General features: G+C 37.5%; 1 pseudogene; it reads right to left on the bottom strand.

Moving 5' to 3' along the window:
• Positions 1 to 26,837: 26,837 nt before the first annotated feature.
• LOC149254449 (WD repeat-containing protein LWD1 pseudogene) lies at positions 26,838 to 66,945 on the bottom strand (annotated as a pseudogene).
• Positions 66,946 to 72,089: the final 5,144 nt, after the last annotated feature.

Below are 72,089 nucleotides of genomic sequence, written 5' to 3'. Positions count from 1 at the left end.
AGAGAGTACTATGTGGGTACACTTAGGAAAGAAACCAATGGGGATAAAAATCACGGCAACTGGGGAATTCAAAATCTCCCCACCAAGCCCAAATACCACCAATCTTATATGAACTGCCAATCTTCAATAGACTAATTGAAATGAATTGCCAATTCCAAGAAAACTTCCCCAATATCAGTAAACCACCAATCATTGGTTCCTCTAATGATCCATCTATGAGAGTGTATAATCTGGCAAGAAACTTTTGAGAGAGATGTAGAATATTCTAAAGCCTAATAAGGGACCTGCTAAAACAAAGTCGTTGCAATTCTATCTTGTTAATACGTATCAGTCTTGTTCACCCACTCCATCTTCGGCAATAGAAATGTGGCTTCCTCACAGTCCTCAGTTAACAGTGAGTAAAACAAGTACCACCGAAACCAAAAGTTTCATAGCACTCCATAAGGTATTTGAATTCCTCTCCCATGTACTGAGAACTGCATCAACAAAAAATATTGTAGAGTGATACAGTATTGTGATTCAACCAACAACCTGCACCCACCGGAGTTAATATATGGCCCCAATAACCTTATTTTAGTCCTTCCATCCACTGGAAGTTTTCATTCATCTATGCCTGTGGCTGAGACAACCTACACCTCCCTCCAGACTTCTTGCCCAACTTGTCTACGACCATCGATCCTATTGTACCTGCACATTAACGTAACAAAGACAATTTCAGGCTCTGAGAGCCTGAATATCAAACTTGTCCCTCAACTCTGCTACCTCGCTGCTAGAGGATTTTCTAGAGGGTTTCTGTCATGTTATATATATATATATATGTATGTATGTATGTCACATTAAAGTTTTTTTCATCTATATAATTAAATAGAAGATATCAAGAGACATGATTTTTTGAAATTAGATTTTTTTTTTTTTATATAATGAATTCACTCATATATGTAGTTGGAATAATTCTTATTGGCAAACAGAAATACCATGAGTGGTTCAGGAAGATAAACACACCTTTATTTTCAATGAGTTTTGGAAAGAAATTTGTGAAGGAGAATGAGACAATGCACTTGAAAAACCCACTTCAGATAAGGAGATTTCCATTTGGGAAAACAAGAAATGCAAAGCCTATGCCTTGATTGCAACTTCAGTAAATGAAGAGGTGAGTCATCATATTTCTCCATTTTCAAATGCATTTGAAACTTTAAAGAAGTTAAAGGAATTGTATGACTCACACCATGAACTTGAAAATTTTCAATTGATGATTAAGTTGTTCAGTCTTGAATTTAAAAATGATGACCCTCTTGCCTTAGCATCAAAAGTAAGATCCATTATGCATGACATAAAAGCCACTGGTGTTGAAATAGACATTCCTCTCATAGCTTATGTCAATGCACTATATCCCACCTATTCACATTACCTTGAGTCATTGCAAGCAAGTGGCAATCTTAAGTAGATTATTTTTGACTCCATTGAGAAGAAGTTTGTTGAAAAACAGAGATTTTAGGAAGAAGAAAACTCCTCACTCTACTGCAGAACCTGTATTCCTTGCACAAAAGGAGAAGAATCATGCACAAAATTCTTCAAGAGGAATAGGTGGGCGAAGAGGAAGAGGAAGGAGGAATTTTAGAGGCAGGGGGGTAGATATATCCAAGGAGAAAAGTCTGATCTTTATTGCATACGATGCAATAGAGATGGACATGATGATTCTACATGTAAGCTGCCTTGGGACAGAATTGAACAGGAAATAAATGAAGGGAAAGATAAAACAACTAACAAATGGAAAGGTAAAGCATCTGAGTCCGGTCATTATGTTGTGGCACATTGCAACATTCAAGTAATTGAACACTTATTCAATGCTTCACTTGCTTAATGGAAGGATGATTGGTTGCTTGATTCAAGAGAAACTTGCCACATGACTTTTAGGAGATATTTATTTGAAGAATTCACTGACAATGTTGATGGATCAATATAATTTGTAAACAAGTCAAAACTCAAGCCATCGGGGCTTGGCCCCAGTTAGGTTCAGACTGCCTAGTCTTCTAGAATTTCTTCTACATGATGTTTGATATCTCCTGGAGTTGAGGAGAACCTTGCTGTCTTTGGTCCACATCTGCCAACAAGGGCACTCCATTCATATATTTGATGGAAATGTCGAGGTCTAAAAAGCATTAGATCACTCACTTGTCATGATGTGGATAGAAAAAGAAAAACTTCTGACGCTGCAAGGAACCTCTGCTCGTGCACAAAACTTTTCATACATTTCTCACTATGATCAAAGTACATTTCCATCAATTCTTTTATGGCATGCTAGAATTTGACACTTGAACTACGAAAACCTTCATTTCTTCAAGAAAATGCAGTGTTACTGGTTTGCCTACAATTCCTAGGAAACTTAAGCAATGTGATGCTTGTATTCTAGCAAAGCACAACAAACAATATTTTCATGATTCTCATTCCAGAGCACATAGAAAACTTGAACTCATTCATTCTGATTTATGTGGCCCAATGCCTGTTCCTTCTGCAAATGGTAATAAATATATGATGATTACCACTGAATGTGTTGGGTTTATTTATTGAAGAACAAATTTGATGCTTCTGAAACATTTAAGAACTTTCATGCATGGATTGAAAATGATGCACAATCTCATAGTGGATCTATTCGCACTGCTAATGGAAAATAATACACTTCAAATGAATTTGAAAACTATGTTCGCCAGCATGGGATCAAACATCAAGAAATTGTGCCTTATAATCCCCAACAGAACGGAGTAGATGAAAGAATGAACATGACAATCTTAAATATGGTACGTTCCATGATGTTTTTCGAGAATATTAAGCTGATGTTTTGGGTTGATATAGCTCTACGTGCTGTGTATATAAAGAATAGGTTTCCATCTAATGCTATAAAAAACAAGACTCCCTATGAAATGTTGTATGAACACATTCCTTCGATGAGACATCTCAGGGTTTTTGGTTCCACCCGTTATGCCTTGATACCCAAAGAATAGAGAAACGGAATCAGTGAAAGGAGTCGCAAGTATATCTTCTTGGGGTATTCAAATACCTCCCAAGCATATCATCTCTATGATGAAGTTAATAAGAATTTTATATTATCTAGAGATGTGATATTTCTTGAATCTTCCAAGACTAACAATTTTGTTGAGCGGTAGCTTGATCGCTTGGATATATTCAAACATGAAAAGTATTTTCAAGAATTTTATAATGAGATTCCACATCTTGAAGGGGGTATTCCTATATTGGATCAATTTTTGAAATCTTCTTTTGAAGCACCCTCTCCCCCACATGAAGCTCCAACCACTGATGACTCTTTGAGTGACGTGATTGACATAATTGAGAGACTCAATCTTGATTCAACACCATCTCATTCAACTGAGCAGCTTGCAGCATCTCAGAAAGGTACTCCAAAATGGTTGACAAAGACACTTGAAAGTGTTCTTCCTGATGAGGTTGGAAACACAGGAACAAGAAGCTCAACCAGGCAAAATGGAGGTGACGTAGACAATTTTGATTCACTTGATATGGATGTTTCTTATGATTGTGAACTGAATTTGTCTATAGATTTTGAACCAAATTTCTTCAAAGTAGTTGCTTCTCATGATGAATGGAAATAAGCGATGAAAAAATAATATGATGCCTTGATAAAGAATAACACCTGGAAGCTGGTTGATCCTCCATTGGGAACCAAACCAATAGGCTACAAGTGGGTATTTAAGAAAAAGTATAAAGCATATGGCTCACTTGACAAGCACAAAGGCAGGCTTGTGGAAAAAGGTTTTACATAGAAGGAAGGTGTTGAATATGAGAATACTTTTGTCCCCACAACAAAATGAGATACCATATGGACACTCTTTTCCTTGGCAACTCAGAACATTTGGAAATTCCATCAAATGGATGTAAAAACTGCTTTCTTGAATGGAGATATGAAAGAGAATGTTTTTATGTCCCAACCAAAAGGATTTGTTGTGAAGGGTCAAGAATACAAAGTATGCAAGCTTGTAAAATCCTCGTATGGACTCAACCAAGCACCATGAGCCTAGTACAAGAAGTTAACTGAGCATCTTCTAAAACTCAACTTCAAACATTATCATCTTGATGATACAACTTTGTTTGTCAAGAAAGTTGGGAAAACAATTGTATATCTTGTGGCATATGTAGATCATCTTCTAATGATAGGGAACAATGATTGCTACATTGCATCCATAAATAAGTAATTGAGGAAAGGTTTTGAAATGATATATTTGGGCCATGTTCACTACTATCTTGGTATTGAAGTAACTCAACATCTGAAGTTTATATTCCTCTCTCAAAAGAAGTACATTAGAGATATGTTGAACAAATTTGGCATGGCTAAGTGCAATACTTTGATTAATCCAATGGAACAGAACTTAAAGCTCGCATCCACTGAAGGAAAAGAATTTGAGGGTGCAACGAAGTATAGACAACTCGTAGGAAGTCTCAACTACCTAACTACTACAAGACCAGATATTTCATTTGTTGTTGGAACCCTCTCCAGGTTTATGCAAAATCATTGTGAGGGTCATTGATTTGTTGTAAAAAGAGTTCTAAGGTACTTGAAGGGAACTCAAGACTTTGGAATTAAGTATACACAAGTGGGCGACTTCAACTTGATTGGAGACTCTGATTCAAATTTCGATGGAGATAAAGAAACTAGGGTATATGCTTCAGGTTATGTTATGAGTCTTGGATCAAGAGTTGTCTCCTGGAGGTCACGCAAACAATCAGTTCTAGCAGATTCCACAACTGAGGCAAAATATGTGGAAACAACTGAAGAAACAAAGGAAATTATGTGGCTTCGGAAAATTTTGGAAGATTTGCAAGAGAAACAAGTGCATTTAACTCCTATTTTTATGGACAACACTTCTACAATAAATTTTTCCAAGAACCCCAAGTTCCATGATCGAACGAAGCACATCAATACAAAATACCATCTAATTTGACATCATGTTGAGGCCAAGAAATCCACCTACACCATTGTTCCACAAATGAGAAGATTACAAACATCTTCACCAAAGCGCTTGGAAGAGAAAAAATTGAAATATTTAGAATGATTCTTGGACACACCAACATCCCTTCAGATTAAGGGGGGAATGTTGACACCTAATCTTTGGGATTAGGTAAATCCATGTAAATATTGTAAATAGAAAAATAAAGATAATTTTAAGATGAAGATACAATGGGAGATGAAACCCAACAGTCTCCCTATCCATGTATATATCCATGTTCCATTTTAATGCCAAACACAATAATTTTGTGGAGTTACCTCCTGGCTTCACAAGGATAATGTTTTTGAACAAACTAAACCTCTGCCTTTGTGACTTAATGTTTTTCTTTGTTAAGGGTTTTGTCATCTCTCTTTCCATATGTGAACCTAAAGATATATAACCTCAAAGCACCACTCCATTTTGTATTATGAAATTTCTTTAGAATTGTGAAGGTGTAAATTCCTTGTACAAGGAAAACTTCAACTCCTTGCCAACCACTTTCATCCTTCATGTCAACCTCACTAGTCGAAATCCTTTTACACAATTTGTTTAGGAATTCCTATAGTGATAAACTAATTTTTATACAGGGTTAAGATAAGTGGATCATATTTATCAAATAAATAAACCAAATTTTCACTAATATTAAAAATTCCCAACATGAGTAAAATCCCATTGATTATGAAATTCCAAATTCATGATGCATGCATGAACAATTACAATGCCTTCTTTAATATGAATTCATAGGCATTTTACCCATGCACCACAAAACCTTTTGCAACTAACATCAACAAGATCAATTTTGTGTTACAGTCTAACAATTGGAGTAAGAGACTCATCAAGAGAAACTTCCTCTTAAGGGTAGGAATCTAATTAAAGTCAACTCCCTCTTTTTGAGTGCATCCTTATACAATTAGATTAAGAGTCTCATCAATGTCAACTCCCTTTTTTGGGAGAGTTTTGGAAATTAGGGTAAGATTCTCATGAAGATCAACATCCTATTTTAGGGATTCCTCTGTTGGATATTGGATAAACCAACGTTCCTCATGTGTTTTGTGACATGGACTAACCGCCTCTCATGGATATTTATCTTCGTCGATGCCATCATTGACTAACACCTGCGGGTTTTGGTCTAACAACAATTGTAATTCCCAAAAAGTGGTAGCAGAGCATAGGTCACAAGTTTAATACACACCCAACTCGCGTTGGGGGGATTTTGTTGAACATTGGATAAACCAACACTCCCCGTGTGTTTCACTTTATGGACTAACCACCTCTCGTGGATCATTATATCTATGATGTTATCGTTGAATAACACCTGTGGGTTTTGGTCTAACGGGAATCATGATTCCAAACATCCTCAAATAGTTGGATTAAGAATATCATCAATGCTAATTCCTCCTTTTGAAATGTTTCTTCGATAGAACCCTGTCCTCTATTGCATACATATAATCAATCACTAATTTTAAACTATCTCCATAAAGTTGGAAGGATACTCCTCCATCATGATACCCTATGATACCTACTCTACGTGGTCAACAAGTAGCTTAAGGGCCACCATCTCAAACTCCTTTTCAAAGACTTGACCATGTTAGAGGTCATGTTTTCTAATTATCACTTGATAACCATTAAAATCATCCACATAATGTATCTATATCATGCAAGAAATGAAAGAATATTCTTCATTAAACTACGAACATACAAGACATTTTCTCGGGGCATCAAGATGTGATAATGTCATATGCATAATGTCCTTATTCTACTATAATTAAATAATGAACTAGTTCCTATCATGATGATTTTATTTTTCAGTCTGTGGCTCTTCTTGGGGTGATACTATCAATCATTTTAATTCTATAACACCACCACCTTTGTGATATAACTAGATAGTTATCATAAGTGTATTGTACTTAAGGAGGATAATATGGGGATAATAATAGGAATACTCATGTGAAAGTATACATATACGAGTATCATTATATTGTAGGAGTGGTGGATTGTATTATCTTGTCACCAAGCATGACTTGTGGAGTGATTCCTTTCATTAAGAATATTTGATGGTGTTGTTCATGATGAATGCTTTGGTATTTTTGGTGTTCGAGGGTTTATCTTGGAAGTTTCATGGCAAATTCTCTCTTATATATTTTAAGTTTGACTAAAAGTGATTTCAAAATATTTTATTAGGCATGGGGATGTGAAGTTATCAATTAAAATTTAGGTTTTTTTCCAATGGTAGTCATGAATTTCAAAAATTGGATACATTTTGAGACATAGAAGACATTTTAGTTGAACTAGTACCGATAGATACAAAGAAGTTGTGACATTTCACAATTTGGGGTCATAATAACCAATTAGGGAAGTATAACCAAAATTATGACCATTTTACATTTTTAGCCTCAAATCCTAACTACATAAAGGATATCCATCAAAAGTGACTCTCTTTGAAACCCTAGTTCTGTTTTTGGTGTATAGTAAGAAAGATGTATTTCACCGGAAAATATGGTAGTCATAGTATTGATGAATTCTTCAAAGAAATGGAGAAATTAATGTTTTGGAGATTATGGCTCCATAAGAATTTAAGAGGTGAAGTGTCCATTTGGAGGAATGGACTTAAACATGAAGAGATACATCCAATTTTGGATGAAGGCTATGAAAAGTAATTTTAGATAGGTAGTCTCATGTTGAGAAGAAGGAATGAGAAGAGCGCAAGGGATTTCTTCTCATGTCACAAATTCTTATTACAAGTTCGTGGATTTAATCAACAAGAAAAGGCAATTGCTTCTATTAACAAAGTTGCAAACATAATTTCGTCAATGTTAACATGGATAAAAGATTGCAAGTTCTCACAAAGAATATTCAAAGTACACAAGTTGAGGGTGAAAATGTTAAAATTTTTAAAGATTTTGAAGACTACCATGGATAAACGAATGTTTCTTTCAAATTTGTATGTTATATATATGGATGAAGTGGATATTATATTGGGATATCCCTGCATATGATTAATTGGTATAGTTAATATTAGTGTGGAAAATAAGTTTTAAAACTTTAGTATATGAAAAAAGAAATGTAGGAATTTACAGGATAAGTTCCTTAGACAGAACACCAAAGGACACCACTCATAAATAGATCACAGATCAATACACCAGTATTCTTGACGTGGTTAAAACCCTCAAAGAGGGAAACAGTCCACGGCCTGAGCCAACATGACCACTTTAGGCAATTTATTAATAAAAGAATGAAAATTTACAACAGCTTCTCTCATGAACGGTTACCCTACAAATGACCCTCCATGTTCTTTAAGTAGAGATCATGGACCAATTGGGTGTCAAGCCATGGATCAAGTGTCAGTAATACCGAGGAGGGAATCAACCGTCAGATCACTACATATCGTGATTGTCGGATTGTAAGTTACAAAAGTACATAGTAAAGAAACACACTTTACCTAACTCTACACTAGACCAAGCTATACTTAACTATTTCCTATATGTCAGAATATCCTAACATCCCCCCTTAAGAACAACTTGGGATAGGATTGAAGGACATACAAATATGACACAATAGGAGAAGGAAGGAGGCATTAGAGACTATCCCCCCTTAGTGACAACTTCCTGAACTCCAACCATAAATCGAAGTTTAGTAAACTTTGCCTTTGTGAGAGCCTTTGTAAATATGTCTGCAACTTGATCATATGTTGAACAATATTGCACTTCAAGAACATGGTCATGATTGAGCTTTTTGATGAAGTGCATGTGCAGTTCAATGTGTTTGTTGCGCTGATGTTGGACTAGATATTTGCATAGTTGAATGGCACTTTGATTATCACACCAAAGTGTAGTCAGATGTTGCTGCTAAAAGCTAAACTCTGATAGGATCTGACGAAGCCACAGGGCTTCCTTACTAGCTTCTACGACACCATGATACTCTGCTTCTGTTGAAGAAAGAGAAATGACACTTTGTTTCTTGCAAGCCCATGTAATAGGTCCTGAACCATCAGTGAACACATAACCTGTAGTAGACTTCTGATCATCAGGGTCACCAACCCAATCAGAATCAGTGAAACCAACCAATAGAGGAGATGTTTCTCCGTAATGAATCCCAAACTGAATTGCACCTCGAACATACGGAAGTATTCTTTTAGCTGCTTTCCAATTACTTTCATGTAGGTTTTGCATAAACTGAGCAATAAGGTCAACATCACAGAAAAGGTCAGGACGAGTATAGGTCAGATACAAAAGTTTTCCTACAAGTTGACGATATAAGGTAGCATCAACTTCAGGGGAATTACAAGTGACTGAAAGTTTGGCTCCAAAGTAAAATGGAGAAGGGGATGGCTTACAGTCTTCCATGTGAAAATGGCGTAGAATATCACAAACATACTTGGACTGGGAAAGGGAAATAACTTCCTTGGATTGCAAGACTTGAAGGCCAAGAAAATAATGCAAGTGTCCTATGTCTTTCATTTCAAACTTCTTTATAAGGCTGGACTTCACATGGTTTATAAGGTTGGGATCAATACCAGTAAGGATAAGATCATCAACATAAAGAACAAGAATGATAAGAGACTTGCCCACTTTCTTGGTGTAGACAGTATTGTCAGAATGACACCTTGAAAAGCCAGTTTCTAAAATAAATATATCCATTTTGGCATACCAAGCCTGAGGTGCTTGCTTGAGACCATAAAGGGATTTCTTAAGCCGACATACAAGGCTGGAGTATGATTGTATAAAGCCAATAGGTTGTTCCATATAGATTTCTTCATGCAAGTCCCCATGCAAGAAGGCAATTTTAACATCCATTTGATGGACTTCCCATATGAAAGAGGCAAGAAGGGAAAGAACAAGACGGATAGAGTTCATTTTGGCAACAGGGGAGAAGGTTTCAGTATAGTCAACGCCTTCAACTTGTGAAAAACCCTTAGCAACAAGACAAGCTTTATGTTTATCAACTTTTCCATCTGGTCCATACTTGGTTTTGTAAACCCATTTGCATCTAACAAGTTTTCGTCCCTTTGGAAGAGGAACAAGATCCCATGTATCATTTGCCAATAATGAACGATACTTCATTCATAGTTGTGTCCCAATTTGGATGACCTGAAGCTTCTGCAAAGGTGTCAGGATCATAATTCGTTGAATCTTGAGCCAGTAAAGAAGAGGCTCTATCGAATTGAGAACGTGTACATCGCTAATCTGTAGGATCACTGACAAGAGCACCTGCTACATCCCGAGTAGCACGGACCCATTTTGGAAGCTGAAGAGTTGAAGGAGGATCTTGAGAAGGTGGGAGAGGATTGTCATCATTCAAAGAAGAAAATTTTTCAGAAGTAGAAGGGATAGAGAGAGGTGGCACATCTGCCGAACTAGGCTCGTAGGCCGATATATTTTCAGTAAAATTTACATCTCTTTTAATGATAACATTTTTGACTTAAGTGGAATAAGTCTATATCCTTTTACATCTTCAGAATATAAAAAAAAAATACATTTTTCACTCTTAGGTTCTAAAGCTTTATGTTTCTTGTCTGGAATATGGGCCCATGCTTCACTTCCAAAAACAGGAAAGTGACTTACATCTGGTTTAATTGAGCTCCATGCTTCTTCTGAAGTGATATTCTTTAAAACCTTAGTAGGAGTGAGATTTACTATGTAATTTGCACAGTTAATTATTTATGCCCAAAAAATTAAGACTAAGCCCTTTAGATTGAAGCATACAATTAGCCATTTCCTTTAAGGTGTGATTCTTCCTTTCAGCTACACCATTTTGTTGTGGAGTATATGGAACAATATGTTGCATTTGAATTCCATTCTCAATGCAAAATTTGATGAATTTGTTGTTAACATATTCTCCGCCATTATCAGATCTTAGCTTAAGAATTTGATGTCCAGATTGTTTTTCAACAAAGGCCTTAAAGGTTCCCGGATCCGGGTGTCTGATTGTTGTACAGGTACGTGGGTAGCTGCATGGGAGGGCGCGTGGCTCATCTCCACCGCCTCTTGGCCTCTCACGGATCTGAGCTTTATTTCCCCTGAGCTCAAATTTAATGCTGCTTTATTGCAACCTGTCCCTCCTCTCCAGCCTGTTTATTTCCTGATTATGGCGCCCTTAACTCATCTCATTTGCGCTCCTCCTTTGCGCTCATGTCCCTCCTTTGTAGCTGCAGAGAATCATTCTCACACCATCACGGGGGCTTGCTGGGCTCTGTTTCGATGGGTGTATTTTTGGCTGGGGCTTCAGGCTTCTCACTGCCACACCTGCAATTTCACTAGCTACTTGTCCTCTGCTCTCCCATTCGCCCTTCTGGGTGTTGAAGCCAAGCTTGTTCTAATCCTTTTCTGCCTCCATAGTTTAGCAGGCCGCCAGGATCTTCCTATTCTTCCGGTTATGCCGAAACTTTGCCAGAGGATGAGCTGCAGAAGAGGCAGCTCCCGGGGGAAAACGGGCCGCCAGGCCTCCTCCTCCACGACGGATTCCTTGACCTTTTGTTTGGACTTCTGCATGGACCGGTATCCGAATGCAAGGAGTGGATGGGGAAGGGGCAAAGGCCTGCAAAATTTGGCAGTGAGCTCTTTCAATTCTGTGACTCATACCGCTAGGCTTCAGTTCCCCTGCACTCATGGAAATTTCTCCTTCATGGCCTTTGTTACCATAGAGCTTAGCGAGATTAGTGCTGGTCAGGAAGTTGTTTCCCCTGGGGTGACTATGGAAAGGCTGGCAGAAGACAAATATGGCACCATTCAGATGAACTACGAGCAGAGCAAGGCCTCAAGCTCAGGTAAAGGTATGGTATCCCCGATCATGAATCATCAGGTGGGCCCAAGTGTCCCTGTCGGTAGCGGCTCCACAGGCAAAGAGGGCCATCCCTCTGAGGACGAAGAAGATTACAAGTATGGATGCCACATCATCGAAGAGCAGCCCGATACCTCTCATGACGTTTAAACAGGTTTGTGCTCTATGGTTTTTTGGAATTCAGTATGCTCGAGGACATTCATTAATCACCTTCTTCACAGTCATTATAAGTGCTCCAGCTCTTATCGCCAGTTTCCCCTGCGAGGGGGGCACTCTACCAGCCTATGGTATCTGGTCTCGGTTGCAGTCTCAGTTGCTTCAGAAGTTTGTACTCAGATTTTGTTCCAGGCAGAGTTTCTCGGTTCATTTGCCATGGACTTGTCATCCTGTTACGGTTGTTGTATGGCCCCGGTTTAATTTTCAATTCCAAGCACAACAATGGGGTTTTTTTTTGCTTTTTTGTAATAGTCATGGTCAGGTTACTTGCAGTCCTTCAAGACAATACTCAGCAGGGTATTTTTTTGAGTTTTTTGTTCAGCTATGCTTTGTAAACATGCCGCATCATTGGGCTAGCTTTCACGAGGCCATGGCCTCAGTGTAACAATTTTTGTATCAATATAGAAGTAGACATATTCAGAGAGAAAAAAAAAAAAAAAAACAAACAAAAACAAACAAACAAACAAACAAACAAACAAATAAACAAAACAAATAAACAAAAACAACCAAAAAAAAAAAAAAACAAAAACAAAAACAAAAAAAACAAAGGCCTTAAAGGTCAAGAACATGTTAAGTACTTCACTCTTGAGTTTTAAGAAGTATACCCAAGTGCGTATGGAGAAATCATCAATGAAAGCTAAGAAATACTTGTAGCCAGAGAATGAAACAACTAGAAGTGGACCACATAAATCACTATGCACAAGCTGTAAAAGGGCTAAGGCGTGCCAAGAGGCACGTTTTTCAAAACTATCTCGATGCTGTTTTCCAAGTACACATTCGAAACAAACACCATCTTTGCAAGATACCATTGGAAGACCTGTCACCATATTTTATTTACATAGATTCTGAAGGGATCGATAGTTTAAGTGACCAAGTCGCTCATGCCAAAGTTTACTCACTTCATCATTATGAGGAAAAAATACCGAGGGAAGATTTGATGACCCAAAGTTGTTAAACTTATACAACCTTGTAGAATCATCAGCAATGCTAGTAGCTAAAATCTGTCTAGGATCTCTTAAGTCCTTAATTACAACATCGTGAGGTGAAAATTCAACGATTTTGCCTTCACCTGAATGAGTTATCTGATATACAGATAGAAGGTTGCAGGTTAAGGTTGGAACACATAATGCATCATTAAATTGACCATCATCTAGATGAACAGTTCCAGTCCCTACAACACTAAGAGATATATCATCACCAACATATATATTTTTGGTGTTACAATCATTTAAAGAAGAAAACATGGCTTTGTTTTTGGCCATGTGATAAGAAGCTACAGAATCAATGAGCCACTCATGAGAATGAGAAGAATAAGATACATTTAGTGCATAACCGGACCGAGATGCTTGGCAACCACATGTAGAAAGTGTTATTCCTGAAGATGAAGCTGAAGTTGAAGAGTGCTCCAAATGGATGTTATGCTTCTTCATTGTTACTTGCAAGGCTTCCATTTTCTTAAAGCATTTGGATTCTAAGTGGCCATCTCGATTACAAAAGTGGCAATGTCTATCAGTCTTCTTCCCTTTGTTTTTATTTGCCTTATCATTTTGTTGAAATGATTTTTTATTTTGAGACTGAAATTGCTTAGGACCCTTGTTTGGTTTAGGACCATTCTTTTTAGGATACTGCTTCTTAGGGTTCTTTGAATCTGCTGGGCGGCTAAGGCTTTCTTAGAAGAGTTTCCAAGATTAAGAAGACCAAGATATAAGATCTTTTCTTGTTCTCTTATTAAAGAATCACAAAAAGCATCAAAAGAGGGGGACTTGTAGTCTTTTCCTTGAGAAATAAAGGCTTCTCTAGTAGAATGGAAGGTGGAAACAAACACAGAGTAGGCTGGTCCCAACTTAGTAAGAATGGAATATATAAGGCTACCATCTTATTTCTTAACCTTAACACCTTCCAAGAGAAGTCTAAGGGTCTTGAACTTGGACAAAAATTCTTCAACGGAAGAAAAATTATCGAGGTCTAATGTAAGCAACTCATTTTTGAGTTGATGGGCTCTAATTTCATTTTTAATTCCAAAAGATTTAGTGAGTTGTTCATTGCTTCATTAGGAGTATGAAGTTCTGCAATATGGAATCTAAGGTCTAGAGAAATAGACATCCCTATCAACCCACGTGCTTGATCTTTCCTATTTTCCCATTTGGCTGCCTTATCTTCATCTTGAGGTTTGGTTTCTTGGCCTGAGGCTATTCTGTAAAGACCTTTACTTCTAAGTAAATCCACAATGTAGGACCACCATTGGAAGTAGTTGGTGTTGTCAAGAATAACTTGGCATGGACTTTCCATTTTAACATAAACTAAAGCTATATATGTTGAAACTAAGTGTTCCAATGGAAAGATCTCGAAAAATTAGGCTGATTAAAAAAAATGGCTCTGAAAACGACTTCCGAATGAAGAAGTTATGGCTTTTTGAAAAAAAGTTGTTGAAGATGAGGACGAAGTGCGTGAATTATCCAACCCTTTTCAAACTTAATCTAATTAGCTCACTTAAAAAAAAAAATATGTGACTCACTTTTATAAATAAGTGAAAGTCACTTTTACAATGGTACTTTATGAGCTACACACTAAATTGTAAATTAAATAAAAGATAAAGAGACTTTAGAATTATAAGTGACTCACTTTTTATAATGGGCGAGAACACTTTTACATAAAGTAACTTTAAAACATAAGTTACAGATGCTTTTTGAAAAAGTAACTCAACAAAAAGAAAGACTTTAACTCAAGACCTCTATTCTCATAAAGTAACTTTGGACCAAGTGAGCTAGTTTAAAAGGTTAGTAGTTTTTGGAGAAGAGGAAGGGGGATTTTTTTTTTTAGTCACTGAAGCTTTGGGGTGCGTGCTTTCTTGAAAAATCTCTTTGTTGCCTACAAAACAAAAACCACAAAACCCAACACGGACATACAAAATAACAAACCTTACGGCTTGAAGTTAGCTTTACCCGAAAACTAAATATTTTCCTCAATGTTTCTGATTTTCCGAGATCACACTAAGGTGCGATAGAAAAGAGCATACGCATGAGAAAAATCCTTCCTTTCTATTTCTGATTTTCCCATATCACACAGAGTCACAGGGCAAAGAGAATATGCAGAAATGAAAGGTATAGACCCAGTAATAAAAACCAGAGAGCTAAATAAACCGAAATAAACAGAGAGATGAATAGCTAGAACTGCAAATAAAGACTGTATACCTCCAAATCTTAAAAATGATGTAGCTAGGGCTACCGGAAACCTTTTCGCGTGAAATGAAAGGGGTTCCTCACTGAAATAGATTCTCCTAACACAATAGATCATTCCTCTCGGCCCGAAAGCAGTCAGAAATAATAGATCTAGGAAACGACAGTCGGATGCAGTTGTACCAGCATCAAATTTGGATCACCAGCGGATGCAACCCTCGAATAGCTCTGATACCATGTAGGAATTTACAGGGTAAGTTCCTCAGACAGAACACCAAAGGATACCGCTCACAAACAGATCACATATCAATACACCAGTATTCTTGACATGGTTAAAACCCTCAAAGAGGGAAACAGTCCACGGCCTGAGCCAACGCGGCCACTTTAGGAAATTTATTAACAAAAGAATGAAAATTTACATAAGCTTCTCTCATGAATGGTTACCCTAAAAATGACCCTCCATGCTCTTTAAATAGAGATCATGGACCAATCGGGTGTTAAGCCACGTATCAAGTGTCAGTAATACCAAGGAGAGAATCAATCATCGGATCACTACATATCGTGACCGTCGGATTGTAAGTTACAAAAGTACATAAGTAAATAAACACACTTTACCTAACTCTACACTAGACCAAGTTATACTTAAATATTTTTTATGTGTCGGAATATCCTAACAACAAACATATTGTAATATATATCTCTAGTAAGCAAGAAAGGTCCAAGGGGCCACATGAAGAAATCGTTATAGAGAATAATTACCATAATTAATGACACATCTGATGAAGAATCCATGGTTTAATTGGAAGAAGATTTTATTGAAGCACTTGAGAAAAGACCCATGGAAAAGCATAAAATGGAAGATGAAGCTAAGGAAATACATGTTTACAATTCAAAGGAAGAAGAATCGATAGACAAGTTGTTGTATATCACCACCCAAAGAAACAAAAATTATCAAGTCAAGGGCATAAGCATTTGAAAACTTACTATGTATCAACTTGGAACCAAAGAGACAATCAACATGGAGGCACATGGAGGAATAAAATTGAAGCATAGATATATGAAATTAGCACAACAAAGACATGGATCCCAAAGAAAAATCATAATCAAGATTATGGAAAGACCATAGCTCGACATCATGTCAAAATTTCATGGGGATGGTTGGATGCTCAAGAATGATACCAAATGACTACATTGCTACGTGGGTCATACTATATGGCTTCTTCCTATGTTTTAAGGATGTAACATGCCAAAGGGGGATGGAATGTAATGTACTTAGGAAGGATAATATGGGTACCTAGGGAGGTACCCAATAGGATAAAGAATATAATGTGGCCATAATAATGGAATAGGTCCGCTACTCAATTAAAATGAAGTAATAATAAGGGGTATTTGGTAAAGGCCCCTAGGAATACTCATGAGAAAGTATAATACACAAGGAAAATTATATTGTATTGTCCTATAACAAGCATGGGTTGTGGGGTGATTCCTTTCATAAGAAGTATTTGATGGTGTTACCCTAACTTAAGGGTGCTTATTCTTTCTATATTCTTGGTTTTTTTCATGGTGAGTGCTTTCGTATCTTTGGTATTTAAGGGTTTATCTTGTCTTTCATGGTGGATTATATCTTATATATTTGAAGCTTTAATACAATAAGTTATTCTTATTTCGACAATTAAGTAAATTAGAGGAAAAAAATGAATATAAAGGAATAAATAATAGCTAACAAATAAACATATTCTAGACATAATTAAAAAAAACTACAACATGCATATAAAACACATATCCAAATCATATATAGTTCGTTAACTTTATAGTGCCCCTCTCCAAGGGTTCAAGTTGTATGATATTACTACAAAAAGAGATCACACACATTATGTAATAGTCATCCATAGGAAAGTAGAACTGAACATCTATATTAACTAATAAGAGATTATTACAATGCCAATAGTATGTATCATCCCTTATCAAACTGGACATTATACTTTCAGAGAACAAGATAGTATCTTTACTTTTAAAATAGAAATGAAAACAACCCTATATTCATAGAGAAATTCTCATTTAGTTACACTTTAAAGCTTGGAGGATTATGATCTAAAGGTATTCACAACCTCTTTAAAACTAATTTCATAACATAATAATAATGCAATTTTCTTCTTGAAACCTAATGTGCATGAAAACCATATCACTATCTGTGAATTGGAGGATTGAAATAACAAATTGGTTGCAAAAGCATTGTGTTGAGGCACATTCATTTACTCTTTATATGGGAGTAGATGTAAACTAGTAAATTAGCTCCAACCTCATTAAGATAAATGCATTTGTTATAAATTAATCCATATGAGAGTAAATACTCTATCTCAAGTTGTGGTGAGTTGACATGTACTCTTCAAGTTGCTACAACCAGCCTAGATCAATATTAACCCCGGATCTAAGCCCCGAGAAGGATCCAATCTATCGAGGTGCAAACCTCTTTTTTGAGTGAAAAACTCGAAGAAAGGTTTGCACCTCGAGATATTTGATCCCTCTCGCTGCTTGATAGATCCGGGGTTAAAATGGATATAGGTTGGTTATATAATACCATATAATATCTTATTTGTATCTATGTGTCTCTTTCTTATTCCCTCTCTCTATCTCACCTCCCAAACATACACACACACTCTCCATATATATATATATATATATATATATCCCTCCTTCCTCTCCCCTCTTTCTCTCTCTTCCCTCTTGATATCATCTTTCCCTCACTCTCTCTCCATCTCTTCTTGTCACTCCCTCTCTCTCCACCTTTATTCCTCTATGTATTTCTTCTTTCCTCCCTCTCTCTCCCCCTCCAACCCCATATCTTTATCACCTTCTCTCCCTTGAGTCATATGTCTCCCTTTCTCTCCCACCTCCCTCTGTCTCCCCCCAATCTCTCTCAGTCTCTCTCTCTCTCTCTCTCTCACACACACACACAGACACACTCACTATCCCCTTCTCACTCTACCCTCCATCTCTGTCTCCCTCTCTCTCTCTCTTCCCCTTCTCTCCCTATCTCTCTCCTCTCCTCTTCTCTCTCTTCCCTTATCCTCTCTCCCTCACTCTCTCCTCCACCTCTATCTATTTATAACTTTGTTCTTTCTTCCCTCTCTCTCCCCCTCGAACTCCATCTCTCTCTCTCTCTCTCTCTCTCTCTCTCTCTCTCTTTCTCTCTCTCCAACTCTATCACTATCTCCTACCTCTGTACATTAATAAAAAACTTAAGAGAATCATGTACTATATTTCCTTTATTATTGTTTGTCACTTTCCTTGCTCTCATTTCTTGGATCCTTAGTTAACATGAATCTATGTTGGTTCTTAATAATATTATTTATATTATATAAATTTCACATCTTTATATATAAAAGTATTTTCATTTTAATTTTATTAAAACCTTGATCTAATTTCTTTAATAATATTACTTATATTATATAAATTTCATATTTTATATATAAAAGTATTCTCATTTTAATTTTATTATAACCTTTTTCCTTTAGATTTAATTAAAAAATGTTATAAAATTAAATTGAAATAAAATATTTTGATAGTGAAATAAGTTATGGTTTTGGGGCATGTGGTATTGATAAGCCATGGTATTGTAACAAAGCCTATTTACATGTTAATAATATCCATGGTAAAGTGGGGGTGAAGAATCTTGTCATATTGTTATAAAATATTTTGATGGTCAAATAAGTTATGATATTTGGGCATGTGATATTGATAAACCACTGTATTGTCCCATGGTATTGTAACAAAGCCTATTGGCGGGTTCATAATATCAATGGCAAAGTGGGGGTGAATATCCATGGTAAGAATCTTGTTATATTGTTATAAAACATTTTGATTTTGAAATAAGTTATGTTTTTTGGGCATGTGGTATTGATAAGCCATGGTATTGGCCCATGGTATTGTAACAAAGTATATTCACAAATTAATAATATCCATGGTAAAGTGGGGTGAATATCCATGGTTAAGAATCTTGCCATATTGTTATAAAATATTTTGATTGTGAAATAAGTTACGGTTTTTGGATATGTGTTATTGATAAGGGATGATATTGGCCCATGATATTCTAACAAAGTTATTCACAAGTTAATAACAAAATCAAAATATAACAAATTGAATTTTATTATTTTTATTACTTTAACTTTTTATTATTAACTAACCCAACATTTAAATGTTTATTCTCATTATATTATTTTTAACATTTTTTTATTACTTTTAACTTTAATGCTTATTATTTTTTATTTTTTTATTAATAATAAACCAACATTTAAATGTTTACACTCCTCCCCAATATCACTTTTAACTTCTTATTATTTTTTAATTGAGCCCATATTTAAAATTGTTTATATACTTACATTACACCTACACATCTACCCTATACTGGGTTGTGGGCCTCTCGCGCAACTATTTGAAACCACTTCTAGCTTTGGTCATGTTCTCGCGTTGTAGGGCACCTCTTGGCGCAACTATTTGAAACCACTTAGAGATTTGGTCATGTTCCTATTGAGTATGAGATGGGGGCACATGCTATAGAATATTTTAGCAAATTTTGATAATGAAATGCATTCTGGTAAGAAACTCCTAGTAATGACTCCAAATCACAAATAATTTCATAAACCCTTCCCTAAATTAATCATATAAATAAGAAAATATTTAAAATGAAATCCATCATATCTTGTGATATTTACCAAGAAAAATGATGAGGATGGCAAGCATTGGAACTTAAGATGGAAAAATATATTGTTTTCACTAGGCAAAAAATTTCAATTTATGGACCCATCATCTCCCATTAGTCAAAATTGATGCATGTCCACATGTAACAATTTATTATTGCTTAGTAATACTTGAATGAAGACCGGTCTAGCTTAAAGTTAGATACCCAAATTCTATTGGACCATAAAATCACAATGACCTATCCACTTGAATCTATAGAAGCTAGTAGGACACCATATAAGTCGAAATTGAAATTGTATCCCTATCCATTCAACACCATGCCTCCTCAGGGAATTTGCATACAATAATGCTCTAATAAAGGAAAGGATAAAATTAGGGCATCTCATTTGATTTCAATTTCTTGAGATATTAGGAAGCTTCTCCCATATATCATGCGAAATTAACAAGGCTTAAGGAATGAGCTCCAATTATCTCTTTATGGTCAATGATGGTATATCTATGATGATATTAAATACTTATATACGTATAGAATCGTCGACATCTTGTAACATGTAATGTACTCGATACCCTCTTTCCATTGTCGAGCGTCCAGGGAACTTTGGATAACTTTTTCTATACCCATTTTTTTCCTCCTTGTGCTAACTTTTTTCTAATATCACATTTATCAACATGTCAAATTTACTCATGATTCAACAAATTTGACCTATTTTTGAATATCCACCAACCCTATCCATGGATCCATAAACCACCAACTACATAAATGGATCAACTACTAGTTGACTTCATACATGAGTCGACTAGACAAATGCATAAACGAGTCTAACTATTTTTTGACTATTGGATGATTGTATACATGATCTCACAAATTATTAATCAGACCCACTATGATCTATGCTAGTCAACATCATTCAACTGCTCTATACATACTTAGGTTTCATTACCATATTTAATTCCTTCTATATGTTTCCCTTGTACCATATTTTGGGTCTGTCACGAATGTCTCATGCAAACTACCATGTTATGCAATAATTAACATACTCATTTAATGCATAATGTAGAAATTTGGTGATATAATTGCATCTGCTCAAGAAATTAAGATACATAATTCTACTCTATTGATGTGTGAAATTCAATTCACAATTTAGAACAACAATCTCAGACATGTAATAAGAAATAACACACATGCACAATATTTTTTCTAGGGAAACCCAACTGGGAAAACCCCTCAAGCCTCTTTGCATTAATCAAAAGAATATAGATGTATTACAATTGCTAGCTCAGTCTAAGCTCAACCTGCAAGTGAATAACTTATGTCTCTACTCAATGAGAAGCTCTAACCCAGACTTAGTCAATTTTTGCCTTTGCTTCAGCCCCTTATATCCTTGCGCAAATCCTAAAGAATTAGCTCCTATTTTTTAGGAATTTTCCTCCAATTGATTGCACAATTCCTAATTTTTTATCATATGACTACATGCACCACTTGTACACTCGAACTAGTTTACAATTTCTTGTTACACTGCCTTAGAATCTCCATCATAGTTGTGAACTCGAATTCTCTACAAACACTAGTTATTTTAGGTTGATTGGTCAGTTAATTTGATGATCACTGAGTTAGATTGTTGTCCCACTGCACAACTGACCTTCCACTAGTTCCTCCAACTATTTGAACTAGTTTAACAGAACTCAACTGGATATAACTGAACTAGATTACTAAAATTTAACAATCGCACATGCTTAATTAAACTCCAAGCCCTCTAACTCAACTTTATTGATCCAACTGAGTGACAAGACCCATGTCACACAATTTAATTGTATCCAAGTTGTCGACTAATGTGGAAATTCGAATTTTCTCAATTTGACCAAGGCAACGTCAAATTGAGACTTTCTTTCTACACTTCTCAACACATAAACATAAAGAAGATATACATAACATGTATGCACAATAAAATCCACAACATTAAGCATTTAAAAATACAATTAAAACACTTATATTCTATAAAAATCCACCAATTGGGTGCATACCTCAAACGTTCCTCCCAACCATAGACCACACTATTCAAAATCCCTTAGAAATGGGTCATCCTTGAGCTAGAGTTATAACTCCACAAAGGAAAATGCTCACATAGAACCGACTATGGATACATGGTTCATACCAAACAAGTGTTAGGCTAGATACCAACTCCCATTACCTTCCTAACTATAGTCTCACATCCCCCAACTTGCACAACTCAAGGTAAGGGCTTCTAGCTTAGGCTAACTAGAATGTTTCAAAAAACTATAACTTCATGGGTTCCAGCGGCCTTAAGAATATTCTAGGTGCCCCTCAGACCTCATACTATGTTATCTTACCCAACCAACTCCCCCCCCCCACCCCCCATGCTCTAACGTTAAGCAAGATGAGCAAAAATAATAAGCCACATAATTCCACCGAGGAATTCACAATGATTTACATAAGTCACAATGTTCAATGGTTATCCAAGCTCATAGCTTGACCAATCTTAGCATATCCAACAAGGAACCATGGAGAGTGATGGTCATATCATGGAAAGAATGATGGAATAATCCTCCACTACCATGGAGAATGTGGCTTATGTATGAATGTGGTATTTTTTCCAAGTCTCACATGAGGAACTCACCCCCACCACTTGTAAAATAAAATAGGTTATTAGCCTATTCACTTTTTGGACTTAATATATAACATCTATTTATAAATATGGCTCATATCATGCCTTTTGACTTTGGATTATATTCCCTAAGGTCACTTTTGGGGATATTTTATTAGTATCATTGCTTAGGAACCAAGTGATAGCTCCACCTCCTCACCTTTCCTCTTGTGGAATACTATCCCCACATATTATTATTTCTTTGTGGTCTACAACCATGGTGTGCTTTATTAGGGTGGGTATAGGCCCATAACACATATATTCGCATGGGTGTGTAGGCCCAATATAACTTATCTCACTAGCATAATAAAATATGTACAATAGATGTGAGGGGTCATCCTGGGGGTGTTAATTTCCCCTCCTTGTTATTTATGCACTATCTTTGGTGCATCACATGTACATGTAAGGTAAAAAATCTTCAACTTTGAACTCTATTTCCTTTTAGGCTCTCACTTCATGCCTTTATTCTTTAGTTGTTCTTGACTCAACCATAAAGAAAATAGGCATGCTATAATAGTTATTATGTAACATTTATTTTATCCACATAAGTTCAACTCTAAAATGAAATCATTATAAATATAAGTTTGAATTCATCAAATAATACTTATTCTTATGTGCTTTATAAAGTTAATATGTGTAATAATTTGGCCTCTAACATACCCTCATGGCTCTAGGGATATGCCATATTCGCCCTCTAGGTTTAGGGATCCCCTTCTCTGCACGAAAGTCCCTTGGGAAATCCATCGTTTGTCAAGATGTTCACATTATTGTTGAGTTGCCTCTCTCTTACAATACTCATCCTCTAGGATCAAGCATATTTGCACAATATTCAATATATAATTTTCCAAGGTGTTTCCATGGAAGGAAAGCACAAACTCATTATCGAGTATCCATTGGTAATTATTATGCAGTAATCCATGGAACCCATAGTGTTTAGTGTCATAATTATGGCCTTCTTCATGGCGTTTCCTACTTTCAACCATCTCGTTTTTATAATTCTCTCCTCCTACCAAAGTTTCGATGAAGTCCTTTGATAATGACTACTTTAATCTACAACATCTTTGTTGCACTTTTCCAATAGCTCCTAAAATGTACACACGCACACATGAGTTAGCTTAACCAATGCATTGTGTTAGCTATTAGCATGAATATTTGCATAAAAAATTGACATATACATGGATTCTCCTATGCATTTAATAATGATGTCAAACACATTCACAAATGTATTAGCATGCCTATGTGCATGCTTACCATTTTCACACTTTATAATTACTCATCCATACCTATTTAATGCAACTTTCCATTGATTTCAAAATACCATCTTCTAGGTATGCATTCCACCATGGTGAATAAAAAATTCTAGCTAGCACTTAGACACATCATCCACACACTTCCTTACTACTTGCTCAATTATTTGGATGCCCTTATTTTCATCCCAAACACAACAGCAAGGACTGTAAGCCTTTGGTTCTCTTATGTGTTGGTGAGAAAATTGCAGACCGGAATATCAATTACTATTAGGGACACCATTGGATATTTGTGTAATGTTATAGCCTTTCCATATCAATCTCTTATGGATTCACACATGGATAGCTTTCCTAGCATTCATTTCTCTACTAGGAGTATAACTCTAGGCTTGACTTGGTTATCACACATAACCAATATACACTACATGCCACCTATTTAATCATTAATACATTCAAGCATTAACAATTTGTATGCATGTGCAAGGTCCCCTACCTTTACCACACCAAGTGGTATATCATCGTCATTCCATGTGTTATTGAAGATTGCCTCATATATGAACTTTAGTTGAGGGAATTACTACCTAAATTCCCTTATCTTTAATGCAGTATAAGCATACCAAAATCATACTTGCCTAGAAAATATTAATTATTTGGCTTCTACTTGACTTTTTGCTTCATGCAGAAGCTTATAGGCTTCCTTAATTATCCCTCTACCCAACATTTAACATGCTGATATTTCTTCAGATAAATGGTTTTCATATTAGACAACAACTTCACATTTAAGCCATGTAATATATTTATCTTCTTTGGGAACAAAAATCCATCATTAGTCACTTGTTATTATGATATAACAACAATTTTACTTCATGCATAAAAATATGTTATACCTAGTCTACAACTTATCATATGCATGCTCAACAGTTTCACATGCTCTAATGCATATGTCACTATGAACCAATAATTAATTCTTAACTTGCTGATGGGAGCATATGCATTCGATCATCCTGATCTCTCCGTGACTATCTTAATGGACACATCATAATTGCTGCTACATAAATGACATTTTCTCTTTTATTGTTGCCATCTTTAATTTCTATCATTATTGTACTTAGATTCTCTTGAATTCTTGTAGAGTTTCACTATCTTTTTTTCCCTTTATGTGATCGAGATCTTGGGGGCTAAGAAATAGGACTTGTGAATGTTGATAAAGGATGGAAGGAGCATATACATATGCAAAGAAAATTAATCATGGAAACATTAAAAATACTGATACTGAGTGTAGAATATGACTTAATTAATTAAGAACCATGCAATTTTTATAACTACATTATGGAGGACCAATCTGTGCTTTTACAAAGTAAGGCTCATTCCTTCTTGAGTTACAATACCATGGGTAAATATCATGGGTGGATACCATGAGTAAATGCCATGGGTAAATACCATGGGTGGATGCAATTTTCCATTTTGATCACTCCTTTCCCCTTGGGAAGTAATGGTCCCCATTGCGTCAAGTTCCCTATAAGAAGCTTTTGTTGAATATGAGCCAATCAAAATGAGGGTTTTATGTGGCTGAACCCTAACCATGGGTTTATGGATAACCCATAACCATGTGTTGTTGAATACAAGGATTTTTTGTGTTTCACCCATAACCGTGGGTTTATGGAGGACCCAAAACCATGATGAAGATCCAAGGATAGAGAAACCTTGTAATGCTTGTGGGCCAACTACGATACTGACAGTTTGTGGCCTATAAAATGGACTTTGATGTCAAGGGTTTTGTGTGGTTGACTCATAACCTTGGGTTTATGGGTGACCCATAACCATGATGAATGAGGCTTTGAGGATAGCGATATCCCATAATGTTTGTGCGCCAACTGTGAGGGTGATAGTGAATGGCCTAACAAGTGGACCTAGAGATAGTTCACTTGCCGATTTTTTTGATAGAAATATAACAACTTATTTGGTGGCTTATCTTTGTAAATTATCACGGAACACCTCATAAGTAAGTAAAGTACGCCTAGGAGTATGATTCCTGCCCTCTTCCTTTGAAAGGGCAATGCCTTATCTGCAGATACCTTAGCAGATGCCTTGAGATTACTTGAGCCTTTGTTGGCAACTATAGACGTGGATTTAAGCTCGCTACAAACCAGAGTGGCAAAGTTTGAAGATATTTCTATAGCACTAATAAAGCACATGGATGGAGCTATAACCATCACTTTAGCAAAATATAAGCTATTAAGGCCATGTAGAAAAATAGTCGCATATGTCAAAAAGTAAATCCCCTCATATAACTCGTGAGTGACCTTTGTTCTTGTAAAGTATGCCTAGACACTAACCTAATTGCTTAGCTTGTAGTGTCGAATAATATCAATATAATAAAGTACAATCACACTCAAACATGTCCTATCAGTTGTATTGTGGGCATATGGAAGAGCAAACTTAAACCTGAATATCTTTCTACATGAACCTGACAGGTATTTATCTATGGAATGTGATGAAATGAGACCCTCTCCATACTTGGTAAATGTATTTTCACCAAAAACTTGATCAAGCATGGTATATGTGACCGAATCCAACACCACCTCTTGTTACTCCGCAATTGGAATGAGCTCCTCGTTGGGCCACTTTCGATTAAAAAAAGGCATAGTGTTGGAGATCTTTGGTCTCCTTGTGCATACTCTTGGCAAGCTTCTTCTCACCCGACACAAATACCACAAATTCCTCATTCATATAAACCTCCATATTGTCCTCATTCTTACAAGGAACTATATAATTATACATCCTCGATATCAAATCATGTCTGCTATGAAGCTCTATGGTCACTAACAAGCCTTGGCAATATTGGTGCTAGCTAGCATAAAACTTGAAGACGTTATGTTCTACTTTCAACACCAAGGGAGTATGGTTTCCATATCCAGTACCTAATATACTACATTTTTTCTCAAAGATCTCGTACAGGCTAGGGATATATTCTAGTTTTGTTGTTAGAAAGGTGATGTAGAAGAAATCGATGTAGCAATCTTGAGGGCCTACGGACAAGGCCATCTAAAGGATGATATTCTCGTTGGATATTCTAGAAATTAGCAGGAGCTTTCCATCCAATGAGATTTCTAGCAGACCTTCGATCTTGGCCCCAACAGTCTAAGAAATAATAGGATTGAGGCCACCATCGATAGGTTTTCTCATGGAAGAGAGATCCCATATGAGGGCTTGTGATTCATCTCTAGTAGTGCAGATGTCGCATCGACTATGGGGTTCCAAAGAAATGGAATTAACATTTGCTTGGTGCCTTTGGAGCTCTGTGATAGGTAGGGTTGGATATCTAAGATCTAAGACTATAACCTTGGGGCTTTCCATGATGATGGTAGCCATGTATCTGGGATCCTTATTATTCCAATCCAATTTGTCTAGGGGAGTATAGGGCTGAGAGATCTCATATATAATTCTAGAGTGATCTGTGTCCCTTAAATCAAGGACCATAACGGACTCATCTGCATGGACATAGGAAAAAACATAGGCACGCCTCGAGGAAGTGTCATAGACCTCCTTGTCATAGTAAATCAGTTATGTGTTGATAGCCTCTTTGTCAATGTACTAGATGGTGTAGGTGGTATCGATGGTGGAAGTGTCGATCCTCTTGAGTTATTTCTTATTGTAATCAAAGGAATTGAGATGTACGCATAACTATTTGTTCTTGAAGAAGCTCTTCATCTTGATGTGGTCCCCATAAATGTGCCAATATGCAGATATAGTTGGAGGAGGTGGCCAGGAGGTTTGATTTCTGGATTTCATCATACGTCAGCCACTTCAGGACACCCTTCGTGCCAGTTCCATAGGTGAAGAGGATGTCCAAATAAATAAGGGTGAATGATGTGATCTTGGTTGTGTCGACGCACTTCTTGAAAAATCCCTTGACTTCATCCCGCAAGGAGAAAGAGACCTACGCAGAGGTCATGGGTTTGAATCCAAAGGCCCTTGAGACATGGAAGGATGAAGGAGATATACTGGAAGAGCTCCACATGATGCTCAATGTAACCACCTCCTCCCACACTTACCCAAGTTCACCAGCCCACTAGGGTAAATATGTGACGAAGAGTTATTATGATATGACAAAACCTCCTAGGTACAATTAAGGAAGTGGAATCAATAAACTAAAACTTTAATGACCTTCCTCAGGAGCTACAGGACCCCCAAGATTTGAACAACCACTCCAAGTGCCCAACCCCTGAGCTAACTTGTTATTTTAGTGATATGGACTCCCAATTGCTTACATAACAAGGTCCAATGAATGTAACCCTCCAGTCACATGGTTAACCCTACCTCCCAACAACTTTAGTCTAGAACTCCCAGTTCTTTGCATGCGACCCCAGAATTTGGGCCACTTTTTCAGTACTAGGATCCATACCTCTGCCCATAACTTAACAAAACTTTCCAGAATAATAAATGACACTAGGAAAAAGCCATTAACACAAAACTTAGACAATAACTTGACCTAACCAGGCCTAACCATGACAAACATTTCGTCAAACACATTGTGAACATGTAATATATAGGTCATAAATTCATATCTGAACATAGGGGTCTCATACTTATCTGAGAATCATCAACAAGGTCTAATGGTGTCTCATAATAGTTTCAAAAACATCTATTAGGTCAGGCATTCAATAATAATTCATTTACCAATCAAAACATGTTAAGAGTGATAATTAGAATTTTCCATGAAACAATGTGTATAACCAACATATAAACAAAACAATAACAATGATAGAACATCCATCAAATCCACATAATAATAAGTATAAATACTTATGAAGTAGAAGAGGAAAATATCTCTTATTAAAATATGCAAATCCAACCAAGTCAAGGACTTCCACATGCCGCCCGACCATTGATTGGGTTGAACCAAATATTTCTTTCATCCAATCACCCCTGCTCCATATTCCAAGCATGAATGTGGGATCTCATGGAATAAACCAAGAAAAACCAAACCAGGGCTTCCAAAGGCCAAACTACCTAAACCCTTAACCAATGATTCCACCTCATCGTCGGACATCATTAACCATCACCAGATTGGTCTCTACCAAAGTTGTTCAGGGTTCACGAGCATTTGTTCCAACCCAGCTCCAGGACTAGTAACTCAACCCATAGTTGTCACAGGGCTCCAGAGCGTTTGTCCAACCAAGGCTTTCAGGACTTGTGTTGTTCTAAGGCTTCTAGAGCATTTGTCCAACCAAGGCTCCAGGAACTAGTAACTCAACCTATAGCCATGATCTGAACTTAAACAAGAATGCAAAAAATTATAGATATAACCATAAATACAAAAATGCAGCAGCAATAACACTTCATTTCATTAATATCAAAATACTGAAATATGCTTACAAACAAAATGGAAATAAACTAGCTCGGGCAATGGTAGCTTATCTTTGAGAAGAGATGCGGCAGCTACATACCAATGAACTGTGTTATAATGAGGCTTAAAGGCCTATTTGTTATTGAGAAACAATGGAAAACCCTAAACATCCAAAAACCTAACGCTAGGAGATGAAGTGCCAAAAATGTGGGCCCCGTTTGGGTAAATTGGTACATCAACTTCCCAGGGTCGTAACTTTGGCATACGATATCCGTTTGGCTATCATAATACCTCATTTCGAAGATCTTGAAGAAGAGGCTGAAAAAAAATTGCTAAAAATATTTTGGACTTTTCCAATCTCTCTGTTTTCCTTAAAAACATCTTTTAGTCCCTCAAAACGGCTCCGAAGGTTTAGGACCCGAAAAACTACCAAAAATAGTAGGTTGTGCTACAATTAAGGAAACTAAAAATAAACAACAGTGGGGGCCCAAGTGGAATAGGCCGGTGGCCACCAATATCCACCTGGATCAAGCCATAAGGAACATGAGCACCAATAAGAAAAAATCAAGTGGGAAACCCACAACACCATGGTTATCCGAGAAATGGCAAGGTTAGGGAAAACCATTGTTAATCTAGGAAATCCTCCATGCCAATGACAGACCATAACCAAACAACCACATTTATAAAACATGCATGCCAAAACTAGCAAGGAAATCATACATGCAACTTGATACCTACAAAGTAATCTTGTTACAGTTGTTTATCTCGTTGTCCCCTTGCACTTTCCTGATTTTCCTTCTCCTTCTTTCTCCAAATCCAAAGTATGCCAAAATACTCCAAGAGTGCTCTAAGAAAACTCTAAGTGTGCAAGAGTATGAGAGAGAGAGAATAGAAGAGAGCTCCAAGCTAAAACTAACAAAAGGTTGTGAACTAATCCTCGGAAGCCTTTTTATCATTGAGGCCTCTATTTTCTTCATTTTCCTTCAATTTCCTTAAATTTTCCTCACATGCAATTATGTGACCTTTCACCTTAAAATAAATGCCAATTAATTCCTCTTTGTCTTTGCTAATTTTGATAGCCATTTATTAATCACCAGTGATCCTCATCGCTATGTTTTTTTCCCAACATTCAACTTGGAATACATGTCCCGTGACCTTGACCTTATTTTCCTTTATTAACTTTATTACATGGATTTTTAACTGGGGCTATTACAGAACCCTCCCCCTTGGGGGAGCACCGTCCTCGGTGTTCGATGACACTTATAAACCTGCAAATACATGTTTCCAATGGAGCTTTATAACACGACCAGATACAACATTTACATAATATCATATTATTGAAGACATAACAAACATATCATGAACACTGTACTTCTTATTTGAGCTTTATAACACATCTCATGTGGTGTTCACAACATACATATGCATATATCGACATAACCAAAACACTACATCAAGAACATATACCAAAAGACATCCGCTCAACCAACAAATAGAGAAGGATACTTATCCAGGTGGATATTGGTGGCCACCCGCCAATTCCACTTGGACCCCCACCATTGCTTCTTTCAGTTTTTTCAGTTTCCTTAATTATAGCACAATTTACTACTTTTAGCAGTTTTTCAGTTCCTAAACTTCCGGAGCCGTTTTGAGGCCCTAAATGACGTTTTTTGGGAAATCTACCACTAGCGATTTTTGTTTAAAATTGTCTTTTTCGTCATAGTCCTCAGAGAGATCTTTCCAACGGGCTATCATGCGCGTCAAACGGAGATAATATGACCAATTCGCGACCCCGGGAAGTTGGTTGTCCAACTCACCCCAATGGGGCCCATAAACTCTCAGTGTTACATCTCCTCATGTTAGGGTTTTGGTTGTTTAGGGTTTGCTCTTATTGTTCAATAATAAAAAGGCCCTTGAGCCTCATTGTAATACAGTTCAGAGGCATGTAGCCGCCACATCTCTTCTCAGAGATAAGCTACCATCGCCCTAGCTGGTTTATTTCCGTTCCTGTTTATAAGCATATTTCAGTGTTTTACATTAATGAAATGAAGTATTATTTCTGTTGCATCTCTGTGTTTACGGTTATCTCTATAATTTGTTGCGTTCCTGTTTAAATCCGGATCAGATACATAGCCCGCATCTAATCAACCATCTCCCATGTAGCTTCATCGAGCCCAAAGTGCTTCCACTACACTTTAACTTGCTCGATTACTCGATTATGGAGCATGAGCATCTTTCATTGCAAAATGCACTGAGGTTCTGGCTAGAATTCTCCTTCTGGTTCCACCTGCAATACAAATCATTCAATCACATGATCAACACATTTCACATACTTTTTAAGCAATGACAGATGGAAAACATCATGGATTTTCACTGTCGGAGGTAGTGCAAGTCAGTAGGTTATTGGTCCAATCCTCTCAAGAATATTGAAAGGCCCACAATACCGAGGTGCCAACTTGGCACATGATCCAATCCTCAAGCAACTCTTCTTGGGCTTGATGTGTAAGTACACCTATTCCCCAACCTGAAACTTCTTAAACACCTTGTGCTGATATGCATATCTTTCTCCTTGCGATTTCATGCATTTCAAATATTCCTAATACCCATTATTGTACAAAACTCCACAAATGGAAGATACTCTTCCCACTTTCATTGCTGATGCATAACATACATTCTCAACATATCCTCAAGAATCTTATTGACCCTCTCTGTCTCTCCATTTGTTTGCAGGTGATAAGTTGTACTGAAAGCCAACTTTGTCCCCAAACCTACAAATAACTCTTTCCAAAACCTATAAGTGAACTTGGCATCTTTGTCTGACACAATCTTCTTTAGAACACCATGCAACCTCACTATATCTTTGATGAAGACTTGTGCTACTTCACTAGCTGAATTCATAGACTTTATTGGAATGAAGTGAGCTACATTGGTCAACCTATCAACCACAACCATAATAGAATCATGTTGTCTAGATGTCCTCGACAAACCTATAATGAAGTCCATGGAAATGACCTCCCATTTCCATTTTGGAATCAGAATCAACTGTAGTAAACCACCTGGATTCCTACACTTTGCTTTTACATGCTGACAATCCAAGCATCTCGCAACAAAATTTGCCACCTATTTCTTCAAATTCTGCCAATGGTAGAACTTCTTAACCATTGTTAATGTCTTTTGATATCCCAGTGACTTGAATATGGATTTACATGAAATCACTGCAAGATAAGCTTCTTGAGCTCGCTATTGTCTGACACATAGATCCTATCCATACATCTGACCAAACCATCTGCCATGAGATGATAGTCCACATCTTGTTCACCTGTACCCTGTTGCTATAACCTGTGCATAAGATGTTGGTACCTGTTATCCTATTGTCCTAGCTACAAGATATGATCCTGTAAATATGTCCCATATGAACTCATAGTTTCTATGTGATTTACCTATACTCTTATGCTAAGAGCATCTGCAAATATTTCCTCTTTTCCCTTAATGTACCTGATCTCGAAGTCAAACTCATTGATCATAGCCAACCACCTAACTTTCCTGGCATTCAAATAAGGTTGGTCAAATAACTATCTCAATCCACTGTGATCACTCATCAAGATGAACTTCCTGCCAAGGAGTTAGTGTCTCCACATCTTTAATGCGTGGATGATAACTATCAACTCAAGATCATGCATCACATAGTTTTCCTCGTGCTCATTCAGTTTCCTTGATTTGTAGCATACTGTCTATCATTCCTGCATAAAAACCCGACCAAGTACTCTCTTGCAAGCATCTGTACATACCACAAACTCTTTGTCCAGATTTGCAATCTTTAAAATTGGAGAATTCGTAAGTAATTGCTTCAACTACTCAAAACTTGTTGCACATCCCTCTATCCATTCAAATTTCTTCCCTTTCCTATGTAATGATGTAATAGGATATGAAATATGTGATAAGTTCCTGATGAACCTCATGTAATAACCTACTAACCCAATGACTAATCCCACCTCATTCACATTTTTAGTAGTTGTCCATTCCATGGTAGCTTTGATATTTTATGGATCCACTACTATGCCTTCCTTGGAAACCACATGCCCCAAATAATGAACCTTTGTCTTAAAGAAATTTCATTTACTAAGCCTGGCATACAACTGATGTTATCTCAACGGTTTTAACACTATTACCAAATGTTCAACATGATCTTTCTCATTCTTAGAATATATCAATATATCATCAATTAATACAATCATAAACTTATCTAGATAAGGACACAACACATTATTCATCAAACACATAAAAGTAGTTGGATCATTAGTCAAACCAAATAGAACCACAAAAAACTCATAGTGCTCATACCTAGTCTGGAAAGCAATCTTGTAGATGTCCTCTTCTTTGATTCGTACCTGATGATATCCGTATCTCAAATCAATTTTCGAGAACACCGCCACTCCCTTCAAATTTTCAAACAAGTCATCAATCCTCGGCAAAGGGTATTTTTTTTACTTAGTTACCAGAGAATCCATATTAAAAACCATTTTCCGTCAACGTTTCAAATCCCAACAGGGATCCATCATCAGGTATTTTTCTTAATCGTCACATTGTTCAACTCCCTATAATCAATGCATAACCTAATGGTACCATAATTTTTGTTTACAAACAACACTGGTGCACCCCAAGGCGACACACTTGGCCTGATGTATCCCTTCTCCAACATTTCCTTCAACTACAACTTTAGTTCTACTAACTCTGGAGTGCTCATCCTGTAAGGTTCCTTTGATGCTAGTGCTTCCCCTAGTACCAAATCGAATGGAAAAATCCACTTTTCTGTGAGGTAGCAACTTTGAAATATCTATTGGGAACACATCCTAGAACTGTTGTAAAACTAGGTACCTCTTGAAGACTTCCGCATCCTCAACATCCTTACCTTTATCACTAGAAATATGCACTACAAACAATACAAACCCTTTCTTGTGACTCGCTTTGCTTGCATAGCTATAACCATTCTAACTGATGTCACCTTATTCTTACCCTGTAAGATTCTCTGCTCTTAATTGTCATATAAGCACTCAATTTCCTTTTCATAACAATCCACCTTGGTCTTGCGAAGATACAACCAATCCATACCCATAATCATACTATATGATCCCAACAGAAGTACATTTTGATTTGTTAATGTAGACATACCATTCAAATCAAATGCACAAGATCTTACCCAATGATGAACTCTTTTCTTAGTACCTGTAGCTAGCTGCACAAATCAACACTCTGCATGCACTTCTTTATTCAAACCACAATTATCCACGAGGTTGGGATTAACATAGGTATGATCAAATTGAGGTTCAATCAAAATAGAAAAAAATAATCACAAATATTACCGCCCATCTCGATAATAGATGCTTGGTGATCCACCTGACTATTATCCAATGCTATATAAATACGAGGAATACTTTGTCCAACATCCCCCACTCTTTGTGCCTCCTGAGTGTTGAAGAAAGTGTAACTAGGTTCGGTCTTCATAAATGTACTTTTGATATTTGTATTTATTCAAGAAAATAAATATTATTATTTTTATATTTATCAATGAGTTTCTTGCTCATTGAAATATGTCTAACACATGTTAAAGTGCTACAGGTGACTCAAAGAGTCAAAAAAAATGTTGAAGACCTTAAGGGCATGTTACACCATGTACATATTTGTATAAGAGTCAAATAATATCCCTCCAAGCAAAGACAAGTCCTTTCCATGCAATGCCATCATCAAAGGAGAAAAAAATGATGAATAAAACTCAAGTCGACCTACAATCATCATGTCAGCCTCAAGTCATCCTAAAGGAGGGACAATCCTATATATATAGAGGATGTCCACTCACTCAAACGACAAGCAATCCACCTCTGAACTTAGCGAGCAAGGAAGACCGCGACAAGGGTGAAAAAGGACGAGTATAAGGAGCCTCTAGTACAGCAAAGAAGGAGAATTCATCATCGAAGGTTGGAGGATTGTTTCTAGGGTAAAACATAGTCACACATGTGAGAAAAGAAGGCATCTCTGCAATCATAACAACAACAACATAATAGTCTCATACTTCTTATTGTTTGGGCTTGAAACTTAGGCTTATAAGGCCTACAACTAGAGCGAAGAATAGACTCTCTCAATCGAAGAAGAAAGGAACTAAATACTGAAGGAGACCTCCCACACGTGCGAGAATTTAGGGTTGCCGGACAGTCATATCAAGTCTGCAACTACACCTTGAAGAAGGAGCTCAGTTGGTCAAGAGGAAGGAAGGGATCATCACAAGTAAAGGGTCTCACTAAAGATCAAGGATAAGTGTCTCTTCTAGAGTAAGTGCAACAAGGACTATCAACGGTTGTAAGAAGAACGAAGTGTCAAAAGAAGGAGGATGAAGTGTCAGGGAACGAAGTGCAGGAAGGAGGAAGGACTTGACTTGTGCTTGGAGGATATTCTTACCAAGGGTCTAGGGTTTGGCATTGATCAATATGAAGCTTCAATAAGAGAAATTTAGGAAAGGGTTTTCCTCTCAAAGAGAGAGATGTTTTTCCCTGGCAGAGAGCCAATGTCTTGTGTTCTTGTTCTTATGTTTTTGGTAGCAGTTTGATGAAGTAAACACATATGCATTAATAAGAAGAGAAGAATATTAAGCTAACAAGATAAATTGTAAAAGAGCTTCACAAATTGTTATCAAGTCTAGAAGAATCATATTACATCAATGCCCTAGATTCTTCAACATGGTATCGGAGCTAAGGTGACACATCAAGGAAAGGGCATCTCAAGAACACTCATAAGGTAACTCATCTAAGAAGAACATCTCAAGAACATCTACTTTGTTGAAGCATCAAGTCAAGAAGTATCAATCACATCAAGGATAAGAAAGTCTACCATCTACTATCCATCAAAGATAACTACAAGGCAAGAAGAAAATCCTTTTATAAAGGCACCTACAAGAAGAGAAAATCAAAGAAGGGCCTACGTCAATCTACAAGTCATCAAGCAAAATCATCATCAAGCAAGTCCATTTGGAGAAAGTAACTTGAATAACATCAATATCGAAGGAAGGAAATCCATGAATTCTTCAAGAAGAAAGCAAGTCCACTACATCTCAAACTCTAACAAGTAAAACAATGTAAACTTTGAAACGGGAACTATAAACTCAAAACGGGAACTCTAGCAAATAAACCCCAAAAAAACATGAAAAATAGTGCTAAAAACGAAAAGTGTTGATGCTGGAATAACACTTCTTTTTTCTAGGGTAAATTTTCAACATTTTTAAAAATGGCGGTGAAAACCAATTTTTTGTGCAAAAATTGTGCAAAAAACACCCTCAAAATGAAAACTTTGATGCTCGAATAACACTTTTTTTTTCAAGGGTAAATTTTGTGCAAAAAATACCCTCAAAATGAAAAGTGTTGATGCTGGAATAACACTTTTTTTTTTCAAGGGAAAATTTTTAACATTTCGAAATAATGGCATAAAATAATTTATCATGACTACGAAAAACATTAAAATTTCAACAAAAAAAAATCCTAAAAATTGAAGCTCCTATCCTCATCCCCCACATCCACAAGATTTTCAATCAAGCGGTCAAGCAAGGGTTCCCTAAACCATGGACTCAAAGCCTCATTATCCCTATTTTTAAAAGTGGGGATACAAATAACCCCTCTAGTTATCGGACAATTATGATCAGCCCTCTCCTAGCCAAGTTATATGGTATTATTTTGGAAAAGAAGTTGAGCATATGGCTTGAAAGTGAAGGTAAGCGAGCTAAAGGCCAAGTGGGTTTTAGAAGGCAGCACTCAACAACAGACCACCTCGTTATGCTTAGGATCATTGTGGAGGAATGCCGCAATGATAAATCCAATCTCTTTTGTTGCTTTGTGGACTTTAGAAAGGCTTTCGATACGGTTCCTAGAAACAACCTATGGAATAGATTAGAAGAGCTAAAGGTTCCTTTTGAGTTGAGAGCTACCACTATAAGGTTATACGAGAATGTAATTACCAAGTTAAAGAGAAATGAGGGGTGGTCGAAAGATATTAAGTGTAATATCGGAGTTAAACAAGGTTTCCCCCTCTCCCCTACCCTATTTGGCATTTACATCGACAAGCTAGAAGGTTGTTTAGAGGAAGCAGGATGTGTTGGCACGATCTTAGCTGGGATAGTCATCATCCTTCTCCTCTACGCTGATGATATCGTTCTTATTGCAAGGTGCCCATCTGATCTTGATAAGCAACTTAGACTTCTTAACGATTTCTGCGCTACCATGGGTATGATTGTTAATACTGACAAAACAGAAGTTATGATTATCAAATCCAAGAAGGACACTTATGCTAATTTTATGTATGACAATAATAAATTGGAGGAAGTGCCTTCCTACAAGTACCTAGGAATTGATATTCATCACAAGCTCAACTGGAACTATAGCATTGAGAAAAGGATTAATGAGGGGTGGAAAGCTTATTTTGGTCTTGAAAATAATTGTAAAACGACAAACCTCGTAATGTGGGATAGAAAGAAGTTCCTCTTTGAAACTTTAGTCACTCCGGTTATCTTATTTGGATGTGAGGTTTGGGGTTGTAGCATCTCTAGAGAATCCTGGAGAAAGATTGAGCAAATCCAGAAGCGTTGTATAACGTATAACGTCCAAATTAAAAGCAACACTCCCTATCCTATTCTCCTTATAGAAGTGGGTCTTTCCCCTATTGAGAGCCTAGCTATGACTAGGCCTCTGTTGTACAAGCACAAACTCAATAACATAGGAGACCACAGACTTCCTAAACTAGCTTTAAATTCCAGCCAAAACCACCTAAGGCTCAAGCGAGGTTGGTATAAAGGCATCAGGGCCTAGTTAAACCATTGGGAGATCGACGAGAATGTTGCATTGCAAAACATTAATAACATTAAAAATATTGTTACTTCTAAGTTCAAAGAAAAAATGTGGTGTGAGAAAGATTTAGCAGCTAAAAGAAAATTAAGATATTATAAGGAGGTCATCAACCCTACCCTAGAAGATCAAAAGTATCTCTTTGTTTTAACTAGCTCAAAGAAGAAAATTAATATAGCCAAGATTAGAACAAACTCTCATGAGCTCCATAGTGAAACGGGTCATTGTGAAGTTCCTAAAACACCATGGATGGAAAGGTTCTGCCATCTATATGAGAATACGAACATCGAGGATGAAAATCACTTCCTCTTAGAGTGCCCCGTGTACAACCACATTAGATCTCAGTTTCAAAATCTTTGTTGCAATACTGACCTTCCTAGCCTTTTATGATGTCAAAATTATCATGAGCTCGGAAGGCTTCTCTCCAAGCTTTTTGAGCATAGGAATAAAATCTTAAATCAAACTAAATAATTCATTTCTTTAGGTCCGATAAACCAAAGTTTGGTCTCATGGACGTTAACCATCATCGTCATCATCATAAACAAAAAATATTAAAACAATGAAAAAACACAAAACAAAACAAAACAAAAAGTTTTAAAAAATAACAAACATAAATAAAAAATATATCTATTAAAAACAAAACATAAAATTAAAAATAAAAATAAAAAAATAAATAAAAATCAAATATATAAAAAAAGACAACAACAAAAAATCAAAAAAAAAAAAAAAATAATAACTTATAAAAGATAAAGAATTAAAAAACTATATATATATATATATATAAGAAAATAAATAATAAGAAAAACATATTTAAAAAAAAAAAACAAAACAAAACAACACAAAAATATGGAAAAAATAAGAAAAATAAATAAACTATAAAGTTAAGTAAAAATAGGGAAAAAAAAATAAATTAAAAAAGCATTAACAAAAAACTAAAAAAAATCAAAAATTAAAAACAAAAGTTAAAAAAAAAAAGAAAAAAAAAGAAGAAGAAAGAAAAGAAAAAGAAAAAAGAAGAAGAAGAAGAAAATGATTAAAAAAGCAGTTGTCTATAATGAGACTTTTTGGAAGTCTTTCCGGTGGGTTTTTCCGGTCAAAATTTGGCAGCAATTTATTGGAATCACATGTTTGATAGCTAGTTTCTGCACAATCAAAGCGTCCCTGGGGTTTTTCAGGGTGCTGAATCCAAATATGCAATTAAAAAACCATTTTAACTGCAACAAATCAAGATTTAACCTCAATTTCTTCCGCCGGATTCCGTCACCGGAATCTCCAAAAAGTCGCATTATAGACAACTCCATTAAAAAATACCCAAAAAAACAAAAATTTACTCAAATTAAAAAACAACAAAAAACCAAAAAACAACTAAAATTTAAAAAATATATACATTTTTTTCAAATTAAAAATAATAATAATAAAACGAAAAACGAAAACATTTAAATTTATATATATATATATATATATATTATATTATATTATATAAAACAAAAAACATTCAGAATTTTTATAAACCCATATAGTTTTTTATTTTTTAAATAAATTTTTAATTTTTTTATTTAAAAATAAAAATAAAAATACATTTAGAGTATGCAAGCCCTCCGACACCCGGCTGCCCGTGGGGACGCGACCCTGGACGGAGGATCTGCATGCAGCTCCTGCGCCACTCGGCCGCCCGTGGGGGCGCGACCCTGGGTGGAGGAGTTGCATGCAGCTCCTCTGCCCAGGGCCGCGGCCCCATGGGCGGTCAAGTGGTGGCAGGGTGATTCCCGCGGCCCCATGGGCGGTCAAGTGGTGGCAGGGTGATTCCCGCGCCCCCATGGATGGCCGGCTGCGGAGGGCATGCAAACTCTAAAAAAAAAAAAAAAAAAAGAAGAAGAAGTTGACTTTAAAAAAATGCCTATAATTTGTTATTTTTTCTTTTATATAATTTTTTTTTAATTTAAATGTTTAAAATAAAAATTATTATTTAAAATAAGAAAATTAAATGTTTATTTATTTCTTTTATAAAAAAAAAAATTAATTTAAATGTTTAAAATAAAAATTATTATTTAAAATAAGAAAATTAAATGTTTATTAAAAAATAAATAAAAAATATGAGCATAATTTTTTTTTGTTTTTTATTTTTAAATATTTTTTTTTAATCAAACATATATATATTTTAATTTTTAATTTTTAATTTTTTTGTTTTATTTAAATAAAAAAATATAGGGTTTAATCAAAAAATTAAATGTTTTTTTTAATCGAAAATAGTAATTGTTTTTAAACTTTAAATGTTTTTTTATTTTATTTTTTTAATTTGAATATATATATATATATATATATTTTAATTTGAGTATATTTTTGTTTTTTTAATTTTTTTTTTTTGTTTTTAATCTTAATTTTAGTAGTTTTGTAAATTAAATTTTTTTTATTTTTATTTTTTTCTATTTTTTTTAAATCTAGTTTGTGTTTAATTTATTTATTTTTTCTAGTTTTTGTTAATGTTTTTTTTTTATTTTTCTAAAATTTTATAGTTTAAAAATAAATAAATAATTCCAGATTCTTTTATGGTTTATGAGATAATAAAAAAAATTAACATTTTTTATGTTTTTTTGTCTTTTTTATATTTTTTTATATTTTCTTTTTTAAGTAATTAACATTTAAGAAAAGAAAAATAAAACAACTTGAAAATTCGTTAAGTAATCATGATTTCAAAAAAAATTGGACATAATAAATTTTAAAGTGTGAAAAATAAGCCCTCTAAAATAAGGTTGATGTTGCATCAACACATTTCAAAATTAGCATGAAAATCACTAACATTTAAAAACAAATATTTATATTTGATACATAAGAACATTTAAAGTGTCAAAAATATGCTCCGAAAAAACAAGAAGTGTATTATGCATCACCACTTTTCAAAATCGGGTCACTTTTTTGCTACCTCTACGAAACGAGTAATCGTATCAGTTCCTATTCAATGTTTACATTGTTGTAAGTATATGTCCCCTTCTCAATATACATCAATGCCTTTTTGCAAGGAAAGCAACAAATTGGTTGGTACCAATAACTTCCTTGCATGGAAAAAGAGGACTAATTTACTTCTCAAAGAGAATGAACTTCTAGATCACATCAAAGGGAATATCACTATCCCGCTAAGGAACAAACCAAAGCCTCAGCTAAGTACAATAAGGATGAGACAAGAGCTCAAAGGATTCTAATAGATTCTATCAAGGACTCTTTCATTCCTTATGTCTCCAAATTTGAAACATCAATAGAAATCTATTACAAGCTAATAGAGCTATTCTCAGTAAGCACAACTAGAGAAGTGATATCTCTACGAAATGATTTGTACAAGATGAAGATATCAAAGGAAGGAATAGATCCCTGCTTCATGAATATCTCTGAGATGAGGGATCAACTTCAAGAGCTAGGGGAAGTCATGTCTGATAGAGAAATGACAATCGTAGTATTGAATGCTCTCCCTGAGGATTGAGGCAACTTCACATCAAGCATTTATGCCAAGAAGGAAGCTACCCTACTAAGTGAACTATGGTCTTTATGAAAGATAAAGGAAACTCAATTCAAAGCAAAAGATGATTTTAGATCAAAGGAGTAAGCATTTTCTACCATGGCCAAGGGAAAGGGAAAATATTGGAAAATTTGGTCCACGAAGAATAAGCAATAGAGATATGTCCAAAGTCCAATGCTTTGGATGCCAAGAATATGGACATTACAAAAGGGATTGTCCTAAACTTAAGAAGGACAACAAAAGAAAAAAAAGGGAAGAAGCTCATGTAACTCAAGAAGTGAAAGAAGAAGACAAGAAGCAGAAGAAGGAAGATCCTCCAGATCTCTACTATGACTAAGTCAACCTCTTTACTTAAAGCCTTATTTCAAAGTTTTGGTAGTATAGAAGCATGTAGGAATAGAATAGAATGCACGGTTAAAGATATCTTCTAGAATATAGGAGCATGGTAGATATAGCTCAAGATATTCATATAGAAGGAGCATATCTATTATAGGACCTCATCCACAATGAAAGAATAAATGATCGTGATTAAAAATCTTAGAAGGCCTCTATCATCAAAAGGAAGAAACATTTGCAGGATAAGGGTCTTCAAGGTTATCTGATAGAATCTTCAAAATAAGGTTCATAAATAAGAGCAGATGTCTCATTGGGAGTCCCATTCATGGGATTCAAGAAAGGATGATATGCAGGTAAGAAAAGATGAAGCAAGAAAGGCTACACCAATCGAGAAGAACTATAAAAAGAAGCTGAGATGATCAAAGCAGAATCAAGATGAGGTATGTATGCATCAAATTTTAAGTCATGTCATCATATATGTTGGGTCATGAGAAAAGTTCAAGAAGCATGATCAAGAATAAAAGGATCTCTTTCACCAATGATATGCTCGAAGGCATGTACTATAATGCAATAAAGTTCAACATGAAGAAGTGCTCTCATAAGGAGTATAAGGTGGTTGACTAATCAATCCAAGAAGAAGCAAATGAAGAAAGAGATCAAGCATGTGAAGAACATCATGGTCATAAAGAATCAATATCTGACAAGTTTCATTAACATCTCCTGAAAGAAGGCATGCCAACTCTGACAAAGAAGGGAAAATATCAAAGGACCCTTGACACCTATGAAGGCCTTGGAGATAGTACGGTGCAAATAACTGATTCAACTCTACAAAGATGTCATGATTAAGAATGTTGAAAAGTGTGCAACAAGAAATTCTTGTTGAGAATGCAACAAGATGATGGAGCTTAGTGGAAAGGAGTCGCCTTCACTAAGTGGTCCCGCAGGCAAGTTTTGGCGCAAAGTCTATTTTTAGACTATGTCTATTTTTAGACATATGGATTATGGTCTATGAGTTGCAGTTTGCTGTTTATGGATGATTGGTCATGTTGGGAAAAATAGATGGACTTCTATTTTTGGATCACAGCAGGAGTGATCAGAGTCTATTTTTAGACTGCTAGTCAAAAATAGAAAAGTCAATTATTATTGTATCATAATAATATTTAGACTATAAACTTTGTCTTATCCTCTTGGAGCACTTCTGTTTGAGCTACAGATGTGGCACATGCAGCTGTCAGAAGGAAATACGCTTTCTTTGTGGGTCAGTTGAGCTATTGCATGCAGGACATCAGTTAGAACTCATGTGGTTGAGTTCTGTGGAGTTGGATGAGTAGTTAATGGAGTTATGTTCAGTTTGACTTAGTTGAACTAGTTGTATTTAGTCTAACTGGCCAATAGACTAAGTGATGAGTTGTGTGAATTAGTTATTAATTAATTCACTAATTATTAACTCATAATGCAACTGCAGAATACATCAGTTAACTCAGTGCATGTACAGTTCAGTGGAGACAGGTGTTAGAGGTTGAGATTGCTATCATTTGTGACTATAGTTGTGCATGAGATCTTGCACAATCAAAGGATTGAGTATGCCCATGAGAATTGCATATGCCCAGTGATATAGCCTGTGCTCACGTGATTTCCAGTGTGAGTGATTTTCCAAGGTAAATAGAACTTGTAACGAGTTTGGATTCATTCATTCTCTTGTAAGATTGTGCAGTGGAGGTAGGCAAGCAGCGGAGGAGATTTGGAGATCAGATCTGAGTTGTATTGTGTGTAACAGGTGGAGATAGTGCTGGATACTTGTGAGGAGTATTGTACTATGTAATGTTACATGTTCTCAATCATTAATATACAGATAGTGTGGGGTTTTCAGCTGTAAGCTTTCCCCGGGTTACATATTGTGTTAATGTGTGCATGCGATTGATGTTTCATTGTTTTTAATGCTGCTAAATTGATGATCAACGTAGAGGAGGTTATGTATTATGCATGTATTCCGCAATAGTGTATAATCGGGATAATCTCTGTGAATAAGTGTTTATTATTCAAAATTTCTACATGGTATCAGAGTGAGCTAATTTGTAGAAGAAGTTCTACATGATATCAGTGTTGTATTGATCATCAGATCTATTATTCATAAAGTGTTTACATTTTATTTCTTCAGGCAGAGTCTGTGATCGGGCCAGGTAGCCTCTGGATTCATCCTTCCTTTGGAAGGTGAGATATTCGGTAAAATCCCGTACAGTCAATCTCTGTACGAGAAATATTTTGTTCTCACGAATTCTAGATCAGAGGCGGTTGAGTTTGGATCTGGTGGAATTCGAATTTGCAACAGTGTTTTCTTGGTGTCAACGTTGCAATGTTTTTCAACGGATTGTGATTGGAGTATGCTCTTGAGGGAAGCTCGAACTATATTGCATGGAAGGACAGGATGGAGGCGGTGTTAGATGATAATGGGTTGAAGGAGTTCATAGATGCGGATGTCCCAAAACCTACTGATGCTGCTCAAGTCGAGGATTGGCAAAAGAAGACAGCAAAGTGTCGAAGGATTTTGTTGGAGGGCATGAGGGATCACATTGTGTCCAGCCTCCATGGAAAGGCTTCTCCATATTTTATGTGGAAAACGTTGACAGAATTATTCCAAAGCAAGAGCGACCAGAGGAAGTTGGCGCTCAAGGATAAACTCATAAATATTAGGTGTGAGAATGGAGACAGTATGCCCCAGTATCTCACGAAGTTCACCCAATGCCGGGATGAGCTAGGAAGTGTGGGGGTAACTATTGAGGATGAGGATATGGTGAGTCTAGCACTCCTTGGCCTTCCTAAGAGTTGGCATAGCAACCAGGACTCGGTGAATGGAAGGGAGAAATTGCCAGGATGGGAGAGACTTTGGTCAGATCTTGTGCAAGAGGAGATTAGACGGCGCACCAGAGACAGTTCTTCATCTATGCATGATGAGGAGAATTGTGCCTTAGCGAGTAAGGCAAAGAAGGGGAAGGGGAAGGTTTCTCTTTCCGAATCTAGTTCTTCCAATGATGGGAAGAAGGTTGACAAGTCGAAGGTGCGATGCTTTCGTTGTCATGATTTGGGCCATTATGCTACTAATTGCCCAAAGAAGAAGTCCAAGAAGGGATCCGGGGAAGGATCTGAAGGCGAGGCACTTGCTTCACAGTTTGAGTTGGATTTCACACTCTTCGCATGCATGGTTTCATCCATGATGGGAAGTGGTTGGTTTCTTCACAGTGGAACTTCTTTCCACATGACCGGTGACAAAAAGTTTGTTCAGTACTTTGGAGGAGAAAGATCTCCAGATACTCATAGCAATGGGTAATGATGAGAAGTATAGTGTCTCAGGTGTAGGAGCCACAATTGGTGCAGCAGCTTCAAGAGGTTGTGGAGCAGCCACAACAAGTGAAGCTGAGTGGAGATCAAGTAGAGACATCTACTCATGCAAAGACCTCCAGTAGGGGGAAACTTCAAGCCAGGTGGGCTGAGGGATCACATGCAGCCATACCTCCAGGTAGTAGGTGGGGCGATATAGAGTGATCGTTCCAAGGAGGAGGGGCAGGATCCTTGAGGTACCCAACCTCTTGGATGAGACCTTGCTACGGGAGCCCCAATGTGTAGTAGCAGGAACTGACTGATTGGGTAGAGACAGATGCGGATGGAGCGGCAGAGAGAGCGACAGTGCAGGGAATCCCAGGACAGTGCATAGCATGCAGGCTGCAGCAATGTGAGAGGCACAAGTGTTTTGCACAGTGCTAGGTGGCACAGAGAGGTATGCAATGGTGCGAGATGCATGGAGATGTTTCAGTAGCGCAAATGTCAAAGAGGGAGCACCTATCAGTAGCAGGTAGAGCTTCAGCATCAGAGTATGTTCCTAGCCCAACAAAGTGGTCAGTTGGGAGTGTTTTTGTTCCAAGTGTTGTTGGAGCAAAGTGGACCGGGCAGATGTGTTGCATGTAGAACATTTCAGAGTTACAGGATCAGGTTTGAGAGGAAGCCTTTCTTGTTGAGAGGGAGTGTTGAAAAGTGTGCAACAAGAAATGCTTGTTGAGAATGCAACAAGATGATGGAGCTTAGTGGAAAGGAGTCGCCTTCACTAAGTGGTCCCACAGGCAAGTTTTGGCGCAAAGTCTATTTTTAGACTATGTCTATTTTTAGACATATGGATCATGGTCTATGAGTTGCAATTTGTTGTTTATGGATGATTGGTCATGTTGGGAAAAATAGATGGACTTCTATTTTTGGATCACAGCAGGAGTGATCAGAGTCTATTTTTAGACTGCTAGTCAAAAATAGAAAAGTCAAATATTATTGTCTCATAATAATATTTAGACTATAAACTTTATCTTATCCTCTTGGAGCACTTCAGTTTGAGCTACATATGTGGCACATGCAGCTGTCAGAAGGAAATACGCTTGCTTTGTGGGTTAGTTGAGCTATTGCATGCAGGACACTAGTTAGAACTCATGTGGTTGAGTTCTGTGGAGTTGGATGAGCAGTTAATGGAGTTGTGTTCAGTTTGACTTAGTTGAACTAGTTGTATTTAGTCTAACTGGCCAATAGACTAAGTGATGAGTTGTGTGAATTAGTTATTAATTAATTCACTAATTATTAACTCATAACACAACTGAAGAATACATCGGTTAACTCAGTGCATGTACAGTTTAGTGGAGACAGGTGTTAGAGGTTGAGATTGCTATCAGTTGTGACTATAGTTGTGCATGAGATCTTGCACAATCAAAGGATTGAGTATGCCCATGAGAATTGCATATGCCCAGTGATATAGCTTGTGCTCACGTTATTTTCAGTGTGAGTGATTTTCCAAGGTAAATAGAACTTGTAACGAGTTTGGATTCATTCATTCTCTTGCAGGATTGTGCAGTGGAGGCAGGCAAGCAGCGGAGGAGATTTGGAGATCAGATCTGAGCTGTATTGTGTGTAACAGGTGGAGGTAGTGCTGGATACTTGTGAGGAGTATTGTACTATGTAATGTTACATGTTCTCAATCATTAATATACAGATAGTGTGGGGTTTTCAGCTGTAAGCTTTCCCCGGGTTACGTACTGTGTTAATGTGTGCATGCGATTGATGTTTCATTGTTTTTTATGCTGCTAAATTGATGATCAACGTAGAGGAGGTTATGTATTATGCATGTATTCCGCAATAGTGTATAATCGGGATAATCTCTGTGAATAAGTGTTTATTATTCAAAATTTCTACAAAGAAGCCATCTAACAAAAGCACCATTTGATGTTGAGCAATATCAGGATGAAGTCATGAAGGGCTACTAAATCAAAGTATGGGAATAAGCAAGTACAACTAATCATCCATGTGATAAGTATTCTAAAGCATAGACAAGATGACAAAGGAGCAGCGAGATGACAAAAGGACCTTATATATATCAATAAGGCCACTTTCCACGAAGGGAGAAATGACATGACAAACCATGAAGGAATGTGATAGATGGTCGGTTCCCTACCAAGAAGAAATCCAAACAAATACTTCATGACATCGAAGGAAAGAATGAGATCAAGCAGCTGAAGGACCCATGAAAAGGAAGTTGAAAATGAATGGACAAGTCCCTAGTTAAGAGGGAGTTCTAATAAGTCCCAACTACAAAGGAGCTTGGGCAAGTTCCTTGTCAGAGGAAACTTGGGCATGTCTTCCTCAATTAAGAGGAAGAGATAGACACAACATTCTTGTCTTCACTTGGGAAGAAATAATGGGAGGATTGGGTAATCATCTGGCATCCCATGCTCTTTGAGGATGTGTAGGGCATCCAAGACAAGGGTAGGAAAGAGGATCGATATTCTTTGAGGATTGGGAACCCAAGACAAGAATAATCCTACAAGGTCATACTCAGTGAAAACCCGGGTGGGTATGTACCTTGAGAGACAATGACTAAGATGTCTATAAGCCATTGGCCTCACCAACATTGTGCTCTGGTCTTATGAGAGATAGATTTGTTAGTTAAGGCCTTGCTATGAACAATGTTGGTTACTATGATTCTATAACAGATGGCTTTCCAATCCGGTTTCTCTTATGTGAATTCTTAAAGATTGAAACATAACCAAACAAATTGTAATGATTTATGAATACCTCCCTAGTTAAGAGGAAGTGTTGAAGAAAGTGTAACTAGATTTGGTCTTCATAAATGTACTTTTGATATTTGTATTTATTCAAGAAAAGAAATATTATTTTTGTTATATTTATCATTGAGTTTCTTTATGATGGAAATAGGTCTAACACATGTTAAAGTGTTATAGGTGAGTCAAAGCGTAAAAAAAAAAATGTTGAATACCTTAAGGGTATGTTACACCATGTACATATTTGTCTAAGAGTCAAAGAATATCCCTCCAAGAAAAGACAAGTCCTTTCCATGAAACGACATCATCAAAGGAGCAAAAATGATGAAGGGAATTCAAGTCGGCCTACAGTCGTCATGTCGGCCTCAAGTCAGCCTAAAGGAGGGACAATCCTCTATTTACATAGGTTGTCCACTCCCTCAAATGACAAGCAATCCACCTCTGAAATCAGTGAGCAAGGAAGGTCGAGAAAAGGGTGAAAAAGGACGACTATATGGAGCCTCTAGTGCAACGAAGAAGGAGAAGTCATCATCGAAGGTTGGAGGACTGTTTCTAGGGTCAAACACAGTCACACATGCGAGAAAAGGATGCATCTCTATGGTCATAACAACAACAACGTAATAGTCTCATACTTCTCATTGTTTGGTCTTGAAACTTAGCCCTATAAGGCCTCCCACTAGAGCGAAAAAGAGACTCTCTCAATCGAAGAAGAAAGGAACCAAATATTCAAGGAAACCTGCCACACATGCGAGAATTTAGGGTTGCAGGACAGTCATATCAAGTCTGCAACTACACCTTGAAGAAGGAGCTCGGTTGGTCAAGAGGAAGGATGGGATCATCACAAGTAAAGGGTCTCACTAAAGATCAAAGATAAGTGTCTCTTCTAGAGCAAGTGCAACAAGGACTATCAACAGTTGTAAGAAGAATGAAGTGCTGGGAAACGAAGTGTAGGAAGGAGGAAGGACTTGACTTGTGCTTGGAGGATATTCTTCTCAAGGGTCTAGGGTTTGGCATTGATCAATAAAAAGCTTCAATAATAGAAATTTAGGAAAGGGTTTTCCTTTCTAAGAGAGAGAGGTTTTGCCCTGGAAGAGAGCCAACATCTTGTGTTCTTGTTCTTATGTTTTTTGTATCAGTTTGATGAATTAAACACACATGCATTAATAAGAAAAAAAGAAGATTAATCTATCAAGATAATTTGTAAAAGAGATTCACAAATCGTTGTCAAGTCTAGAAGAATCCTACTACATCAATGCCCTAGATTATTCAACATTGAGCACTGTAGATATGTGGTATGCCAACCTGATACTGTGGAAAATATCTCTTACAATGGTCCTTTCCACAAGTCCAACATTGCAAAGGATTCCTTTCATCTACCTTGTTCTACTCCTCAGACTGAAATCTATGTCCTCTATCAAATACATTGATCTTCTTGTGTGGTGATGCATTTTATTTGTTACTTGTCTCATGTAGTCTTCCTTACTTCTTATCCCATTTCACTTAGTCTTGTCATTACTTTTCCAATCCTATTTATATTCATACCTGTGCTTCAATTGATCATAACAATGCTTCAGCTTTCTCATGGCTTCCTCCAACGATCTAGGCTCATCAAACTCAATCTTGTCTTTGAAAGATACTAACAACCCACTAATGAATCTTTGAATCTTTGCTTTCCCCTCCTCAAGATAAGGCACATATCTAAACAACTCTGAGAATCTGCTCGTATACTCCTCATCGATCATAGATCCCATCTTTAGCTTATATAATTCCTTTTCCTTATCATCATAGTATCTCTCACGTAGATACTTCTTCCTGAAAAGTATTTCAAACTCCCTCCAAGTCAACTCCTCTTCCCAAACTCCTTTGAATTTCTTCACATCTGCCCACCAAATATTCACTTTCCCTTTAAGACTGAAGGTAGTTATCCTGGCCTTCATGTTCTTTGAGTAATCATGCAATATGAAGAACTTATTCATCCCAAGAAACCAAGCTTCTGCATCCTATGACTTCTTCATTTCTCCATCAAATGTAGCAGTCTTTTCTTTCTTTAATTCATCTAGCAAGTACTGCTTCTCACTCCTCCTATACATATGGTGATGGTGATGATGATGTTATCTCTCTAAGCCAAAACTAGAATATAACCCATGGTCACTAACCCTCTTGTAAGGTGTATCCAAAAACCTGCCATCTATGACTGTATAATCCCTATCAAACCCTTATTCTAACTGAGATCTATTTCCATATGAAATTTTATCATTATGAGATATGAAAAGGAATATTATCTTTAGTCTTCTTAGCAATTACAAGCCAACCTTGAAATTCTCAATCCACAGGAGTTGAGCTGTAATCAAAGGTACCTTCCCTGGAATTACCTGTAGATACATTTTTAGGATGTGCCATCGATCTACCATAACACACTTGGATTTCATATCTAATGCTCAAGACTTAAATTTCACCTATTGTGAGGCATGTTGGAACTATTCTTGAATTTCATGCACCTCATCATAGTACCTAAATTACACATCCTCATCAGGTTAGAGGAGGGAGAGCCATAATGGTGTAGGATCACCTATATCCACCTTCTGGTCATACTAATGATTCTGGAACCTGCATATTGTACTCTCTAGCTTTATCCTCAATTGAGTCAACAAGTCACACCTCCATCCTTTAGCTTCCATTGGATCTAATATTTGATTCAGTCGCCTAACATGACATAGACCTCCGAAAGAAATCATATTGAAGCATTGATGAAAGGAATCCAACCCTGGCCTAAATAGAGATTGAAAGTCACAATACCCCCATCCTTCGACCATGTTATTGTCCCACCCCATCTGGATCAAAATTCCAAAGATTGGAAAGGTGTAAGAACATAATTCAACCCCATTTAATATAACTTTATAACTATTCCCTACATTGTATGATCCCCATGCAAGTGTCATATTTCCCTTATGATGTAACTGATTCCAACGGGCCCAGTTCATTCCCCAAATTTGGCACTTCATATGAATTGTGATCATGGTAAGGGGATTAAGGAGATTTGCCTATTTACCTCTAATTCCTCTATCTTCGAAATCACACCTTTATTTTTCATTGCATCAACCTTCTAATTGTTGGCCCTTAGAATATGAAAGAAGGGTTACTGAAGAGAAGCACAAAATAAGCCCTTTAATCTTCTTAACAATATTATTTAGGCTATGTTCATCACAGAGAGAGTTAGAGATCATATGTTGAATTATATTTTTTATTCCTAGATCACATTTATTGATGTGACTTTTCGACCTTTTGCTAATATTAGGCCTTGAAACATTGCATAAGTATTTGCTTAATTCTTGGAAAGGGTATCCATACCTCGAGCATAGGATAATTCTATTTTTCCTTTGGGGCAATAAATCACCCCACTTGCTCCCTCCACCCCTTGAAACATAAACATATATTAAGAATAAAAAAAGCTATATTGTAATTAGTAGCAATGTATATTCTCAAGATCCATCAGTTTTTCGACCAAATTATATATTGATTAGAGCAAACAAAAGTTTCACTTTGGCTTTTAAAAATATAACCCTAAACTTTCCAACACTTAAAATTATTGCTTATTGTTTGCAAGAATAATTTCTTACAAATTAGCCACATATGATAATGCAAAAACAAATCATAACTACTATGTTGAGCTTACCTCTCACTTGTACACTAGGTCATCCAATATTTGTTGAGTGCCTACAAAGATTCCAGATTTTGTTTCTTTCTCCCCATTATATATTTTTTTTCATTCATCTTGTTAATGGAAGAGAAGGACGCGAATCCTTCTTTCAACTTCTACAAAAGACGAATATTTAGAGGCTTTAGGGGTATCCCCCCTTGCCATTTTTCATTAGACTCCTCCATATTTGAAGTTGGATCCTTTCATTGGGGCACTGCTAAAGCTTGAGTTGAAGTCCCATCCTTATTGTACGGTTTTGAAACCATATTTCCTAGTTCTATTTTTGTTGCATAAGCCCTAACTGAAGTCTCATCTCCATTATTTGAGGGTGTAATTTTTGTTCTCTTTTGTACTTTTGATGGTGGGACATATTTGTGCTCTCAGTTTCTCTTACAATAGTGTTCCTTGTCTAACCCCTTTTTTCTTCTTCCTTAGCTTCTAGATCTCTAAATTTTTTATTAGCGGGATTAGTCACATAAGATTGAGGCTTGTTGCCTTGTTGAGTCCTCCTATGCCATTGTCTCTTCCAATTCCTTAAAACTTGATTGATTTAACCTATCTCTTCATTATTTTAAGAGTTGGAGTTTCCTTAGAAGATGGTTGAATTTCTTGGGCTTTAGGGAAACTTTTGGGAAAATGCACATACTCAAGGCAAAGGTTACATTTGAAAGGAACATGTTGATAGTTAAGGGCCTAAATATGACTCTAGCACTTTAAAATTGATTTGAATCACCTCTAGTAGTCCCTATTCAATGTGCATTCCAGACATATTCTGACATACATGAAAATGTTACCGCTAGGCTCAACATGAATAATATAATGACCCAATTTGTCTCCAATAACTTTGAAAATGTCACTACCTAAAAATAAGAGGGAGATGTGACAATTTGATTCATATAGGCTTACAAGATATTTCTATGTTTGAGCGAAAGTTAAGAGTCTAGTGGGAAAGAAAGGGACAAAGAATCCCTTGGAGCCCATGAAACAAGGGCTATATATGAATATTATGTCTCTATATTTAGTGTTTTCAAAGGAAAATACATAAAACCACTTTCCATAATAAGACACAATAGGAAATTAATCAACTCAATTTTTAGAGATCCATTATAGAAAAGTTCTTGGATTAGGCCAAATATTTGTGAACTCAACTGCTGAAGCTTTTTCATTGAGAATAATGGAGTTTCTTTTCGCCATTGAGGATCCCGAATCTCGTTTGGAACTTCCATTTTTTTTAGCAAATTTGCATTTCTCATGAGATTTCTCCCTAGCTTATTTAGAGTCTTTGACCAAGGAAGAAAATGTTTCCTCATATAAGATGGAAAACACTTCCATATAGGGACACTCACCAACAAAACACAAAAGTTGAATTCAATCTATGTGTGGGCATAGAGAAGACTCCCTTACAGCTCAAGGGTGAAGTCTCACCACCAAAAAGAATGCATGACAACTAGATCTCTCGAAGAGTTGGATAGAATGACAAAAATACTTAATAGAACAAAAATTTGAGATGGATTTATTTTATTTTTTCCATTGACATTAATATTTAGCTACCATTAATATAGAAAACACCTAAATACATAATTGTTAATAATATTTGAAAATTCACGAACATCTCTAAGCATAGCATTTAAATAATAACTTGTTTTATAAATATACTATACATTCTTAAAATAAAATAGATATGATAAAACCAGCCTAAATCCATCTTGATTCCCCATATAACAAGAGTTGAGAGGGATCAAATCCCATTTTACTCTAAAATAGGTTTGCACCTCAAGAGATTTGATCCCTCTGCGTACTTGATATATCTGAAGTTAAGATGGATCTAGGCTAGTTTAATTCTTAATTATAATTAATAATAGTTAGTAATTTTATTTTTTTCTCTTATTCTTTAATTTTAATTTTTTTTGTATGTAATTTGATTGAGTCAAAATATTTAAGAGGAGGACATTACACCATCTCTTTCATATTGGGCTGGAGAGCACCTCTCATGCAAAAATAGATTCAAATCCACAATGAAGTAGAGTATGTACATAGTCATAAAATTTAGTAGTCAAATCAATAGGGAGAGAGGGGTGACAATAGAGTGGGTCCCTTGTGACTGTGATCTTAAAAATTAGATTATTATTAGTATTACAATGAAATTATTCTCAATGTATCCTTGTGGGATGATCTAGTGGTTGGCACAATAGACGTAAGTTATCCCATCCACTTGATCTCAGGTCATCAAAACATTATCTTACAACTCACGTTTGTGATTCCATCAAATTATGGATAGTTTACAATTTAAACTTGTGATTCCAATAATTCTATGTTGGAAACAAACATGATCGGAAAAGCTCTAAAACTTATAACAAATAGACTACGGCTTAAAAAATTAACCTTCATTATATTGTATTCAAACTTTTGAATTCACATACATAATTGGTAAAAAGTATGAGATCATCAAAATTATAAAGAAATATTTTATTTATCGTTAATAATGAAATATTTAAATCCATGGTATGATATTAATGGTCTGAAATCTTAAAATCATTAATGTAATCGGTAAAAAGTATGACATATCAAATTTTTAAAGAAATATTTTATTTGAAGTGGATTTTGAAATATTTAAATATATGCATAAAGCATAAATTATTTATGTCTTCTTCATATCAATTATTGTAATAGTAGTAGTTTAAGTGTTTTAAGTTTCCTAAGTTTTTTTTACGTGTATATCTTTAGGTTGAATTTGCTTGAAATTTGAGGTGAATTTGTTGTAAGCGCAACTTTGATCAAATTCTGCAGAAATTGAATATCCCACAGGTTTTTTTGAAGTTATTGAACCCATTTATGCATTTAAAAATAGATTTTAAAAAAAAAAACACTATGAAAATTTGTTTTACTAATTTTGACTAATCCCTAGAATAACACTTTTATATTAGAGAAAAATGGAGGTCGGTGGGGCGATGGCGAAACCCTAGTTGAACCGAGGGTGGTGCTTCTACCATGGCAGTCCTGACCCTACCGCTTAACACCTGACGATCTAGTTCTTCTATCCTTAAGGCACCGTCGAACCTCCTTCCCTTGCGGTTAATGCGGGCTCACAGTTATAGTGGACTACCCGTTTCTCTCGACAACGTTTATTCCGTTCACTGGTGGTTCCAAGAACATGGAGGGAGCGGACAAACCAACGAACCCTCATTTCCACGAGGTCAACAGGACTTCACACCGCTCTGTCTCAATCCCGGGTCATTTCGCTGCTCCTCGGTGATTGTTGTCATCCTCCTACTCTGCTCAAGGTCGGCCATCTTCATCTACGCCCCATCCCTCCAATGTTCACCTCGAAGACATTCCTGGGCTAGATAGTCCCCCACTCTCCCTAGAGACCCTGAACCTGTTAGGTTCGTGCCTGCAAGCATCGCCATCCTTTGATGCGCCACTCCCTCAGTTACCCCATGTCTACGCTCTGCCTGGTTTTGCACCCATCTTTGGTTCGTTACGTGAAACCCTTCCTTCAAACCCTCATCCCCCTAGCAGTCCATCAAACCCTTCAGTTCCTAACCCTAACCCTAGCACTCCCATCCGCTCTGGTTGCTTTAGCTCCCCTATCCCTACCCCCAAATCTACCCCATCCACCCCACAGACAGTGAATCAAGGAATTTGTGGATTGCTAAAGGACTACCCGATGACCAGACGCTCAAACAAACAAAAAAAGGGTAGGTGTCTTAGGGCTGGAGACAGAGACATAAAGCTCGCCTTGGGAGAGGACCTCACGATGGGAGAGGTGGACAATATTGCCAATAAGGTTCTAGTTGGGCACGTTCATTGGAGGAATTACACTGTAGAATGGCTACGACTCTGGACCGAGGAAATCTAGGGCTCCCTCCTTAAATATCTGCCCATTATCCATGTTCTAGCAAGGGGATGGTTTGCCCTTTGATTCCACTGGGAGGAATACACGGACTGGATCCTTTCCAGGTTTTGGCACCTGAAGTGATGGGATCCTTTCTAGGTTTTGGCACCTGAAGTGATGGGATCCTTTGTTTGATCTCGAGAGAGAACAGTTGGGGGCGGGTCTTATCTAGGTTCGGATCTTAGGTCTTCCTCTGCAATACTAGACACCCACTATGTTAGAGTCGGTCTTGTCAGTCCTCCGTCAGAGATCAAAACTCTTTCTGCATTTCATTTTTAGGAGTCTCGCTCCATTCACTCAGCTGCATTCCGCTAGGGGCATGCCATAATCTGACGGAAGGGTCTTGTCAGTCATTTCCCCTCATGCCTTATCCTGCTGGTTTAGGTCTATTTGTCAAATCATTTTAAAGGTCATTTACAGTTCTGTTCTAATCTCTTGGTTAGCAAAGAGTTATTAGGTCTAGGGTTTTCAAATTGTTGTTCTCAAAGTGCTTCAGTAATACTTGCAGGCCAGAGGAAGGTTCAATAATTCACTCAAATAATGTTTCTGAGCAAGAAAAGATGAATTTTGGCAAACTGAGAAAGGTTTTTGTCCACAATAGCCCAGGGAAGAAAAACCTCCTTCACTTTTTACACAGGTGTCATAGTTTTAGAGAAATGTCAAAAATACAATTGCCTCGGGAGAATTGATGCACCTCTAAAGTGACCTTGGGAAAATCAAGTTTTCTCCTAGATTGGTTAGCCAAATGACTTGCTTGATGAGTAAAATGATAACTAGACACAAAGAGATTTCCAATGAGCTATCATGAGCTCAATTTGGAGTTGAGGAACACCTTCAAAAGTTGACTGCAACAGCACTCTGCCTTGAGGCAGCCTCATTTGGCACATTTTTAACAGCCTTGGAAGATTTGATTTTTGATAAGGAAAATGAACTCCAAATTGAAAAATTCTAGTTGGGTTGGAAATTATACTCAAATACCTTTCCAACGAGCTATCCTGCGCCCAATTTGGACACCGGGAAGGCCTCCAAAAGTCTCCTGAAAAAAGTGCTACGCACAGGTTCTATGCGCCTCGCCTCAAGCCCAATCCACCGCGCCACTTCCCTATGTGTCGCGCACGTGGCGCGCGCTTTTTCTAGGGAGATCCAAATTGCAAAAAGTTTACATCATTGGATTTGGCATCAAAAATCATGACTGATGGTGCATGGCCAAGAAATTTGGGCAAGTTTTGAGTCCCCATACCTCTCCATCGGTCGTTTGGGTGGAAAATGTAATGCTGGCAAACGGTTGGCTCTTCGGCTTCAGTTCATTAATGATGATTAAACGACTCCCTATCTTCATCGATTTTCTTTCCCACTTCTAAGCTTATTTATTGTATTGAAAGTCATTTGTAAAGGGTTGGAATTTCTAGGAGTAGTGTGGAGGAAAAACCCAGCACTCTCATTGTACAGTTTTGGCAGAGATTTTAATGAAATGATGCAGCTCTGATTCCTGAGATTCCTGTGGTATGAGTTTAGCAATGTGTTTCTTCTCTGTTTCATATGTACTTTGTTATGTTTACATTTCATTCATGATCATTTCCAGTTGAATGTTTTTTTAGTGAGAAAGGTAGAATCCATTTTATTGCTCTGCCTTGGAAAAGCGTTCATGTTCTGTGTGTTTTCTTCTGTCTGAAAAGGATTCATCACATATGCCCTTTTCAACCCCCTCAACAAGCTTCCCACTCCATGTTATTTAAATCCGATTGCTAAGCTTCCTGCCTATCTTGCCTCATGAACTATTTTGTGTCTTTGATTTAATTTCCCAACTCATGCGATCCTGTGGTCCCATATAGCGCAGAAAATTCAGTCATTCAAAAAATTGCCTCTTTTTCCATATCTATTTACTAGCCTAAAATCAGTATTCAGTTTAAGTCATCTCAGAGATCCCTCTCTTGTTCTAGTAGGGCTAGCTACCAGATTGAGCGTGGTTTGTGGTTACCCTGAATTTTGCCTTCCTTCAGCCTAAGGCATATTTAGGCGCTAACACACTATCTTCAAGTGAATTTGGGACGCCCTGGGTACCTACCTAGATCACGATCAATCCTTTGAATCGACCGAGATCATGACCATGGCCCGAATACGAGTACACTTGGATACTAGGGCCTATTGAGCTATGGAAAAGGTATGAATTTGGCATTTATTTCCTTATCTTTTACTTTAATCATAACTCCTTTATATTCTAATATGGTAATATATCGAGGAATTATAGCGAAAACTAGAGATTTATTGATCATGGAAAATTAGTTAATTATTGTCTTTTTCCATGCAGGAAATAGAAGAAATGGAAAACTACCATTCTGGAGGAAAAGACAAAACAGAGTAACTGTTGTTCCTTCACCAGGAAGTCGTATCCAGACAAGCAGATCAAGATGGAGCGCGCAGTTAAGGATAAGAACGGAAAATACCACAGCATCAACGCAAAAAGACAAAGAGTTGACTGGAGTTAGAAGATTGAGCAGATCCCTCAAGATCTCTTGATCCTAAGGGATCGTTGTTTCAAAGTCTATCTGTTATTTCTTGTTTTATCCGCCTAGCCATTATAAAAGGGATAGCGCTTGTAAAGATTAAGGATTCATTATCATTATTCAGAACTCACTATTGTATTTCCACTTTGATCATCAACTCTTGTTGATTAAAACAGAGTATGATTGCCTGTAAACACTTTTGCATATGATTAATACATAAGTTGGTTGCTGTTCCATTCTCTTATACTGAAGTAGTCCGATGGTGCTTCACTAGCAGCTAAGGGCCCGACCCTGGAGGATCCACTTGCTATTTTGTACCATTACTTTACAATCGCAGTCGTGTGATGGTTTGGTTTGATTTTCATTTATTTGAATCGCATTGCTTTACTATTCCTTGTTTCAAGAGTTTATGAATTGTTTTATTGTATATGCTGTAACTGAATCGTGTTGTCGTTCCTTTTCATCATAATAAGATTATTACCCTTTGCAAACTATATTGTTATGTTGTTCATTTCAATTATAAAGCTTCGTTGTTCATTCTAGTAAACTGACTTTGTTGTTCATTACAAATCGTTGTTCATTTCTACTAAATAGCGTTGATGTTCATTTCTTTTCTGCAAGTATTTAGTTTTGCCTTTTAGCATTATTACAGTTCGCATATTTATTCCATTTCTATTAGCAGCATTGTTGATTTAATTCCTTGTCATTTCCAATCAATCACTTTAGTGTGGAGTGTAAGATCAACAACTGTAAAGGACATTGGCTATTACTGTTTGAGTTCTCAGATTGAGGATCTTCTTCATGATTGATTTCATTTACATCAATTGACAAAGGAAAGAGTTATTGCCACTGCATCCTTAACTGATAATTGTTGATTTCCTGAGTGAATGATTTAGTTTCAGAGCATTGAGTTTCTTTTTAATTGCAAGTAGGTTTTATTTCAAGCATCCATTTACTCTTGTATTTGAAGCACTGTACTGCAAATTGGAAAACATTACTCTTGGATTAAATTGCCACCACATACTGTGTACACTCTTGAAATAGAAAATCATACTTGGATTGATAATTAATGTAGGATAAATAGGAGTTAAAAAGACACCTTTTATACCTCAACATTTTGGTGCCATTGCCGGGGAGAGTGTAGCCATTTTTTCTTTCAGAGAGTAGTGTGCATCTGATGAGTGCCTGCTAGGAGAGAATTGGGTATTAAAAATGGAAGGTAAGAACCTGCGTACGGAGCATGTAACAGCCCTGCTCCCCCGCCCGCTTTCCAGCAGATTTGTTAATTTTTTGGGTAGAAATAAACATTTGAGTTGTGTGTATGACTAAGAAGAAAAAACTTGAAAATAATCCAAAATCGCTACCCAAACCTGACAAAGCTAAGGGACCAGTGACCCTTGGTCAATCAACCTTCATAGACGATATCATTAAGCAAGCTGAATCTCAGCCATCAGTGGGCCCTAGAAAAGTTGCTTCTAGACAACCTACTGGCTCCCTTCGGGCCACAGGTTCACCATCTGTAGCCTTTGTTGAGGTGCACAGCAAAACAGAAGAGACTGAGCAAGATTTTCAAGAAATTGAGAATTCTCGCCCAATTTCTTTTCAAGAAGGGAACTCTAGTAATCTCCACGAAGGAGGAGGAGAAACAGGGGAAATAGAAGAGCCAAAATCCCCTCTTGAAATAGTTCAAACACTCAGCAACCCAGATAAGGGGAGTGCTATCAAGATCATCCAAAACAAAGCAGAAGAACCTGAAGAGCCAAGATCCCCCCAGATAATAGTTCAGCAAGGAACACTTATTATCCCAGACCAAGGAATTGTTGTTGAGGTCATTCCTACTCCTTCTAGTCAGCCTAGGAATAGCTCCCTAGAAATCCCATAAGGACATTGTTGAGATTGCAACAAGATGATGGAGCTTAGTGAAAAGAGTCGCCTTCACTAAGTGGGCCCGCAGGCTATTTTTGGCGCAAGTCTATTTTTAGACTATGTCTATTTTTAGACATATGGATCATGTCTATGTTTATGGATGATTGATCAAGTTGGGAAAATAGATGGACTTCTATTTTTGATGAAAGTGTGAGTGATCACAGTGTGAGTGATCAAGTCTATTTTTAGACTGGCTGTCAAAAATAGAAAAGTCAAATATTATTATCTCACAATAATATTTGGACTATAAACTTAATCTTATTCTCTTGGAGCACTTCAGTTTGAGCTACGGAAGTGGCACATGCAGCTGTCAGAAGGAAATTCGTTTTTCTTATGAGTCAGTTGAGTTGTTGCATGCATGACTTCAGTTAGAACTCAAGTGAGTTGAGTTTAGTGGACTGGAGGTACAGTTGATGGAGTTGTGTTCAGTTTAAATTAGTTAAACTGGTTGTAGTTAGTCTAACTGCAGATAGACTAATGATGAGTTGTTAAACTAATTATTAACTCATAATACAACTAAATAATACATCAGTTAACTCAGTTGCATGTCAGTGCATGTTCAGTTCAACAGGGACAGGTGGTAGAGAATCAGATTGCTATCAATTGTGACTATAGTTGTGCACCAGATCTTGCACAATCAAGGGATTGAGTATGCCAATGAGTTTGCTCACGTATTTGGCCCGCATTTTAGCCTTTGCTCACGTCCACAAAGAGTGAGTGACTATTTTGCAGGTGAAAATCGAGTTTGGGAAGCAATTCTCATCAGTTCTTGAGCAGGTATTGAGCAGTGGAGGCAGGCAAGCAGTGGAAGAGATTTGGAGATCAAATCTGAGCTGTATTGTGTGTAACAGAGGTGGAGATACTTGTGAGAAGTATTATGTTGTGTAATGTTACATGACTCAATCATTAATATACAGATAGTGTGGGGTTTTTAGCGAGATGCTTTCCCCGTGATACATACTGTGTTAATGTGTGAATGCTCTTGATGTTTTATTGTTATTGATGCTGCTATATTCTTGATCAACGTAGAGGAGCTTATGTATTGTGTATGTTTTCCGCATTAGTACATGATCAGGATAATCTCCATTGAATATGTGTTAAATTATTCAAAATTTCTACATGGTATCAGAGCTAGATAATTGTAGAAAAAGTTTCTACATGGTATCGGAGCAGCTTGATTTGTAGAAGAGATTTTTACAGGATATCAAGCGAGGGTTGATCGGAAGCAGTTGAGTTGGTGCTGGTGGAATTCGAATTTTGCAACAGTGTTGTTGAAAATGTCTTTCAACGGATTGCAAATGTTATTCCAAAGCAAGAGCGACCTGGCGCTCAAGGATAAACTCAGAAACAATAAAGGTGAGAATGGATCTTCATCAAAGGTATCTGATGAAGAGAATTGTGCTTTGGCTGCCAAAGCAAAGAAAGGGAAGAGCAAGAAAGCTTCTCAGTCTGGTGTGAAAGGCAAGAAGCAGGATATGTCCAAAGTGAAGTGTTTTCACTGTCACCAGCATGGACACTATGCCACAAATTGTCCGCAGAAGAAGAAGAACAAGCAAGCTGCTGGATCTGCAGGGGGAGAGGCTTTAGCTTCTCAGTTTGAGCTTGATTTTTCATTGATCGCATGCTTGGTTTCAAGTGTGATGGGATCAGTGTGGTTCTTGGACAGTGGTGCGTCTTTTCACATGACGGGAGATAGAGATTTGTTCTCTGATCTGGAGGACAAAGATCTTGGAGTGCACATCGAGATGGGCGATGATGGTAGATACAGTGCGACCGGTATCGGTACCATTTCCTTTGAGAGGGAGTCTGGTAAACCCTTTGTATTGAAGGAAGTCATGCATGTTCCAGGATTGAAGAAGAATCTCATGTCAGTGGCGATGTTAGAAGACAAGGGGTATGATGTTGTTTTCAGCGAGGGAAAGGCCTTCCTGCGCAGCAAGACAACTGGTGAGACCCGGAAGATAGGGGTTCGAGTGAGGAACCTTTATCAGTTGCATGTAGATGGATGCGCAGCAATGGCAGGCAAGGCAGAAGGATTGGTGAGCCGGGATGATGGCGAGTTGTGGCACAGGAGATTGGGTCACCTTCACCATGGAGCCTTGAAGATACTGCAGCAGATCACTACAGGGCTTCCTAAAGGCACACTTGCGCAGTCAGATCAATGCAAGGGGTGTACTTTGGGGAAGTTTGTGAAAGCCACCTTTCATGAGAAGGATAGTCGCGCCACGGCGATCCTTGAGAGAATTCACACAGACGTGTGTGGACCTTTCTCAGTTGCTTCGACAGCAAAACACAGGTATTATGTGATTTTTGTTGATGATTTCTCTCGTAAGTGTTGGATCTTCTTCATGCAGAAGAAGAGCGAGACATATTCAAAGTTCTGTGAATTCAAAGCACTGGTCGAGAAGGAGTCGGGGAAGAAGGTGAAGGCTCTTAGGAGCGATAATGGTGGTGAATACATCTCGGACGAGTTCAAGGATTTCTGCAAGGCAGAAGGGATTCGTAGAGAGCTCATAGCTCCCCATAACCCACAGCAGAACGGGGTAGCTGAGCGGAAGAACAGAACGATTGTGGGTGCTGCACGGGCAATGTTGCATGATCAGGGCCTACCCCTTCACTTGTGGGCGGAAGCATGCAATACAGCAGTTTATGTGCAGAACCGTTGTCCTCATAGGATACTTGGCATGAGTACACCCGAGGAGGCTTATTCTGGTAAGAAGCCTGATCTTTCTCATTTGAGGATTTTTGGTGCTAACGTTTACATGCATGTGACGAAGGATGCCAGAAAGAAGTTGGAACCGACTGGAGAGGTTGGGATATTTGTGGGGTACACTGATACGCCCCACAACTATCGTGTGTATTTGCCAGATAGTGGTAAAACTGTTGTGCGACGGGATATAAAATTTCAGGAGGAGAAAGCCATGAAGTGTTCGCTTGAGAGGGAGCTACACTTGCATGCAGATGAGGAGCTATTAGTTCCTAAGGATGAGCTTCAGGACGTGGATCAGCCACAGGATGAGGTTCATGGAGTGGAAGAGACCACTCATGCAGCGCCAACCATCAGAGGGCGAAAGCGCTTGACAGAAGCTGAGCGACTGGTTCAAGATGCAGAGAAAGTTGTAGGACCACCTACAGCCCAACACAGGCAGAGACAGTCACCTGATCGGTACACTGGATACATGGCTCTTATGAGCAAGTGTGTTGTGACTGAGCCATCCTCTTTCGAGGAAGCTGTGGAGGATCCCGCATGGGTAGACGCCATGGTGGAAGAGTATGATTCTATTGTCAGAAACAGTGCATGGGAGATTGTTCCTAGACCGGAAGGGAAATCAGTGGTAGGTTCGAGATGGATCTACAAAGTTAAGCAGGCAGCTGACGGGAGTGTGGAGAAGTACAAGGCAAGATTTGTTGCCCGAGGCTTTTCACAGATTGAGGGGATCGATTATGAGGAGACCTTTGCACCTGTCGCAAGGTATTCTTCCATATGGACGATTCTTGCTCTCTCAGCGCAGATGGGATGGCACATTCATCAGATGGATGTGAAGACTGCGTTCCTCAACGGAGTCATTGAGGAGGAGGTGTACATTGAGCAACCCGAAGGCTTTGAAGTCTTCAGCAGCGAGTCGCATGTGTGCAGGCTCAAGAGAGCGTTGTATGGGTTGAAGCAAGCACCACGTGCTTGGTACACACGGATAGACAGCTATTTCACAGGACTTGGATTCTCCAAGAGCGAGGTGGATCCGAACCTATACCAGATTGTGGTGGAGGGTAAGTTGCTTATCATTGTACTGTATGTTGATGATTTGATTCTAACGGGTGATGAGTTGTTGATACTGTCATGCAAGAAGGATCTTGCTACAGAGTTTGAGATGAAGGATTTGGGCCTCCTTCACTATTTCCTAGGATTGGAAATATGGCAGCGCAGTGGTGGACTGTTTGTTTCTCAGGGCAAGTATGCTCGGGAGATACTGGAGAAGTTCAACATGCATGGCTGCAAGCCTGTTGATACTCCTCTTCCTGGAGGTTGGAGGAAGGAGGATGCCACTTCGGGAGAAGAAGTGGATGCCATTGTTTATCGACAGTTGGTGGGGTCGCTGATGTATTTGGTCAATACACGACCTGATATATGCTATGCAGTTAACCAGCTTTCACAAGCTATGGTTAAGCCTACCAAGCTCTTCTGGAAGGCGGGCAAGCATGTATTGCGCTACTTGAGAGGCACATCGGGATATGGTTTGTGGTACAGACAGGAGGATGAGGTGAAGCTATGTGGCTTCACGGATGCAGATTGGGCAGGGAGCCCAACAGACAGAAAGAGCACATCAGGAGGGGTCTTCAGTATCGGATCGACAGCAGTTTCTTGGTACAGCAGGAAGCAGAGATCTGTGGCACTCAGTTCAGCGGAGGCCGAGTATATGGCTGCATGCGAGGCTATATGGATGAGGAAGATCCTGGTTGGTTTGTTCGGTTCTCATTTGGATCCTACTGTGATTTACTGTGATAACCAGAGTTGCATTAAACTCTCGGCTAATCCTGTATTTCATGATAGATCTAAACATATTGACATCAGGTACCATCATATCAGAGATTGTGTGCAGCGGAGGATCATGTTACTTTCGTACATTCCAACGGAGGATCAGGATGCTGATATTCTGACGAAGGCTCTCACCAGGAGCAAATTCGAGTACCACCGAGGCAGGATAGGGGTTGCTGATAATCCATATCTTGTCGAGAGGGAGTGTTGAGATTGCAACAAGATGATGGAGCTTAGTGAAAAGAGTCGCCTTCACTGAGTGGGCCCGCAGGCTATTTTTGGCGCAAGTCTATTTTTAGACTATGTCTATTTTTAGACATATGGATCATGTCTATGTTTATGGATGATTGATCAAGTTGGGAAAATAGATGGACTTCTATTTTTGATGAAAGTGTGAGTGATCACAGTGTGAGTGATCAAGTCTATTTTTAGACTGGCTGTCAAAAATAGAAAAGTCAAATATTATTATCTCACAATAATATTTGGACTATAAACTTAATCTTATTCTCTTGGAGCACTTCAGTTTGAGCTACGGAAGTGGCACATGCAGCTGTCAGAAGGAAATTCGTTTTTCTTATGAGTCAGTTGAGTTGTTGCATGCATGACTTCAGTTAGAACTCAAGTGAGTTGAGTTTAGTGGACTGGAGGTACAGTTGATGGAGTTGTGTTCAGTTTAACTTAGTTAAACTGGTTGTAGTTAGTCTAACTGCAGATAGACTAATGATGAGTTGTTAAACTAATTATTAACTCATAATACAACTAAATAATACATCAGTTAACTCAGTTGCATGTCAGTGCATGTTCAGTTCAACAGGGACAGGTGGTAGAGAATCAGATTGCTATCAGTTGTGACTATAGTTGTGCACCAGATCTTGCACAATCAAGGGATTGAGTATGCCAATGAGTTTGCTCACGTATTTGGCCCGCATTTTAGCCTTTGCTCACGTCCACAAAGAGTGAGTGACTATTTTGCAGGTGAAAATCGAGTTTGGGAAGCAATTCTCATCAGTTCTTGAGCAGGTATTGAGCAGTGGAGGCAGGCAAGCAGTGGAAGAGATTTGGAGATCAGATCTGAGCTGTATTGTGTGTAACAGAGGTGGAGATACTTGTGAGAAGTATTATGCTGTGTAATGTTACATGACTCAATCATTAATATACAGATAGTGTGGGGTTTTTAGCGAGATGCTTTCCCCGTGATACATACTGTGTTAATGTGTGAATGCTCTTGATGTTTTATTGTTATTGATGCTGCTATATTCTTGATCAACGTAGAGGAGCTTATGTATTGTGTATGTTTTCCGCATTAGTACATGATCAGGATAATCTCCATTGAATATGTGTTAAATTATTCAAAATTTCTACAGACATTGGCACATATTTGATCAAATGGCCCAGAACCAGAAAACACCTCAAACCTCCACACTGCAATATCCCATTGTGGACACTGTAGTTAATGCACCTATGAAGGCCATTCCTCTCCAGCATATTCCTACATTCCATGGCCTAACATCGGAAGATCCAGATGCATTTCTATTTGAATTTGATGTATTATGCCGGGGGTATGACTATACCACCGATCCCCAAAAACTAAAACTATTTCCCTCCACATTAAAAGGAGCAGCTTTACGATGGTTTATGGGGTTAGGTGGAGGTGTTATAAATGATTGGGATCAAATGAAAGCTACTTTTCTAAAGAAATATCAGGATTATTGTAGGTCCAGAGAATTAAAGGATGAAATATTTCAAATGACAGCAAGACCTAATGAAACACTGGAGGAATATGTAGAACGCTTTCAATACAATCTTCAGAGATCTCCTTATGCATCTTTACCCTTGCCTGACAATGTGTTAAAAACTACATTAATTAAAGGGATGAAAGAACAATGGGTTGAAACATTAAACATTATGGGAAAAGGTGACATATATCAGGAAAATTTTGTTGACATCATTGATTTGTGTATCAGGAGTTCGAGAGGCAGCACAAGACTAAAGCCAGCAGAACGTGACATGATCACAAGGGATAGCAAGGTCCCCGGTGGAGGTATAACCCGCGCAGAAATCAGAAATCTACTAGAAGATTTCAAAACTGATATTCTAGGGACTCTGACAACGCAGTTCGACATCATGCAAGCTAAACAAAAGCAAGCAGAAGCAGAGCAAAATTTGGCAATATTCTGCCCAAGTCTGTGCCATTTGCACGAAAGATCACTCCACAGAAAGTTGTCCCTCACTCCCGGGATTGAAAGCAATCTACAAAGAGGCAGAAGAAAAAACAAAATTGGTTTACCTACTAAATCAGCACCGCTAGTGGCAGCCACGACAAACAGGTATGCCCGTTGATCCATCCTCTTCTTTTTAGTCTCCTTAGTATAATGCTCAGTAATATAATGGAATGTGGTAGAATAAGCCACCTTTCCCCACCTGGTCACAACAGCCATTTCTCATATCGTCATGGCCAAATCAAACAAACCAAACCAATTGGCCGAACTTTCCTTAATGTCCACCATTTTGGCAAAATAATGCATATTCAACACAATGGTCACCCTCCACCTCGCAGAGTCAAACCTGGTAGTTGAACTGGCAAAGACCTATGAATCAACCAACTGGAACGATTCCTCTCCCTCAACCTACACTGCCAACACCTTATACATTGCAACAAAATCCCCAGACCAACTTAAGACCGCAACTCCTAGCCCAACCCAACCCGAACCCCAACAATAGACCGGTTCAATCTGTTCAAATAATCAAAGGACCAGAACTAGAAACCGAGTTAAGGGAGTGCAACGACCTTCAATTAAGATCTGGGTGTGTAATAGAATCAGAGGGAGACAAAAATGCTCAAGTTCAAAATTCGTTACCTTTATAACAAACACTACAAGAAGAGAATTTGGTTAGACAACAAACTCATGAACAAGAAACCACCTCTTCTCCACCATTCCCAGAACGACTAATCATACCTTGCCCAATAGAACATCCTAATTTTGATATTCTGGGAGAACTAAAAAATTTGTGAATAAAAATCCCTCTCCTCCAGGCTATCCAAGATATCCCAATTTACCCAAAAACCATCAAAGAATTATGTATAAAAAATCCAAAGAGGAGAATAACAACTAATCCAATTGTCCAAGTAGTCGGCACCCTATCTGACTTACTATCAGGAAGAGAAGCACCTGTAAAATATGAGGACCTAGGGAATCCTATAGTCACGGTGCAAATCAATGGATGCTCCTTCCCAAATGCCTTAGTTGATTTAGGAGCTGCAATCAATATTCTAACAACCACCACTTGTCAAAATCTTGGCATTACATCATTAGATCCAACCACAACCTTATTGGAGTTGGCTGACCAATCGGTAGTCAGACCAGAAGGCACACTACATGATGTAATGGTATCTGTAGACTCCTGGGAATACCCTGCAGACTTTCTGATCATTAATCCCAAAAACTGACTAGATGGACACCCTTTAATTCTAGGTAGACCTTGGCTAGCAACTACTGACGCTTACATTGGCTGTCGACAAGGTAGCATGACTATAGCAAGAGGGAGTAATGTCAAGAATTTAGCCTTATACCCTCCAGCCCAGCCAAGTTTAACAATAATCAAAACAAAAAAACAACATGTATCATACCTGACAGAAAACATTAGATCACCATTAACCATAGAAGATGCCCTCGAATTTAAAGACCAAACAAAGGACGACATCATTAACAGCTTCATTAACCAACTAGAATCCAAATACCATTTACAATGTCACATGCTTGAGGTAGCATTTGATAATGATGTAGAAGAAGATCCCCTGAAAGACACTCATGATCAATCAATACCTACCACCTCTGTTTACAATAGCAAAACTATAGAAATTGAGCCAGGAAAAACTTTGAACATTAACAAAAACCTGACTGTTGAACAAGAAGAAAAGTTGGTCCAACTACTGAGAAAATATAAGGAAGCTTTTGCATGGGATTACCCAGACATGAAAGGAATTGATCCCTAGTTGTGTACGCACCACATTTATACAGAAAAGGATGCTAGACCCATTCGCCAACCCCAATGGAGATTAAACCCTCATCTTAAGGATATTATGCAAGTTGAATTACAAAAACTTTTACATGTAAACTTTATTTACCCAATATCTTACAGCAAGTGGGTCTCTCCACTACTAGTGGTGCCAAAGAAGAATGGAAAGTGGCGGATATGTGTAGACTATAGAGAATTGAAAAAAGCAACCCAGAAAGACCACTTCCCCCTTCCATTCATTGATCAGGTATTAGACACATTAGCAGGAAAGAAATTCTTTTCTTTCCTAGATGGCTTCAGTGGATACAATCAGATTCAGATTGCTCCTGAAGATCAAGATAAAACTACTTTTACCTGTCCTTGGGGAACATTTGCTTACAAAGTCTTACCCTTTAGGTTTTGTAATTCCCCTGCCACATTTTAGAGGGCCATCCTCAGCATTTTTTGAGATTTAATAAATGAAGGGCTTAAAGTATATATGGATGATTTCACACCTTATGGATATGATTTTGAGCCAACATTACAAACATTGGAAAAGGTGCTGCAAAGATGCATTGCCACCAGGCTCTGCTTGAGCCATGAAAAGTGTCATATGATGATGACCGAGGGACTCATCTTAGGTCATTATATCTCAGCAGCTGGAATACAGGTAGATCCGGATAAAATTCAGATAATTTTTTTAATACCTACTCCTACCACACAAATAGAGGTACGCAGTTTTCTAGGATTTTCTGGTTATTATAGAAGATTTATAGAACATTTTTCTCAAATTGCTGCACCTTTATATGCACTAACAAGAAATGTTGATTTCATTTGGACAGACAAGTGTGACCGTGCTTTTGAGGATCTAAAAAAACTTGTGTCGACAGCCCCAGTGCTAAGGGGCCCAAATTGGGATTTGCCATTCCAAATTTCATATGATGCTTCAGACACAGCAATCGGAGCAGTTCTTGGGCAGGAAGAAGATAAAAAACCATATGCAATTTATTATATTAGCAAGAATCTATCTCTTGCTGAATTAAACTATATTGTGACTGAAAAAGAATTTTTAGTTGTAATACATGTTGTAAATAAATTTAGACATTATATAACTGGGTATCCTGTAGTTTTATATACAGATCACTCTGCCATAAAATATTTAGCAAATAAACCTGTTACAAATGGAAGAGTGACAAGATGGTTGATTCTCTTGCAGGAATTTGACATCACAATTAAGGATCGACCTAGAAAAGAGAATCATGTAGCTGATTTTCTCTCACGAATGCCAAAGCCAGCGGACACAGCAGCAGTCGAAGATCAATTTCCGGATGAACATTTGTTTTTTGTTACTGTCAGAACACCATGGTATGCCGACATTGCAAATTACTTAGCAGTAGGAAAATTACCTAAGCATCTAACGCCTAATGAACGAAAACAGATAGTGCAGCGCAGTACCTGATTCTCTTGGATTGGGGGCTACTTATTTCATACAGAGGCAGATATGCACATCAGAAGATGCGTCCAAGAAGATGGAATATTTGACATTCTGAAAGCATGCCACCATGGGCCGTGTGGCGGACATTTTGCAGACCGCAGAACTGGTCACAAAGTTTTACAAACGACTATTACTGGCCCACTATTTTTAAAGACGCTAAAAATTTTGTTCAAGCCTGTGATAGTTGCCAGAGGGTGGGATGCCCTGGATAATTTGATGAAATGCCTCTGAACCCGCAGTTAGTAATCGAGCCATTTGAGTGATGGGTGCTCGATTTTATTGGTCCTATTAACCCATCATCAAATCAGAAAACATACATACTGGTTGCAACAAAGTATGTTACCAAATGGGTTGAAGCAGAGGCACTGCCAAGAGCTACAGAAGATTTAGTAATACATTTCCTTTTCCAATTATTTGTGCGATATGGCCTCCTGAGGGACATAATTACAGATGGAGGACCGTAATTTGTAGGTAATAAAATCACTGCAACATTAAAAAATTACCACATTCTGCACAAAATTACAACCCCATACCACCCACAAGCAAATGGCCAAGTAGAAAGCACTAATAAGGTAATTGAGGCAATACTTACAAAAATAGTTGCATCACATAGACGTGATTGGGCTTCAAGATTGCCGGAAACCTTGTGGGCATACCAAACAACGTGGAGAAACACCACCAGGTATTCACCATATTAATTAGTATTTGGAAAAGAACCCTTCTTTCCAATCGAATTTGAAATTCAAACATTAAGAACAACGCAGGAGGTGGGTTTGAATTTAAATGAGGCCCAGACTAATAGATTACAGCAAATCAATGAGTTTGATGAAATCAGGCTCTTAGCTCTTCAACGCACTGCATTAATTCAATAGCAGAGAGCAAAATGGCATGATGCCCTTATTAAAAGGAAAATATTCCATGAAGGAGATTGGGCACTCCTATACGATTCCAGGTTTTAGGATTTCCCCGGAAAATTCCAGACATGATGGCTTGGACCTTATGAGATACAGAAATTGCATGACAAGGGCACCATTACATTGACTACCATTGATGGATCTGGACATACTTTCAAAGCAAACGGTCATTGAGTGCGACTTTATCACAAATCGCTTACTCGAGAATCCTTTTACCAACAATTACGGGAAGATTCCACTATGCAGATTCTTGCTGAGGAAGATAACCCCTCCTCAACATTAATTCACTAAAAAATTCCTTTGTTTCTGAATTTTGTACATAAATTTTTCTCTTTAATTTTGCTTGTATAAACTGGTTTTTTTGTATAGATTTTTACTGTTGTTCCATTTAAGGAACAGCTGTTGTTCCTCTTAAGGAACAGCAGCCGTTCCATTTAAGGAGCAGCAGAAGGTTTCTTTATTTTATTTTTGTGTTGTTCCTCTTAAGGAATAGTTGTTATTCCTCTTAAGGAACAACAGTCGTTCCTCTTAAGGAACAACAGTCGTTCCTCTTAAGGAACAGCAATCTTGCGTGTTTATATTTTCGTGTTGTTCCTCTTAAGGAACAGCAGTCATTCCTCTTACGGAACAGTAGTCGTTCCTCTTAAGGAACAGCGATCTTGCGTGCTTATATTTGTTTGTTGTTCCTCTTAAGGAACAACATTTTTGCATGTATCATTTGACGTTTTTATTTTTGATGTTCCTCTTAAGGAACAACAGTTGTTCCTCTCAAGGAACAGCACCTCTGCATCTTTTTATTTTCTTTGTTCCTCTTAAGGAACAACAGTCGTCCCTCTTAAGGAACAACACTTCTGCGTGTTTGTATTTTTGTTGTTCCTCTTAAGGAACAATTGTTGTTCCTCTTAAAGAACAGCAGTCGTTCCTCTTAAGGAACAACACTTCTGCGTGTTTTTTTTTTGTTGTTCCTCTTAAGGAACAACACTTCTGCGTGTTTTTATTTTTGTTGTTCCTCTTAAGGAACAGTTGTTGTTCCTCTTAGGGAATAGCAGTCATTCCTCTTAAGGAACAACACTTCTGCGTGTTTGTATTTTTGTTGTTCCTCTTAAGGAACAGTTGTTGTTCCTCTTAGGGAACAGCAGTCATTCCTCTTAAGGAATAGCACTTTCGCGTAATTGTA

Source organism: Pinus tabuliformis, chromosome 7, assembly GCF_031772625.1.
Source record: "Pinus tabuliformis cultivar Carrire ecotype Pingquan chromosome 7, CPIR1, whole genome shotgun sequence".
In the NCBI taxonomy this organism is placed as follows: Eukaryota; Viridiplantae; Streptophyta; class Pinopsida; order Pinales; family Pinaceae; genus Pinus; species Pinus tabuliformis.
The sequence above is the reverse complement of the archived record's forward strand: the minus strand, read 5'-3'. Positions and strand labels throughout refer to the sequence as shown.